Source organism: Elgaria multicarinata, chromosome 9, assembly GCF_023053635.1.
Source record: "Elgaria multicarinata webbii isolate HBS135686 ecotype San Diego chromosome 9, rElgMul1.1.pri, whole genome shotgun sequence".
In the NCBI taxonomy this organism is placed as follows: domain Eukaryota; kingdom Metazoa; phylum Chordata; class Lepidosauria; order Squamata; family Anguidae; genus Elgaria; species Elgaria multicarinata.
The window spans coordinates 15,538,135-15,610,223 of record NC_086179.1 but is presented as its reverse complement, the minus strand read 5'-3'; the positions used below and the strand labels follow the sequence as shown (position 1 = coordinate 15,610,223).

General features: G+C 41.5%; 1 protein-coding gene across 1 annotated transcript; it reads left to right on the top strand.

Annotated features, from left to right (window-relative positions):
• The first annotated feature begins 14,273 nt into the window (after window positions 1-14,273).
• On the top strand, window positions 14,274-56,405 carry AEBP2 (AE binding protein 2). Its single transcript, XM_063134803.1, has 9 exons — window positions 14,274-14,767; window positions 14,831-15,080; window positions 31,039-31,246; window positions 37,163-37,270; window positions 37,880-38,066; window positions 45,005-45,129; window positions 48,455-48,522; window positions 50,925-51,038; window positions 54,383-56,405. The coding sequence occupies exons 1-9, from the start codon at window positions 14,308-14,310 to the stop codon at window positions 54,411-54,413; spliced, it is 1,551 nt and encodes a 516-aa protein (XP_062990873.1). The 5' UTR covers window positions 14,274-14,307; the 3' UTR covers window positions 54,414-56,405.
• Window positions 56,406-72,089: the final 15,684 nt, after the last annotated feature.

Sequence of the window (72,089 nt, the reverse complement as noted above, 5' to 3'; positions counted from 1 at the left end):
TACGTTCTCTCTCTCTCTCTCTCTCTCTCTCTCTCTTCCGGGCGCGTTCCGGAACATGGAGCCGCCCCACTCCCACCCCAGCGTCCCTGGCTTCGCTTCGGCTGGGTGGGTGCGTGGCACCATCTCGCCCGCCCAGGCCCAGCTGAATCCTCGGCCCGGGCCGGCTCACAGCCAACGCGCGTGAGTGCTGCGCTGTGCCCAGTGTCCCTCTTAGCTTGGTGCTCTAGGTGGCCGCCTGAGTGGCCTCTATGGTAGCACCGGCCCTGAATAATAATAATAATAATAATAATAATAATAATAATAATAATAATATAATAATAATAATAATAATAATATAAATAAAAATCATTGCCTGTTACCATCACACAGAAGCTCTGAGCAAATTTCCAAGAAGATTAGCCACGTTGGAAGCGAAGGCTGCAGAACTATGCATGGCCTGTTAGGGTGTGAAGTGGGTCGGTGAGTGGGTGGGGTTGGGGGGGGTGTATAAGAAATCCAAGCTGAAGGGGCCCGGAGGTTTTTAACAGCCATTGCAGCTGCTGCTTTCCAGCAGTTTGCTTCTGTCCCCATCAGCTTTTGTCCTCCTGCTGTTCGCTATTGTCCAGGCAGTTTGAGAAATGAAAGCTGGTGCGTGTTGATGGCTGACAGCGCGGCACCCTGCATAGGAATGGAGATTGGCTCCCAGGAGCTGCTCCGGCTACAGCCTGAGCAGGAGGCACAATAGCGCAGGGATGACTGTCAGCCAGCCGCGTCAAGCGGCTGACAAAGGAGGTCGTGTTTTGTCACTGGTTCCAAAAATGAGTGTTTGGAAGGCAGTTTGGAAAAGCCGGGAGACAAGTGTCCATACAGTTGATCGATAAATGACCCTGCGCCGGCATGAAAGTTGCCTTTTGGCAAGCAAAAAGGGTTTTGCCCAGATTTATGGGAGAAGTTCAATGCAGTAAAAAGTTGCAAAAGTTTCACTCTCAATACAGGCAAAGGATTAAGCCTCCCCATCCCCCCTCACCGGGGGTGGAATTCAGGGTGGGCCCAGTTTACCCAGCTGTTATAATCTTGGGACCTCGGTATTCAACCTTTTCCTTGGGTTTCGATTAACACACAATGCTTAGAAAATTGAAATCTGCAATTGTACTCGCATCTGTGAAATGGGTACATTTTTTCTAGACTTAGAAGACAGGCTGGAAAAATGTATCTGTTTTACAAACGTTTAATCCCTTGGTAATATATTGCATATATATGTTTTGTGATGATGTGTGTTCTGTGGATGAGATTGCATGCTTGAGTCATTGGCTCTGCTCCTTTTTCTAGTTCTTGGTTTGTGATTGAGGAACATTCCACAATTGTCTGGGTTATGGTAGATTGGTAGAAGTGGCCTTGAATCATCTATACCAGTGAGCATCCCTGCTTACCTTTCTAGGAAAGGTGTCCTGTCCACCTGAAGTGAAAAATATTCTGGCATGGTGGAATATGAGAAGCATAATGTTGTTCAATTGGCCTTAGTTCAAAATGCTGTTACTTACACACACACACACACACACACACACCCAATTCTCTAAATGGCAAGAAGTTTCAGCAATGCAATGCTTACAAGGGTTTGCTTTGCTTTGGAAATATGTTTATGGCATTTTGTATTGTTTGCATTTATTTACAAATATACAGGTTGAGGGGCAGCTATAAATAGAGTTATGCACAAAGGGCATCTCAAAATTCTCCACCTTATTTGTGGGCAGAAACCATGGAGGCTACAGGCTGTCAGAGAGATGATTGATAATGAAAGACAGGACACTCATGGACACTCCTCAGCCACCTCATAAGTAAGGTAAGTGCAAGAATCCTGAACCAAAGCCATAAGAATCTCTCCCAAATTTTTCTTCTCCTTTGAATTTTCTTTCAAGAGCAGGGTGCAGGGTTGAGAGAAACATGGAAGAAATTTTTGGCTCAGCACTAAGTTTAACAGTCCTACAGATGTCTGAAACCTCACTACTTCCTCATCAGATTTCTAAGGGAACAGCCACAATCCTAAGATGCTTCCAGAACCAATTCAGGTTTCTGTCCTTCTCTAAGGGCTCATCTACACCAAGCAGAATATTCCACTATGAACGTGGTATGAAAGTGGTATATAAGAGGCAGGAGCCACACTACTACTTTATAGTGGTATTGAAGTGCACTGACAACTGTTGGGGCCCATTGACACATACCTTATACCACTTTCATACAGCATTCATTGTGCTATATCCTGCTTGGTGTAGATGTGTCACGAGCCCCAACAGATGTCAATGCACTTCAGTAGCACTATAAAGCAGTAGTGTAGATCCTGCAGTGCACTTCAATACTGCTATAAAGCAATAGTGTGGCTCCTGCCTTTTATATACCACTTTCATAGTGGAATAGCCTGCTTGGTGTAGATGAGCCCTTAGTCTGTCTTCCTCCAAACTGCTTGCTTTCTGTCTGTCTGTCTGTCTGTCTCTCTCTCTCTCACACACACACACACTCATCATCCCCAGTCAAAGGAGGACAAGGTGGGAGTGGGGGAAAAGGCGAAATAGCTCTCCCCTTCTAGAAGAGTCTCTGGTCATCTCTTTAACCATTATTAATGCCAGCTACTGAGAGCCATCAGCTAATCTCCCTAACAAAAGCAAGATGGGTGTGCTTTCCTCAGAATGATTATTTTATTCAAGGCTCTGATCAACTATGCCTTAGGCAGGTCCTATACAGCTAGGAAACCCACAGCAATCTTAAGAGTCAAGAATCACTATGCTGGAAGAGACCCCTAGAGGTCATCCAGCCCAACCCATAATACGTTTTGGAGCCTCTATGCAGATAGGGAATAGGAAATCCAGCTATCTCTTCAACGTTCCAGAAATATCCACCCACACCAGAACCTTGAAGCAGTGAGCTTGACTTGATAGGAGGATATCACTACCCTCCTATCAAGCCATGAACATGCAATGTGGAAAGCATGAGTCCTAGCAGGATAGAAATTGCAGTCAGGCTGAAGTCCAACTGATACAGACCCACAGGAGAGCCAAAGAAGGACTTGCGCATGGTCTGCATAATTGTAGCCTAGAAAGGTCAATCCTGCTTCAAATTCTCAACAGAGGAATAGCTGAGCCAAGGAAACTGAAACAGGGAATGAGCATGTAACATTGAGCCAAATTTAAGAAGACAGGTAAACCAAGGAAGTCAGAAGAACACAGAAGGAGATTTGGAAACCCATTGGACAAAGCCGGAATTTGGTTGCCCAAGCAAAACTGCCAGACTTAACCTGGAAGCTTGTATAGCCAGGCCATGTCAAGGAGAACCAATGGGTTGCTGGTGTGGTGGAACTAGGAGAATAATCCTGCTTGTCTCATCACACAGGGCACCAAGATGCAAACTTGGGAGTTTCATCTACTGGCCAGTCCTGTCATTTCGCTAACCAAATCTGGACTACTTCAGCATTTCAAAGACTAAACATATGTGTGTGTACACACATACACATAGATATAAAGGTTAGTTCTAAATAGCTTGCAGTTTGTCAAGGACAATAAATATATGTGGGCGTTTTTCTCCGAAGGAAGCCATGAGCATCACTTAGTGGCAAATTTCCAGCTCTTTAGTGTTATATCTTTCTGTACTTTTTCTCACAGTGGAGGAGGAGGTACACACTGACACTTTCAGACTAGAGTAAAGCAAGTAATTTTATCAGCTACAGAAGCTAAATCCTTTAAGAATAAAATGTTATCACAGTGGGTTGCTGACTACCTGTAACAAAACAGTTGAAAACATAGAGACACACATGATTTTAGGAAGGGATATTTTAAAGTGGGTTTTGAAAAGAGATTGCTTGAAGTAAAGTAAATAACTGCATATTCCATGCAAGCAAAAACATGAAGAAAATGGTTTTTTTTTCTGAAAGGAAAGCATATCAAAATATTTAATCATATAAAATACAGTATATTGTCATATAAAAAACTTTCTCCCCCATTTAGATTTATTCATCAGTGAGAACTTCTACAATACAATCTGATATGGTTCTACTCAGAAGTAATCTCCTCTGAGTTCAATAGGACTTAATCCCAAGTGAGTGTGTGTAGATTGTAGCCTTCATGTTATTCTGAAGATGGATGTTCAGAAAAGCTATATTTTCTCTCTGCTACTTCTAGATGATCTGTGTATCTACTGAGCTTTCAGTATGTCTTAGCTTCCCTCTTTTCATTCTTCACAGCTTCAAGATATTTGGGTGTTCTCAAGGCACTCTTACTGTAACCTCTTACTGTAGAGGTTAGCATGTAAATCTGCGATTGCTCCTCCTCTTGAATAAAATCCAAACCAATCATGAGTTTTGCACGCTAATGTGTGTAGACGGAGTCAAGCTGGCGTGATGGATAGGGTCACTGAGAGTTCAGGGCTGCTGACAAGGGCCAATTTCAAATGTCTGGGAAGAAACCTGACACCATAAAGGCAGTGTAAGGGATCCAATTAACTCATAGGTGTAACAGAGTGTTCTGTGTGCGGCACAGAAAATTCTAGAAGATCCCAATATATGGCATAAGGTGGCCTGTGTGTACAATAGTTAATATGCAGTGGCAAAGGAGTTTATTGGTTGTTAGTCACAGAGTTCTAGAGTTGGAAGGGTCATCAGGGGTGTTCAGTGCGGGTGTTACTACTAGTCTAGTGTATTGTATTAATCCACACTGTTTGTCCCACAGTTGCTCCACAAAGCTCAGTCCTGTATACTGTACATGGTTTCCTCAGCCTCTTTCCAACCCTCTAACACACCCTTCCCCATCCTGCAGCCTTCCAGAGGTTTTGGGAATACGATTTCCATAATTCCCATCCAGCATGTTGGTTGGGAATGATGAGTTGCAGCCCCAACATCTGGAAAGTTGGAGGAGTCTGCTTTAACCCCTACACTGCACTGGCGCTCATATTTGTGTCTTCTCCTTCCCACAAGAAGCAGAGAACCTTGTCCTTGGGACCCTCCCTTTTTGTGTGTTCCACTGATTTGTCCAGATGGCTGCAGACCTGCCTTCCCAACCCTAGTGTCTTCCAGATGTTTCAGAAGACAACTCCCCATTATTCCTGACCATTGGCCACTAGCTGGACTGATAGGTGTTTAGCCCAAAGCATCTATCTGGGGGGCACCCTTGGGACACAACTCTTGCATGTTTGGTATTAGGAAACACCCAGAGGAAAAAGGACAGTGTTCGTTGGAAATCAGGGTCTCACATAGATAAAGCAAACAACCACACATTCATTTCAGCTCAGGATCAATTTAGGATTGTCCGCAGGCCAGATGACTTGTGTCATGAGTAAGGGATTATTATTATTATTATTATTATTATTATTATTATTATTTATTTATTTATATAGCACCATCAATGTACATGGTGCTGTACAGATAACACAGTACATAGCAAGACCCTGCCGCATAGGCTTACAATCTAATAAGTTGTAGTAAACAATAAAGGGGGAAGGAGAATGCAAACAGGCACAGGGAAGTGTAAACAGGCACCGGGTAGGGTGAAGCTAACAGTATAGAGTCAGAACAAACTCAATATTTGAAGGCTATAGGGAAAAGAAAAGTTTTTAGCTGAGTTTTAAAAGCAGTGATTGAGTTGGTAGTTCTCAAGTGTTCTGGAAGAGCGTTCCAGGCGTAAGGGGCAGCAGAAGAAAAAGGACGAAGCCGAGCAAGGGAAGTGGAGGTCCTTGGGCAGGCGAGAAGCATGGCATCAGAGGAGCGGAGAGCACGAGCGGGGCGATAGTGTGAGATGAGAGAGGAGAGATAGGCAGGAGCTAGACCGTGAAGAGCTTTGAAGGTCAGCAGGAGAAGTTTATATTGGATTCTGGAGTGAATTGGAAGCCAATGAAGAGATTTCAGAAGTGGAGTGACATGGTCAGAGCGGCGGGCCAAGAAGATGATCTTAGCGGCAGAGTGGTGGACAGAGACCAGCGGACTGATGTGAGACGAAGGAAGGCCAGAGAGAAGAACGTTGCAGTAGTCCAACCGAGAGATAACCAGTGCATGAACGAGAGTCTTGGCAGAAGAGACAGACAAAAATGGTCGAATCCTGGCAATATTATACAGGAAGAAACGACAGAATTTGGCTACTGCCTCGATGTGAGGAGTAAAGGAGAGTGAGGAGTCAAATATAAAGCCAAGACTACGAGCTTCCTTGACCGGAGTAAGCGTGACATCGTTGACAGTAAGAGAGAATGAGAGGTGAGGAGAAGGTTTAGGAGGAAAAACAAGCAATTCAGTCTTTGCCATGTTAAGTTTCAAACGACGATGAAGCAGCCAGGCTGAGATATCTGAAAGACATGCCGAGATACGATCGTGAACATCTGGAGAAAGTTCCGGAGATAAGAGATATAATTGTGTATCATCGGCATACAGGTGATATTGGAGGCCGTGAGATTGAATAAGCTTACCCAAGGGCAGCATGTATAGAGAGAACAACAACGGGCCAAGCACCGAGCCTTGCGGAACCCCAACTGAAAGGGGAAAAGAGGAGGACGAGCTGCCGTTAGTCGACACGCTGAAAGAGCGACCCTCTAGATAGGAGGCGAACCAGTTATAGACAGAGCCACAGAGTCCAAGGTCATGGAGGGAATCTAAGAGAAGATCGTGATCAACCGTGTCAAAGGCTGCGGTTAGATCAAGGAGAATAAGAACGGAATAATGGCCTTTAGACTTGGCAGTAAGAAGATCATTGGTGATCTTGGTAAGGGCTGTTTCAGTGGAATGCAAAGGACGGAAGCCAGATTGAAAGGGATCTAGAGCAGAGTTATTAGAGAGAAAGTCAAGACAACGAGAGTAGACCAGACGTTCCAGGATCTTTGAGACAAAGGGCAAGAGAGAGACAGGTCGGTAGTTAGACAGGGATAGTCGATCAAGAGTGGGTTTTTTGAGAATGGGAGAGACTGTAGCATGTTTAAAAGCAGAAGGAAATGAACCAGAGGACAGAGAAGAATTAATGATGTGAAGCAAGGACGGGAGGATAGCGGGGATAAGATTAATAAAGACGCGAGAGGGAATCGGATCACGGGAACAAGTGGAAGGCTTCGACGAGCGCAGTATTTTAGACAGTTCATCAGCTGAGACCGAAGGGAACGCCGAGAGAGTTGCAGGAGGAACTGACAGGTGAGGGACAGAAGCTGGAAGCGGAGCAGAGCTGGCCAGATCGGAGCGTATAGTTTGGATTTTAGCATTGAAGAAAGAGGCAAAGTCATTGGCAGACAGAGAGGCGGGGAGAGATGGTGGATTAGGCTTCAGAAGAGAATTGAAGGACGCGAAGAGCTGCTGAGGGTGCTTAGCATTTGACTGGATCAACGTTGAGTAGTGCTGCTGTTTGGCCAGTGAAATGGCAGAAGAGAAAGAGGAGAGAACAAATTTGTAGTGGACAAAGTCCGCCCAGTCCTTGGTCTTACGCCACAGGCGTTCGGCTGCCCGGGAACAAGAGCGAAGGTAGGTGAGCCATGGTTGGGGTTGAGAGGGGCGAACTATCCGAGTTGTAGATGGAGCAAGATTATCAAGAGTTGAAGATAAGGAGGAGTTAAAGGAGGAGACGGCTGAGTCCAAGGAGACGGCTGTGTAGACAGAAGGAAGAGAGGAGGCTAAAGACTGAGAAAAAGCCTCGTAGTTGATAGAATGCAGGTCACGACAAGGGCGTGAAGTGGGACGTGAAGGAGGGGGATTGTGAGTAATATTGAAAGAGACTAGATGATGATCTGACAGAGGAAAGTCAACAATAGAAAAGTCCAGGACAGAGCAGTTCCGAGTGAGGACAAGATCCAGACAGTGTCCAAGGGAATGTGTGGGTGCTTCAGACCAGAACTTAAGATCGTAAGAGGAAGATAAGGAGCGAAATCGTAGAGCTGCAGCATCGTGAGGGTCATCTACATGGATATTGAAGTCACCCAAGATCAGAGTAGGAGAGTTGTCAGAGAGGAGAAAGGACAGCCACGAGTCGAGATCAGAGAGAAATTTAGAGGATGAGCCAGGGGGGCGGTAGAGAACTGCAACCCGCAGTCGCAGCGGAGTGAAGAGTCTCACCACATGTGCCTCAAAGGAGGAGAAACAGTGTGAAGGTGGAATGGAAAGAGGCTGGAACTGGCACAAACTCGATAATAAAAGACCCACACCACCACCTCGACCCTCTGGGCGACTCGAGTGAGAGAAAGAGAGTCCTCCAAGAGAGAGGGCAGCAGAGATGGCGGTATCATGGGCAGGAAGCCAGGTTTCAGTAAGAGCAAGGAGGTGGAGAGATCTAGAGAAGAACAAGTCCTGGATGACAGGGGCCTTGGAAGCAATAGAGCGACAGTTCCATAGGGAGCACGAGAAAGGCAGCTGTGAGGGGGGGAGACACCGAATAGGAACTAAGTTGGGAGAGATGAGCTTGGAGCGAGCCATAGGGAACAGATATGATGAGAAAGGAATTAGGAGAAGAAATGGGGAGAGAGATAGCAAGTAGGCAGCAGCAGAACATTCAGATGTCCAGGAGCTAAGGCACAGTGTAGTTTTTTATATACTTGCTTTAAACTGCACGATGAGGGCAAAGTGTAATACACCACCAACCTCCATTCCAACAAACTGAAGCAGAGGGAGATGAGATGAGAAGCAGGGTCATTCCACCAGCCCTGTTGAAAGGCCACTTGTTTCCCTGCCCATCCCCTTTTCCTTTCATGTCATGTCCTTTCAGACTGCATGTGTGCAGGCAGGGACTGCTTTTATTGACTATACATAAGATTCTCTGGGAGCCTTCTGGCTGAATGGGATAAAAATGCTGATGATGCATGCCTCTGGACATTCAGGCCAATTAAGAAGGATGATTCAATTTTGGGATTCAATACAAAACCAGAGAGCCATAGGCCAACCATCCACTACAGACTAGCAGGTCCCCACCCCGAGTTGTGTATCATCACCCATCCTGCTCCCTAAATTTTTTTTCAAAGTGGTGGTGAGTGGTGATCCAGACATTTTATTTACTGCATTTCGAACCGCCCCATAGCCAAAACTCTCTGGGTGGTTTGCATAAGAGTAAAACAATTAAAAACAATATACAAAAATTAAAACCACAAAAACATACAAAGCAATATATTTTGAACCTCAATAAGGCCTATGCACTGAAAACCTCCATGTAAAAGAGAATAAAAGGACTCAAAGTAGACATTAAACAGTGGAAGAAGTTTTTCAGCCTCCAGATCTGGACATCTGACAACAGATTTGGAAGCTGCCATATTTCAGCAAAAAGGTTTCAAAAGGTGATTCCAGCATGAAGCTGCTGAGTTGGAATTTATAGGCAGATTTGGCACCATTGGTCTTGAGCTTAATAGAGACTGTGAACAGTTAGCTCACCATGGAAAGTAACTGTCACTCCTAATGTAATTCATCATGAACTTGCTCTGCCAATCCATTACCACTCCGATTGGAGCTGCTTTTAAACCAGGCCTGATTTTGTCTAACCCAGTATTACTCTGACCAGCAGTGGCTTCCTAGGATCTCAAGCCAAGAACTTCCCCAGCTAGGGACAAACCAAGACAATTTGCTGCCTGAGGCAAAAGACAAAATGGTGCCTCATTCCGTTCCACATACAGAAGCAAACTGCCCTGGCAGGTGAAACTTACTTCAACTCTGGCAGCAGGCCAGCATCCACCATCACACCTGAATGCAGCAGAGAGGGGAATGACTGGGAGGCTGCCACCGCTAAAGCCCAAGATTTGCCACCTGAAGCAGTTGCTTCACTCTGCCCAACCAGCCATCCCTTACTACTTTAGCCATTTTTAAAAACAACTAGAGATTCCAAGGATTTAACCTTGGAAGCTCGGAGGATGGCAACAAGGGAGAGGGCTGGTGGCCCCCCGACTCTGGAAAGATCTCCCTGATGAGGCTCTCCTGGCGCCAACATTGTTATCTTTTCGAAGTCAAGTCAAGACTTTTCTCCCAGGCATTTTAACAGCATTTAACAACGTTAAGTTTGTTTTTAATGGACCCCATAATTGTTGTTTTTAAATGGATACTGTTGTTTTTATACTGTTGTTTTTATGTTTGTGATGGTTTTTAAATTTTGTATACTTTTTAATGTTTACCAGTTTTAACTGTTGTAACCCACCCAGAGAGCTTCAGCTGTGGGGCAGTATATAAATGTAATAAATAAATAAATAAACCAGTGGTGAAGTAGGGAGGCTGCCCAAGTTGCTCTCTAGAGAATCCGTTGTCTTGTGGGAGTGCCTCTCTGCCCCCATTTACCTTCCACTTGTATATCTGTAAATAAAGCAAATATTATGACGACAGTGTAACTCTCCTCTGTTCTTTCATCCAGATGAAGCTAAATCCAAGTGTGCTGCCCCTGGAATTTTGCACAGCTTGGAGGAACGATGAACATGCAACACTATATTACACAGATCCATATAAGCCAATATAAATATGTCTGCTGCAAGTGAAGTGTCAACAGGAAAAAGGCAATAGCACATTAAGAACATAAGAAGAGCCCTGCTGGAGGAAACCAAACGCCTTTCCGTCCAGCTACTTGTTTCTCCCAGTGGCCAACCAATGTCTCCGGGAAGCCCAAAACTAGGACATCCAAACAATGCTCCTTTCCTGCTATTGATCCAGGAGGTAACATATCACCATCATGACTAGTAGTCACTAATAGCCTTCTCCTCCATTAAGACTGTAAACCTATGCCAATTTACCTGGGATCAAACCCCACCGAATTCCTTGGGGCCTCCTTCTGAGCAGAAATAGGACTGTGCTGCAATTTGTCTAACCCACTTTTAAAGCCATCCAAATTGGTGGTCGCCCATGCCACACCTTGTAGCAGCAAATTCCATCGTTTTAACGACATGTTTCCCATCTATTACAAACCAGATTGCACCGGCTCAGTTCTGCTCCGCAGCTGCTATTGCTGGATGTTCATACAAGCAAAGTATCAGTTTCTAGTTGTATTTTATTAAAAACACACACGACAGTTTCTAGAACTGCAGCTGCAGGTTTTCTGTCAGCTCACTCAGACCAGGGGAGTCAATTGTTCAGGGCTGAGCCACAGATTTCTCTTCCACCGTGGAGAATGGAAAGAATTGTGGCATTGACTAAGTTTCATTGATGATTTCACATGTGTTCCTTTATAACTGGAAAAGCCTTTCAAATGCTCTCTTCCCACACATAGATAAATATGCTTGCGGTTTTCTTCTGAGTTCATGTTCCATTAATGCTGTTTCAAGATACTTTGCATAGTTGCATCTACATAGCAAAACTTGGGATAGTTTGACATATATCTTAACTGCACAGGATTTGGAGACATTTGCTTGTTCTTTTCCTTTTTTGTATCTTGAATGTCTGGAAACTGAAAGGGGGGGAAAGAGATTTGGTGACATCAACAGTAACAGAACCAACCTAAAAACACAACTCTCCTTGCATTTTTCCCAGCTCTTTGTGAGGATAAAGTTGGCCAATCAGTTGTGCTTATGTTTGAAAGGGTATGTGCACAGACGTACGTGTCCAAATACATAAACCAGGCAACCCTGGACACCCAGGACTTCAGTAATTTTCACCTACCATCAACCTAAGCTTAGAGCAATGCATGCTAGAGGTTTACTTTCTGGATACAACAGCAGAACTACATAATAGTCATATAACCACCACCCTATATCAGATATCTAGAAACCACTATACATACCTACATGCTTCCAATTTCCAGACCACAAAATTCATTGTCCACAGCCAGCCCTAACATGCAACCGCATCAGCTCTGACCAGGTTCAGACAATATGGCAATCCACGCTGCAGTGTGGATAATTATGTAAATCAGAGTCACACAACCGCCATGGGCAGAGATGGGGAAAGAATCCACAACAGGTTCTTTTACTCCTGTGATCATGCAAACGCAGCCAGTATTTTATTAGGTCAGCACTGCAAAGATTGTGCTAGTGCTGATGAATGACAACTGTTAAGGTAATTATCACTGTCTACTTTTTTTGCATTTCAGTTCCTTCTGACAACTATCCTGTGTTATGGAGTAAGCCTTTGCTGAGTATTTTTAAAATATAGTTCCAGTATTTAGGAAGCCTTTGGCTGCCAATTAATTAGCCATAGCTGCTAAAAACTCTTCAATACGCTTCAAAAGACTAAAAATTGTTTTAGGTGGATTCAGTTTTAGTTTTGTACGAAACTTTTTTTTTCAGTTTTTTATTTTATTAGAAATATGTAACATATTTTTAATAAAAAATAAAGCTTGCATAAAATAACATAAATCATTTACCAACAGAGCTTTGGTAAAGAGTCTTAGATCTCAATAGCTTAACAGAAATAAAATTTACTAATTTTATTTGTTTTTATGCTTTTAGTCCTAATAGCTTAAAAACAAAAGATTTCATTCTATGTACCAAGGTCCTTTTGAATAGGGTATTTAGTGTCAGGTTCACAGGCCTGGTGAGCTTCTAATAAGAAGCTCGCTCCCTCATTCCAAAAACAACACATACTTCTATACTTTTGTGTAGAAATTACCTCATAGCTAATTGAGCTATGGGCTCAGTCTTAATTATCTCATTGTTATTAAATATTCCTACAAAATATTATGGACAGATAATGTGATGTGCTCCACACATTGCCTTACAGTGGTGGTGTGGTAAATTCTGTAGTGCTCACCCCCCTCATGGCCAAAATACAGGTGAATTTGAAGAGCCATGTTGGATCTGACCAAGGGTCCATCTAGTCCACTACATGGTTCACACAGTGGCCAAACAATTCCAACAGTTTCCATGTCTACCAGGACTTTTATAAAGCGAATGGGTTCAAGTTGCTCATTCAAGACCAACCCAACCCAGAATATTTTCCATTATAACAGGGACTGCTCACAATTGCACATTGTTTTTGATAAAATTCACCCACTCCCCAGCTGCTATGAAGTTTGCTCAGAGAGACGGGTGGGGGGAAGCCCCTCAAGTTCCCCTCTTTTCTCTAAGCTTAGCTGCAACCCTCACAGTAGCTTGGAGGTGGGGTGCAGGAAATCAATGTTATCAGCAACACTACACTGTTGTTACAATCTGCAGTAGGTTAATCATACAGCTCCACCTTCCAAGGTCACTGTATGGGCTACTGCGAAGATGCGCATGAAAGGTGTGGTGTAATGGCTAAAGTGTTGCACCGGGAGTCGGGAGATCCAGGTTCGGTTCCTTACTCGGACATGGAAGCTTCATTGGGTGGACTTTGGTTCAGTCACAGACTCTCAGCCCAACCCACCTTCGCAGGGTTGTTGTAGTGAGGATAAAATGGAGGATTATGTATGCCGCTTTGGGTTTCTTGGAGGAAAAAAGGCTGGGATATAAATGTAATAATAAATAAAAAATACAAATTTTGAACACTGGAAAAAAGATTATATGTAATGCTTAATTAGGATGACCATATGGAAAGGAGGACAGGGCTCCTGTATCTTTAACAGTTGCATAGAAAAGGGAATTTTAGCAGGTATCATTTGTATACATGGGGAACCTGGTGAAATTCCTCCTTCATCACAACAGTGAAAGGTGCAGGAGCTATACTAGAGTGACCGGATTTAAAAGAGGGCAGGGCACCTGCAGCTTTAACTGCTGTGATGAAGAGGGAATTTCACCAGGTTTCCCATATAGACAAATGACACCTGCTGAAATTCCCTCTTCCATACAACTGTTAAAGATGCAGGAGCCCTGTCCTCCTTTTCATATGGTCACCCTAGCTTAATAAACCCTGTGGGGGGAGAGAATGTTTGCTAAGGCCACAATCCTAAGCCTATCTACTCAGAAATAATTCTCATATATATATATATATATATATATGAATATATATCTCAGAAAAAGTTTTTTAATATATATATATAAAAAATTAAAAAACTTTTTCTGTATAAAACCATGGCTGCCGATTGTTCAGCTCGGAGCACAAGCCGGCTCCGTCCTCCTCAACATACTATCGGGTCAACTCCCCCTCCTTCCTTCCAGCCAAATTTACCTCAGCCTGACTACTGACTCCCGCGCATGCACGACTTCCAGTCCTCCTCCTCTCCACCCCCCTCCCCCGGTACGTGCGGCCCGACCTAATTTTTGTCCCCCAGGCGGCTTCCGTAGCGGGCGCGCTCTCGCTCGCTCCCTCCCTCCCGGCGTCGTCGCCCCCCCCCCCGCCTGCCGCCCTCAACCGCAGCGGAAGCTCCTCCCCCCTCGCCTCTCCGCGCCTGGCTGGATCAGGGCAGCGAGCGAGCGAGCGAGTGAGTCAGTCAGTGGCGCCGCTGCGTGAGTCTGCGAGGGCGGCCGAGCGGAGGCGCGGGCGAGGGGGCGACGCTGCGACTCCGAGGCGCCATGGCGGCCGAGCTGAGCGACATGGCGGAGCCGCCTCCGCTGCTGCGGCCGCCGCCTGCCTTCCCCTCAGGCGCGGCCGCTGAGGAGGCCGAAAGCGAAGCCGCCTCCTCGTCGGCGTCGTCCTTGGCGGTGGGGATGGAGGCCGAGCCGCCTCTGAGCGGCGAAGGGGCGGAGAGCATGTCGGAGCCCAGCCCGGAGAGCGCCAGCCAGGCCGGCGACGGCGACGACGAGGAAGAAGACGACGACGAGGACGAAGAGGAGGACGAGGAGGAGGAGGAGGAAGAGGACGACGAGGAGGCCGAGGCCGGCAGCAGCGCCGGCTCCTCCAGCGGCTGCTGCAGCGACGAGACGCGCTCGCTCAGCCCCGGCGGCAGCGAGGCCGACGCCAAGGAGGAAGCCAAGGGCGGCCCCGGCGCTCAGCGCGGCCCTGCTGGCGTCGGGGACGGGCCTGGGAGCGGCGGCGGCGGAGGAGGAGGAGCGGCAGCAGGAGGCCTGGGAGGAACGGCAGGAGCAGCCGCGGCAGCCGGGGACGGCGGCGGGGGAAGCAGCTCCAGCAGCAGCAGCAGCAGCGTCTCCAGCAGCAGCAACGGGGCCGCGGGCGACGGCGGCGACGAGGGCTACAGCACCGGGAGCGGCGGCGGAGGCGGTGGTGGAGGACGAGGCCCCGGCGGCGGCAGCAGCAGCACCTGCAGCGCGTCGTCGGGCGGCCGCAGGGGCAGCCTCGAAATCTCCTCCGACGGGGAGCCTCTCAGCCGCATGGACTCCGAGGACAGGTCGGTGGGGGTGCCGCGTCTTCCTCTCCTGCCTGCCATTGATGGTCTCGGGGGTGACATATTGTACCGCCCCCCCTTACCCCGAGTGCACACGGAGTACGGGAGTGTTCCCGCCCCTTCAGGTTTTCATTTGGTTTAAAAGCCTCCCCGCAGTTTTTTTCACAACTCTCTTGGCAATTCCCCCTCTGCTGCTCCCCCCCCCCCCCAGCTGACAAGGGCCCAAAACCTTCTCCCTCCTCTTATAAAACCTTGGAATAGGAATGTAGAACTTCCTACCTCCCACTTCTTGCCCCGCCCAAATTTCTGGGGTGAACACAACCCTTTCGCCGTTATACGGGGGGGGGGGCTTATCTTTGTTCCAGGTTCCCTCACTCGCCTACCTCCCCCCACCCCGCAACAGCGCCCCAAGTTAGGCTGCCGCCCTTGTTTTGCAAGATTTGTAGTTGGCCTGAAAATTACTCTTCCACCTTACAAGAATGGGACTTTTCTCATCATTCCCTTTCCCTCTCCCTCCTGGGGATTTAGAGTCAGCCCTGAGAAGTGTTGCTGCCCCAGGGATTTTTGGATGGATTAAAAATAAATACCGAAAGTATGGTCTGACCTGTGAACCTGTTGATATTACCCACACACCCATTAGTGTCTTTCTTTTCTTCTAGGGCAACTGGGTCCCTGGGCATTGCTCCCCACGTAACTCTGATTGTATTGTCATTGAGAACTTTTCTCTCCTCCACCTAGTTGTTGGGATGACTCTGGCCTGTTAATACAGATACTCCCACCTCCTTTTTCCATGACTAGCAGTCAGACCCAGAATAATTTAGCTTAGACTCCCACGTCCTCTCTTAATTCTGTTAGTTATTAGCCCCATAGTCGTATTTTATCAAACATGGCTGCTTTAGCTGAAGCTTCTTCCATCCCCCCCAACAGTCCTCAAAAGACAGCTTAACTGGGGGGGGGGGGGATAATTCACACTCTGCCCCTTTCTCTTCTCAGTGAGGGGGTAGCAAATACCTAATTGTGTGTATCAGCCCTGTAACTAACAAGCATGTCTTGTAGAATTTACTAACACAAGTGGGTTTATGCAGCTCCTGAAAACCCAGTTGTGTTTCCAAACAAAAGGTTATGTGTATAAGAAGAGTTTACATTGGCACAACAACCATTGGATGATCAATGGTTCTTAGTTCTATTTTCTGTAGTCTGGGCAACAGGAGATATTTTTTTAAAAATCTGCCAGAATTCTGAATGTGCTGTAATACATATATTATTACTTAATTTTGAATTGTATTTTATTCCAGTGAAAACTATATACTGACATAAAAATAAGTTGATAAACATAAATCTTGGTGATTTATGTTACTAGTTTAACTTGCACCTGTTTCATATTTTGTCACTGTAAAACAATCTTATTATTATGTAAATACCAATCAGTGGCAGCTAGATTTCAAACAAAAATGCAAGTTGCAAGATAGAAATAATGCAATTCCAGGAGACAGTAGCTGGAATGAGGGAAACTTGTAAGTTTATGGATGCAAAATAGCTAGCCCTTTTCATTGTTTTCTTAAGTATAACAATGTTTTTAGGATAAAAATGTAGTTCTGAAGTACAACGTATAGTATAAAAATCACTGGGCCAAACTCTGTCTTGTAGAATCCATTTAATCATGTAGAAAATCAATATTAACATGTTGAGTAAGATTTTTTTATCATAGTTCAAGTTTTGCTTAGTGTTGAAAAAGTAGTGATGCCATCATAACATAACTTTTAAATTGTTTAAATGATTTTTCTAAAATATTCTTTCCCTATCACTTAATTAGTGTGTGCTGGTCATATTTATTTTACGATTCTGCACAGATTAAGCATGTGTAATGTATAATGGTCTGTGTCATTGTCTTCTACTGGGAGTATATCGACACAGATCAGTTAGTGTACCTGTAGCAGAAAATCTCTTTACATCACCCTTATTTCCCCCCCTCCCCCCAAGTTATCCTTTTTTTTCTCCACCCCAAATGTCTGTGTTGGAAAAGATCATGTATGATGTGGCCCTTGCTCTTACTCAAGGGTGGACAACTTGTGGCTCTCCAGACGTTTTGACCTGAAACTTCCATCTTCCTTACCATTGGCTATGTTGGCTAGGGTTGATGGGAGGTATGAGCCAACACATCTGGAGGGGGCTGCAAGTTGCCCAGGACTGCTCTAATTAATAGAGGAGGTAGTTGCTCTTTGGGGTATAATTGATTTAATTATAGATGCTGCATTTTCTGTTGAAATATCAGTTCCTGTCTCCTGCCCCATCTTTTTATCTATCTGATAGCTTTGAGGTTGTTTATTTAAGCAACTTCTGGATGATTGGGGGAATATATCTCAGCAGGAGTGGTAATTTTATATCTTTCAAGACTGGTGTTACTGGTGACTGAAGACCATGTTATATTCTGTTTGAATACTAATCCTAAACATTAGAAAAATGAACCAAGTCAAATTTCATCATTACTTTTTCTAATTATTTTCATTTCAGTTAATGTTAATGTTGAAAGTGGTTTACAAATCTGATTATAAATGTTGCATTCTTCCCTGGATGATACGGAGTCAATAATTGCCTTCTGAAGTACTTAATGCTGCATTAATCTAGATTCACCCATCCATTTTAAGGTAATTTTTTGTTTATGCAAAGCAGCTACTGAATGGGCACAGAATCTTTGCTAAAGTAAAATGGCTTGCTTGTTTAATGTGCTTAAATCACACATTCATGACTTGATAAAGCCCCGTAGGGTAAGGAATAACAGAATAAATGTTCAGCAGGTTAGATATGGTTGGCCTACTGTCCCAGGTCATCTGACTTGCCTGAGATGTTTTAATGACATACGTAAGAGGCATTTTAGGTACAGCTGACAGCTAGCTAGGTAAGGCTTAGCTTTATAAGTTAGGAAAGCAGCGCAGCTGAAAAAAAGCCAAGATTGTTTTATCTAATGGCTTGCTTTGATAGGATTCATTTAAATGTGCTAACTCTTGATGTTCATGTTTTTTGTGTCAGCTTTGCTCTCCTCCAGCAACTTTTATTTTCACACTGCACATACAGAGCTTCAATGAACCTTTTTATCCTGTTACAGTTTCAGACGGTTGTGTTTAGCTTTTAAAATTGTTCTTTTCATTCTTCAGGATCCTTTCATTCTTCAATATTACAGCTGTTGCTTCCAGTCTGGGAAATGGAAATGGCAACTAGTGGAATTGGTGGTTTCTTAGTGTGTTGTGTAGTGTGAGTGTACACACTGAAGCCAGCCAATTCTGGGCTTCACCTGCTGTCCATTAATAATCCAATTTTCACTCATAGAACTTGACCTGGTTCAATAACATGACGAACCTAAACATGGAGATTAAGGTTCTGAAGTGTGGCAGTTTCATATTCTAATATTTCATACTAAACGCTATACATGGCTGAGTCTTTCTCTCCCTATCACTGCCATAGCTCAGATAATAACAGCCTGCTGTGAACTGATCTTGGGGAAACTGAGGTTATAGTATAGCAAAGAGTTCGCTGAAGTAGTTCAGACTGCTACAATATGAGTGAGAATCATCTGGGGGTATATTCTCTGAAGTGATCTTCATCTGAGGGGCTTCCCTGAAACTTTATGGTTTGAGTTGAGCACTTTCCTGTCGTGAACAGACTCTGAGTACAAAAGCATAAGAACTTTCCAGAACTGAGCCTGAAATGACTGTGTGTGTTACCAGAATCATTTGCAAAGGATTATTTACTGTCATTTCTTTATATGTGGTCAAAATGGGGTAGAATCCTTATGTTTTTTATCGCTACAATAATAGTTTGTTATCAGATAGCAGAACTGGGAAGGGGTTTATAGTTAGGACATCTTCATCCAAAGGACCGTTCAGATACTGCTGCTGTAGCTACTTTCAGATCTCAGTGTGTCTTGAGATTGGGAAAAGGTTCATATGCTCCCACCACATAAAGAAGGGAGTGGGCCAGTTTGCATACCTCTCAGGAATTGCAGGGACTAACAGAGTATGTAAGCTAATTTTATTGTGATATACGAACCTGGAAACTCTGGGTTGTTTATGGTGTAAACAACCCAGAATTGACCCAACAATTGCCGATAGTTGCTGTGATGTGCGAAATGGGTCATTGAGTTTGAGTGGTTATTTGAAAGCACTATTCTCCTGATGCCACTGGTACTGTCTATATGTGGTGGGGGAGTCTAACCACAAATTAGGATCCAGTATATTCTTCCATTGAAGTATGAATTGCAAAACTGTCTTTAAAATGTCAAGAAAATACACAATACGACAAACAAATTTAAGTGTTAATATTATAGTATATTTAAAGTGATTTCTGAGACGGTAACCTCTACCACTAATAACAGCTTCATTTTTCAGTGAAATGATACATGGATTGGCCTGAATTACAATGGCATCCCCTATATCAGAGTACCTATTTTATGCTGAAGTTGTGTGAAGAATTGGAATCTTGATTAATATTAAAGATGAATTTTTAGCAAGGAAAAAACCCACATGTTTTAAGTAGTTCTTGAATGATTTTTGTGTATTCTGTGTCAAGAATTATTCACATAAACTATTTAATGCTGCTATATGTCGAATCCAAACAATATATAGGCAAGTTAGCTAAGAGAACCAAAGCCACTGTATATTCACAAGAGCATAAAACAGATTAAAGATCAGGAGACCCTTTAAAACTCAACCCCTCAGCATCCTTATTTAATATGTACCTTTGTTTTGTGTTTAGTCAGGCCTGCCTCTTCAATTCTTATTTATAAATTTATTTATTGTGTTTATATTCCGCTTTTTCCTCTCTTTAATGAACCCAAGGTAGTGTACATAATCCTCCTCCTCTCCATTTTATCCTCACAACAACCCTGTGAGATAAGTTAGGCTGAAAGTCTGTGACTGGCCCAAAGTCAACCAGTGAGCTTCCATGGCTGAGTGGGGACGAGAACCTGCATCTCCCAAATCCCGGTCCAACACTCTTTACTACTACACCACACTGGCTCTTACAGTTAAACTGTAAGATTCACTTCTTCAAGATATGATGACCACCAACATAGACAGCTTTCGGAACGGATTACATTGATTCATGGATGGTCATGGAAGGGAACCTTCCTCTCTTCCCCCTGTAGCATCTCAACCATCGCAAGTGGACTTTGGAGGGTGCAGAGAACTTCAAGGGAGTTCTTGACAAATTCCATTCCATTCATGAACTGAAAACTATCAATGGCTATTAGTCATGATAACTACATATTACCTCCGAGATCAGAGGCAGGATGTCTCTGAACACCAGTTGCTGGTGAATTAGAATAGGAGAGGGTTACTCCCTCATGCCCTACTTATGGGATTTCCATAGGCATCTGGTTGGCCACTGTGGGAAACAGGTTTCTAAACTAATGGACCTTTGGTTTGATCTAACAGGACTCTTAGTTTGTAAACTTGTGGTAATCACAGTAGCATTAATGAGGCCATTTTGAATGGTAAGAATGAATAATTAGAACATAGCAGCAGTCTAGTATGAGGGAAGCTTGAGAGTGTTACATACACTTCAGTTCTGAGACATTCACATTTCTGATATATAACTTCACATATAACCAGATGGCAAAAAAATTAGGGGCTTTTCTGATGACACATTTGTGAAGCCTGCCTTTATACTAACCAGGAAGTAAAGTTCATCCTGTTGAAATTTACAACAGGGTCTTAAGCAGGGTGAAATGCATGCATATTTGTTTACTCTGTTCAAGCTAATAGTGGCAAAGAAATGCACCAACACAGGGTATTATCTTAAAATTGCCATTTGATTCTTATACTGCTGTTCCCAATAGTATTTGGCTTTGCTGGACATCCGTTACTTGGAATTTTGGGATTGGGGAGATGCACAATTCTGCTATGATTTTGCCTTGCAGGAATGGCACAAGATAGAGCTTGGGAATAATGAAGGGAAGCTTTAAATGTTCTGGGAAAATATGTTGTCAGCCTTGTGAATATTGTCTCTTCCCTGCCTTGGTCATCACAGACCAGTTTTTGTAAATTTAGACTAGTTTTGGCGGTGGGGTTATTCTGTGTACCTTAAATGTTGTGCATGGATATATAGATTGGTAAACAAACACATCCATTAGTTAATTTAAAAATATTCACCGAAACTGGCTACTTTGGCGGATTTACTGGGTTGTCCCAAAGTGTACATATAAATCAGCCTATTAGTGTAGCAGTACAAAACTGTTATTTACTGCTTTCCCCTTTATCCTCAATGCTCATACTTGAAAGTTAATGCTCCATAAATAGGGGAACAAATACTCAGGACTCTACAGATCCAGTCCCCAATGATGGGAACCTCTCCTCTCCTGGAAAGTGTTCATGCCACTATATATAGTCTGCTGGACTCTCTGTGAATTCCAGGGAACTTGAAGAGGATGGAATCTTTCACTCTAGTGGTCATCAGAGACTAGAACCACCACCCTCCAGGACCTCTGGCATGTGTTGAGGCATGTGTCACTCTCCCCTCAGTTCTCACTACGCTCCATTAATTGAGGGATGCATTGAAAGGAATTCCTGCTGCTTCACCCCTTCTCCAGTGCAAATGTCACAGGACACCATGGTCTATCCCTTGCCTGCTACCTGCATATGTTATGGGACTCAAGGGAGGGGTGCAGTCTTCACACTAGGCTTTTTCAGAAACTGTAAGAGTCTCTCTTGCTGCTTCTACAGATGCAGAGTGATAGACTGACTTCACTGCCTCCCAGTTTATGCAAATAGAGGATGCCATGCCCGGGATTTGTAGAAGCAGCAAGAGAGAGTCATGCTCTTTTTGAAAAAGCCCAGTGTGAAAACTACACTCTTTCCTTGAGTCTATAGTATGTACAGGGGAAAGGGCATGATGTAATTTGACATTTGCATTGATTTTGGAGAAGGGGTGAAGCAGTAGGAATTTCTTTCACTGTATTCCCCAATACATGGAATAAAATGAGAACTGAGGGGAGAAGAAACATAGGTATTGACTACTAAGGAAAGTAAATATTGAAGAGACCTGCATATTCTTTCAGACATGCAGACATTGTGAAAGATTCTCTCCACCCATGGGAAGGGAATGGTCATCCTTGCATTCTGAGGAGTGTAAAAATGTCTGTCTGTCATCAGAAAGGAGGTAACTTGCTTCATTGATATACTAAACTCCCAGTATTTTCTTACGGCCACATCGTGATTGCTTTCTAGGAACCTACATGTTGCAGTAACTCGCAAATCATAAGAAAATGTACTTTATACCTCTTAATCCTACTTGTATCTCTATGGAAAGAGAGAACCTTCCCACAGTTAACTATGTTCAAGTAAACTCCTGATTTAACTGTGCAATGTGTTTTACATTGAGCTCTTTTTGAAGACTTCTTGGAAATTTCATTTAGTCCAAAATACAGCTTCTAAGTTACTAACGAACTGGCTAATGGGATCATATCTTTCCAGCCTGCAAAATACTACACTGGCTGCTGGTTTGTTTCTAGGCACTAAATGAATTGTGCCTTGAATATCTGGGACTGCCTCCTGTAACATAGCACTAGGAAATGTCTGATTTTAGCTTCGTTGGAATTGCTGGGAATACTACTAAGAAATTGATAACCCAACTCCCTCAAAGCAATATAAGATGTTTGTTTATAAAATGCCAAGTAAAGCACCATTGAAAATGCTAAATGATACATAATTAAGAATTTGAAGGTATAAACTAATTAGAATTGTATTAAAGAGTAGGCAAAGACACAAGCAGATCCACAATGAATTCTGGGCAACTAATATCAAGAGTTGGTGCCCTTACCCCCGCAATTACGGTGTGATCTCCCCGATGAGGCCTGCCTGGTGTCAATGTTGTTATCTTTTTAGCGTCAGGTAAAGACTTTATTCTTCTTTCAGGCATTCGGCAGAATATGATGAGGCTTTAAACAGATCCTGGATGCTACTTTTTGTTGACTATTTAAAATTGTTTTTGATATATGTGTGTCTCTGCTGATTATTTATATGTTTGTGTATAAATGGTTTTATAATCTATTTTTAATGGGTTTTTAATCTTTGTAAACTACCCAGAGAGCTCTGGCTATTAGGTAGTATAGAAATGTAATAAATGACTGAAGGATGAATGAATGAAGAACTAATTGGCAAAGAAGTCTGGATAATATCTAAGGAACAATCCTGGATGAATGCCCATCGCTCAAGGTCAAGGGCTATTTAAGGAATAGAGTGTTGGGTGGTAAGACATTATTAATTTATTATTTGTGTCAAAGGTGTTCTGAAGAGTTTGCTTATTGGTTAATGGCCAGTAAGTATTGTATAAGGTATGCACTATGAAATCTGAAATGCTAGTATTTAGGAAAATTTATACGATTAGATTTTAAGTAGTAAATGCTGAGATGGGACTTCTTTTCTCAAAAATAGGATTTAGAATCAAATATGTTAACCTTTAGCATTTTTATATTTTCTAATTCGGAATTCTGAGGAGTTGAGCCTAAGCTCAAATACAGGGGATAGTAAACAGTGAAGTAATATTGTAGGAAGTATATAAATATGTTCTGAAGTTTGGGGCACATCAGCTTTTGTACCTAACCTATCAGCTGAACAGCCTATTCAGAGCTGGATAAGAAACTTATACTTAGACAGCACTCCGCTTAAAATCTTAGACGAGTAAGATCTCTGAAGAATCTGCATTTCTTATAATTATTGTTTTAGGCTACATGGTTGTATTGTGATGCCATATTTTATTAATAATATATGTTATTTAATACCATTTTTAAGGATGTAAAGGTTTCCCCTCTATTAATTTTTGTTAGTATTATATCAAGATTGAACCTAACATACAGCAATTTGCAGTGTACTCTTTGTCTAAAGTGTTTAGCTTAGTATAAATTGTTAACTGGCAACCAAGGGCTTACTAAAAGCAAAACTATTATAGCCTGGATAATACTTAACAGAGGCAAAATGCACAACATTCGTCCCACGTGAATCTACCCAAACACGGTTCTCTTCAGGGCCGCTCTCTGAACCCTCCCCTGTTCTGAAGCAAAATGGTGACGAGAGTGGGCCTTTTCCACTGTGTCTTGTGTGTTGAATGCAGTCTTGGGGAGACTTATCACTGAACCTGATGTCTTTTCAGCAGCAGAACTTCTTACCTTCTGGAGTGTCCAGGCCTTCCAGGATTTTATTTGAGGTGGCTTCTGTTGATCTTATTGATTTCTTTTTGCTACTTTGTTGAATTAAATTGTATGCATTTTACTAGTTTGTTGATATGGATAGTGTTTTGCTACCTTGAGAGTTGCATACTAAGTTTTTCAGTAACTAGATTAGACCTTTAAGGGCACAATCCTATGTAGGTTTGGACAGAAAAAAGTCCTAAAACCTCCAGCATTATCTAGCCAGTCATGCTGGAAGCTTGTTCCATCTAAGCATGCATAAAATTATACCCTAAATTGTCATAATTGCTATTTGGAGGGCATTGCTGAAATTGTAGATAATTCTCTTTATTTATTTATTTATTTACTACATTTCTATACCGCCCAATAGCCGGAGCTCTCTGGGCGGTTCACAAAAACCGGTTCTTTATGTAGAATCATTTGAGGATAGATTTCTAATGTTAGACCTAATATTGTTGAATTGCACTGCAGTTGTTACAATTTTGCCTAGAACACCACTGATACTATCTCGGTCCTTTTTTCTTTCTTTTTTTGCTTCCAGTTTAAAATGCCTGTGCTTTTTTAGTGTGTTTTGATTGCCCTCTTGAAATTTCATCTGTTTTTAATTCAAGCCCTGGATGCTAGAAGGAAGCATTGGCTCTTAAGCAAAACTGGATGCATTTGTTATATTGCTATGTATGTTTTTATATATTATATCTGCTTTTTTAATTTGTTAGATGCCTTGAGGTCCTCTTGGAAATAAGGCTGCATATCAGTTTTTAATTAAATAAATTGTGTGAGTTATATTATGGCCTAGCTGTTGCTGTGCCTTAAATTTCAAAATACTTTGGGAGAAAAAGAGAGGTGCAATCCCTGACCTTGAATTCCTGAGTGTGACTGACCCAGGTTGAGGATGTTGCTCCACAGAACTGAGCTAGATCTTCAGATATTGATTAGGTTCACACAACACGACAACCCACTCTCAGGATTGGGTGTGAGTTGTCTTTGAACTGTGGGTTGTTGTATTGTGTGAACCCAGGCACATTAACAAACCATGGTTTGTTAACCATGAGAAACTCGCAGTGCACAACCCCACAACAAATAAGGGGTTTCCTTTGTGGATTGGTTTGTTATCGTAGCTAGGTTGACACAGCACAGCAACTCATTTTCCAGTAAGGCTTGAAGTCGTAAAATGGCTTGAATCCTGGGCACTAAAGGACTCCCTTTTCCCATTTGCACTCTTAAGATATGATGGAGAGGTCTTTCTCTCTGCATTCTGACAGGTGGATGTTAGGTTAGTCAGGATTCATGAGAGCAGCCTTTCCTTTGGCTGCTCCTGCAAGAGGTTCATTTGTCTCCCTCGGTTTAGCTTCTGCTGCCAGATGAAGACAACTTTGTACAGGTACACTGTTCATTACCTTTGGTGTTTTAGTCTATGACATTTTAATTATTAATTACACTGTTCTTACGTTTCAGTTTTAATTGTTTAATTATTAATTGTTTTGTTTTTTCATGTTAGCAGCCTCTAGTGCTACTTTTGAAAGTAGAAAGGTAGGATACAAATTGTTGTAATAATTTTTTTCACTGGTCCTCTGTTTCTGGAAAACAGATTTGCTGCCTGTAGGGAAGCATTCATTTATGTGTTAAAGCACTTGGTTCCTTTTTTGGAAAGATTTCTTAAGTCATGTGAAATTGCCACGAGCAGTACATTTTATTGTACTTCATAAAGGCCATAGATTTGTGTCCCTCGGCTTGTTTGGAGAGTGTTCTTCCGAACACCTTCCCTGTGAAGATTAATGGAGTAGTATTTGGGACAGCGTCTTAAAAAAAAACTTTGTTCTAAATCAGTAGTGCTTTACTTTTCAAAAACGTTTTGGGTTGCAGCAGTGAAAGTAGAATAGTAGTTAACATCTTCAGAAACCGATGCCCAGCAAAACTCCTTGTCAGTTTAGTTCTGTTCACACTTCATAGTGATTCTTAAGTTCATTTTAAGAGTGTGAATCTTTAGAGCTAGCAATCGAAGGGCCAAAAGAGTGAATACCTGGTTCATCATACTTGTTTTCTTCTAGCAACTTGCACATTTGATATGAGGTTTGCATCCAAGCCTGAGAACTGGCACTGTTTTGAAGCCAAACGGAAACCATGGCATCAAAGAGTAGGAAATGTCCACGTAATGGTAAATACACATCACATATGAATCTTAAGCAAGTCTTCCCTGATACATTTCTTTGAACACTCCCAAGTCAAATGGAACACATTTGACCTAACTGTGAAACTCAATCTTGTCCTAGGCATAAAAGGCAACTGTTCAGTAGAAAAGGAAGAGAATGTGTTGTTCTATAAGCCCCCCAAGGAAAGTGGCTCTGTGAGAAAATTCCCCCCCACCCCGCACAACTGTTGCATTGATTCACTGGGTCCTAGCAGATGTCAATAATACAAAAAGTGGAAAGGCCCATGCCTGAGTCTGCATTACATGGATTTGGGTTGAGGTTGGGGGTAACGGAGCAAGTCTGCATGCTGCCTCTTGAACCAATTAAAATACGCACAGAACTGGGTTAAGGGTTGAGTTGTATTGACGGCCTTGTGCTTGCAAGTTGAATCTTAATCCTAAAATACAACTTAAAAGTGCAATTCTAACTGGCTTTTAAAAATGGCAGTATTCGGTATTGTTTCCCCCTAACCAGCCAGGTTAGTTGCACGTAGTTGTATGTGTTACTAATGCAAGGTTTGCATCTCTGAAATATGCACCTATTGATCAGATTCAGCCTGCGTTTTGACCTCCAAGGCCACTGATGTTAGGCCATCTGTTAGGCCTGAATTGTGCCTGAGGGGAGGCAGTCCGGTTCAAGCTCTTTAGGAGGGAAGGTTTTTATGGCAGAGCACAGCTATAGATAGATTTAAGTGGCTTACGTTTCCTGTATGTATTTGACTTATGTTTCCATAACATTTTGTCTAACCCATCTTGATAGCAATTATTTAAAGCAAGCTACAACTGATATTTTTTGTATACATTCTTGGCTGAGTTTGGCCTTACAATTTTAATGAGTGTGGTACAGATGGATTTTGAGATACCCTGCTTATTCATTAAATTTGCCAAGAGGGATTACTAGCAATAATGATGAAATCAACTCTCACGGCAGACTGAACTGCATATCTGTAGCTGTGTGTTTGTTTTGTTGCCTTTTAATGAAGTACAATACTGTCACAAGAATGTTTATTTCTTAAGTGCCTAAAAGGGGGAAAAAAACACTATTCAGTACAAAACAACCGAATTAACAATGACCAGAATCCTGCCTTGGGGCTTACAATTAACTAAACACAAATGAGGGAAAAGGAAGAAGGGGGTAAGGAAAGACAATGGATGAAGAGACACATGCAGAATGTGTCTTTGCTTGGAAGTAAGCCCCACTGTGTTCAGTAGAGCTTTTTCCTTACCATGTTTATAATGGCAGTCTATGTTAAAATAATCTAAGTGCTTAACCTGATATTTGGTTGCTTACAGAAATGCTTGTTAAATGGAATCTATGTATTCTTAATGGGGAAAATATTTAACCCCCCCCCCCCCCGCAAATTTGAGATATAACAACACCATTCGGTGCTTGTGTAACTACTGATCTCTTTTTGCCATTTGTTATAAAATAAATATTGGGTGTAGTTTGTGATCTGCATACAGTTCTCCTAATATGGATGGATGAAATTTATAATGGCAAACCTTTATTAATTGTTTTATTAAAAACCAGTTATTAGAAAACTCAACACAAGACCTCAAATGCTTGTTGCTAACTAGGAGACTTTTCACAAAGATTAATCTGGTAAGGAGGACATGTCCACCATTAGCAATGAGACACCATATATATATATTTCAGGCAGCATTATCTACCTCATCCCAGGAGCTCATCATTGTGGCCCACCAATATTGGGAGGACAATTAGATTCAATTACCTTTATTATAAAGGCAACTTATTACCAATGTGTTTTGAAAAAATCTGTCCTGCTTTGGTTCTAGCAAGCTCTAAATGCAGTGGAGTCAGCAAATACTTAAACCTACAGGTGGTTAGCTGATGGGGTTCAGACTACAGACGGAGGAGGCAAACTCTGGTGCTCAAAGGAAGAAAGAAAATTTATTGTGTTCTATACATGTCGGAGAAGAAGTCTCCTTTAGGAGCTGTACTTCGTTCTTTTGAAATTCCTTAACTGCAAGAACGACAATGTTTTCTTCTTTTTAGACGCTTGTATATGCTGTTTTTGGGGGGTTCAGACTACAACAGAGGAAGCCAAAAACTAGGCAGAAGTCAGAACACAAGCAGTCAGTTAGACGAGAGGATCAGACAGCTACAGAAGTTGTCATGATAACAGGCAAGAGGTCAAACACAGTAAATCAGTCAGGTACTTTACGCATTCCAGATGCAGGGTCGTTAGGCAGTCCAAACGATCCGGAAACGAAGCATCAATCACAGGGCACCGTTCAGGAGACAAGGTACCTAGCAGAGGCAGGATGGACCAAGTTGTTCCAACAAAGGCTGGGTTTCTAGTGAAGGCTAAGCCCAAAGCCTGCTGGACCCCATCCAGAGCTCAGTAGCAGTCATCAGAGAGCTCTTTCCAGAGCTCTTCTTCTAAGGAGACCTTTTATGGAGGTGACATCCTTATAGTGTGACATCCTTCACACTAACCTATCACTTGAGGCAACAATGCTCCTGATGACTGGAGGTGCCTATCTCCTGACAGGGATGACCTTGCGACTCCCTCCCCTGAGGGCTCAGGCTCCTGTTGGTCTGGTGGTAGTCTCTGGTCTGGGGCACCCTGGGTTTCTGGGGCCTCCATAACACTCTCAACGTTTGGGGTTAATGGATACTGGGTTGGTTCTTCACTTCCATCAGCAGAGTTCTGCTTGTGCGACAGTTTTTCTGTGTATTCTACATAGATGTTCGGCTTTTGCCTGCGTATATTTTGCAATTGTTTGATCTCTCTGGTTTCAATGTGTGCGTGTGATCTGTATCCGTGTGTCTTGTGTGTCTTCATGTGGTCTTCCTTGTTCATTAATCGGGGAAACCATCATCTTTGAAAATGTGTATCTGCTAACTTCCACTTCTTCTTTCCTGACAAATGCTGTTCCCTTCAGCATTGCTTCAGTTTTGAATTAAAATACTTTTAAGGACCCTTTGGGATCTCTGCATTTTATATAGAAAACCCAGAGATTTTATATAGAAAGCAAAGATAGATCTAACTGACAAGTAATTTATAGGTGAGGCCAGTGGTAGAATGTCTTTGGAAGGAGATGTGGTGGAGACAACATTTGGTGGATGTCATTTTGTTGAGGTGTAGGGTAGGAATCCAGTTTCTGTTCTCATTTCGCTGGTTAACTTCTAAAGTGCAGCTTAGGCTAATAGGCATCAGTCTTCGGAGATATTGCAAACGTTGATCAATTATTTGGTAAGAATAAGTTCTAATCTTTCCAAAATGGAATATGCAGCTGCTTTTCTGTACTGTGGCTTGAAAGCTCCAGAACCGTTAGGGAAAGAAGATGGTTTTTTACAAACAACTGAGGCAGTGATTCTCTTTATTCACAAAATGGTTCTCTTGAATGTGTTCAACATCTGTCAGTATGCAAGTTAACATATATCTAGAAATGGACTGCGATGTATATAATAGCTATTTACTTACATTTGTATAGAAAAGTGACTAATATATATTACAACCATCTATAATCTGAAATTAAAACAATAAACATTTACAGTAAAACACCACAGATAAACAATCAGTAAGACACCAGTCATTTATAACCAGTAAGCATCCAGGAGCACAACAGATGCAGATTAAAACTCTAAACAACAATGTAAGGAGGGAGAAAAAGTGAGATAGAAAATGTTGCTATGGCACTACCTGCTTCTGTGCAGCCCTGGTCCGAACATCTATGTAGAATATACACAGTGCAGATCTCAGCCTGAAAAAGGTTCCCATTCCTACCTTTTACCTCATACCTCTGCAGTTCTAGTTCTGCCTCACGCTTCCGACCTGCTAGGCAAGAAAATAAAAATAAACTCAACTGGGAATAATAGTTTTCTCTCCCTGGGACAATTCTGTGCAAAGTCTGACCCACCAAGCTAAATGCATTTCACCAGGGGCTCATATATAAATGTTTTCCCTCCTGCCTGCGTACACAGCGAATATAGGGTAGTTATCACACACCAGTCTGGCCACAGCATAAAAGCGCACTTGCCCTGCCAATAGCTGTGGGATTGTTCCCGGACAGTGTATCCTCTGCTGCTGTAGAAATATCCCCCTTTGGTTAAAGTAGACAATTTGAAGAAAAACTGAGAGACAACTCAAGGAGAGAGGGACCTCTCTCAGAGTTTCAACAAGCATGTAGATGGGGATGATCTGGGAGACACTGGATCATTACACTTCCAAAATGTTTTTGATTAACTCTCTCATGAAAGGTTCCTGAGTAAACGCAGTAGTCATGGGATAAGAGAGTTTTCGTAGAATCTTTGGAAGTTCTACCCTTTTGTGAGCGAAATATTATGTGATATTTGACACACCGTGATTTCCAGCGGAGATTGAGACTTGAGTAATAGTTATTTTATATTCAAAGGTTAAACACGCACACACACAAAACTAGTTTGGGTGTATTCAGAAACAAAACTCACCAACGTTTGTCTCATAATGAATGTGCATTTGTTTATTGTGAGTGCTGGGATTTAAGGTGTTGCCATTTAAGTTGAAATATATATTTCCTTGAAATCTGATGCCTTTATTGAAAAGATAAGGCTGATAATTAACTCATTCTTTTCCCCCTTCTTGTAGCATAAGCAGTACCATAATGGATGTAGACAGCACAATTTCCAGTGGACGTTCAACTCCAGTTATGATGAATGGACAAGGCATTACTGCTTCATCAGCAAAAAGTATTTCTTATAACTGCTGTTGGGACCAGTGCCATGCTTGCTTCAACTCCAGCCCAGATTTGGCAGATCACATTCGCTCCATACACGTAGATGGCCAGCGAGGAGGGGTTGGTTTATTTTCTTATTGCTTTTCCATGGTGTCTGTACTATTTTGAAAATTAGCTATTGCTGCTGTTAAACTACATCTTTTATGGGAAAAGCTGCATAATTATTGTATATACATTTTTAGAATACTTTAAATATATTTAGGTCAATGAACTTTAAAAGAACAGCTGCCTAAAATAAGCTTGATGTAGACACAGGAGTGATAATAGATGAAGGGGGCAATGGAAACAGGGACAGAGAGAAAATTACGTATTTATTTCATTTGCACTTACTTAGCCTGGTTATTGTAGGGTATTGGGACAGTGGGGTCGTCCAAGGCCTTCATGGAATAGGTGGATTTTGAGGAAGGATCTCATGGAAGTAGGAGAACCGCCCAGAGAGCTTTGGCTATTGGGCGGTATAGAAATGCAATAAATAAATAAAACAATAAGTGGCACATAGGCATATTTAGAGGCAGTACTAGGCGTAAGGGGGCAGCAAGGGACAAAGGACAGAGTCTTTCAGAAGCGTGAGAATGATGGAACATGATGAATGGAGGTCACAGGTAGGCATGTGTCAGGATATAAAAGTAGAGAGATTGTGAGGGAGGCGAGCAAAGGAATGTACGATTTTGAAGGTAAGATAAGAAGCTCCTACGAACTGACACAAGCTGCTTTTCCAACTAGAGGAAATGTCACATTAAAATGTGTGTGTAGGAGAGTTAATAAAATATTCACACTTTCCCCACAGAGGGTAGTCTTTATGCTGTCTAATGTGGAGATGATGGAATTGGTTTGGGGCTCTGGTGCTGTGACTTTCGGATGAACTCATAGTCTCTTGTTCATTCAGGGAAGTAAATGCTATTCATATTTATGGTACACTAGTGGGATAGTGCAACTTCAGACTCTCAAGAGTGGTGTTACTCTGACAGTATATAATTTCACTGACAGCTGTGTTGTATGAGAACGTAATCTAAATCATTTGACTTTTCCATTCAACTATTTGGTTTCAGAAAACAAGTAAAATCTTGAAAAGGTTCACAGTTAACCTTGAGTCAATGAGTTAGTTTCAGAGCAAGATGTTACTGAATTGCAGATTTAAAAATACTTATCTCTACTACCTGATATAACAAATTCTCTAAAAATTTAATCTGACTTGATAGGCCAGTTTCCCCCACATCTGTTGTGATAGGAAATTTCACATATGGCTTTGTTTATGTAATCAAATAAAACTGATTCCTATCCCCTTCCCTGCCTGATAATTTTGGTTAAGCAATCCCTAAATGCCCTATCTTGACAGTATTTCTTAGGAGTAACTCTCTCTCAGAAACCAATAAAAAGTTTTTTTTTCTGTTTTTATAACTTAGGGTGTAATCCTATGGGATCCACCCTGGGTACTCATAAGTCTCCAAACTCAAAAACATATGAGTACCCAATGCAGAACATTGTAGTAGATGGACAAAATCAATCAGAAGTTTTTGGGAGGGGGAGGGAAAAAGGCTAGGGATGACTGGGGATACCATGTCCCCAGTCTCCTTCCATCCCTGCCCCTGGGAACACCCTCTTCCACCCTCTCTCATTTGTCAATTTGTGACAGCAGCTGGCGCGTTTTTTGCTGCACTGCCCGCGAGAGAGGAGGCAGGGAGTGCAGTTTCCTAGCTGAGTGCTCGGAGCCCTGTTCTGAGCTTGAAGCCAGGAAAACCAAATATTCTGTGTCCTCCAGACGCTGTCTAGGGGGCATAGGATTTTACTCTCTTAGTGTGGTGAGATGTAGACAGGCTGGCAAACTTCCCATCAATCATCGAATAATGCAGGCCAATTGTGATACTGCTCTGGTGCAGATGTAACACTGGCTCCCTGTAACTGATGGTTTGCAGATTAGGAGCCAACCACCTTAATACTCTTGCTGTTGGTAAAGCAAAAATTACAACTTCAGTGTTACCTCCGTGTAATTTGCCAGCAAATGCTTTTCATTTTTGCTAGTGAACTGAAACATGTAGTGCAAGATATTCTCCATTCCTCCATTGCCTACTCTACACAAGTGAAATGCTTTAAATTAAAGGCAATGCTACAACAGCTGTTCATCTAAAACTACTGATGGCATTTATTGAAATCTTAGAGAAGGATAGCCTTTTTTACCTATATTATTTATTTCATTTCATTTCTGTACCACCCCAATAACTGAAGCTCTCTTCTTGGTTCACAAAAATCACAGACCACAACACAAGAGAGTAACTTAATTAGTTACTGTAAGATACTGGACCTGATTAAAAAAATAACTGATATAAATGCCCCATCATATGCCATCAAATGCATAGGAGGACAGCCTGAACCTGGCGCTGAAAAGACAACAGTGTTTTATATCTATTTAAATGTAATCCTAACAATAATAATAATAATAAATTTATTTATTTCCCGCCTCTCCATTTTGATCGAGGCGGGGAACAACAATAAATGGTAAAATACATAAAACTGAATTAAAACATAATACATATTGTTAAAACATCCTAAAATTCCACTAGATAGGCCTGCCGGAAGAGATCAGTCTTTATAGCTTTCTTGAATGTTAGTAGACTGTTAAGTTGACGAGTCTCCTCCGGCAGGCCATTCCACAGCCCGGGAGCAGCAGAAGAGAAGGTCCTCTGGGTAACAGTTGTTAATCTAGTTTTTGCTAGCTGAAGTGTCATCTTACCTAAATGGTAAGGATTGATCAACTTGCTTGTATTTTGCATTCTCTTAAATACAACTTAAATCCAAGAATGTTGTTTTCACCAAAGTCATGTTCATATGCTCCATTTAGCTCATTTTTTGGGTACTAAGAAATGTCTTTAGTGGAATTGATTTGTTCAGGCACATCCTCTGGGTAAATTAAATATCAATTAAATAGACTCAAGAGGCCTCCTAGTTCAACAGGCAAGACTTTGGATCTTAAAAGTACCACGGGCATGCTGTTCTGTGATCCCAATATGCGATTTATCATTGGTAAAGAGCCTAAAATGTTCTTAGGCTGGTACAGAGATTAAACCTGCCTGCAGGCTCACAATCTAATTAGACATGGTACAGAAGTAAAAAGGAAAGAAAGCAAATTCTTGAAGTTGCTGAATCTGAAGTATGCACACACACACACAAGGCTGATGGCAGGAGCCAGAGTATGTTCCCTTCAGTTCTGTAGTCTGGGAGCAACTGGTAGGTGGAGCTGAGAGTTATTTGCCCTTCTTTGCCTGAAAGAAAACTGCTGCTTCTCTGGCTCATTAATGGGGCAAGGCTGATCTTCCCCTTGCCGTGGTGTTCTTGGGGTGCGGCCCCCAAAGTTGCCATTGGTCCCCTGGCCAGTGACAGAGGCCATAATGTGTGCCCCAGAACAATGAAAATATTGCACTTCCAGTGGGCTATAAAACCTATTTCCTGCACCATAATAATTTGAGTATAATTTGGGTCCCCAAAATCAAAGAATAAGTTAAACTCTCAAACAATATTTATTTGTTTTTATACTTTCTTCTCCACGGCGTTCACTCCAGGGGCTTAATTTTTAAAAAAAACATGGGCCATTGAGTGGACCTACTTGCTTCTCAAATAGTGTATGGCATACACAGTTGTAACTAATTAGCTAAATCTATTTCCTGTCCGCCTTTCTGTTCCTTGGCCTTGGGAACATGAATATTTATAGCAATTTCAGTGAGAATTTTGCCATTTGCGGTTGAATGTTATTACAGTTCATAAGAAGAATGGCCATACATTGTTTTTAATGTTCACAGTTTAATCTTTTTAAACCACCCAGAGGGCTTCGGCTATGGGGCGGTATATAAATGATGATGATGATGATAATAATAATAAAAATACATTTCTTGTTATCCACACAATTGCTTACAGGAGTCTTCAGCATCAGTTTAGCTTACTAGCCAGCCATTTTTTGGTGTGTGCTTCCCACAAAGACCTTTGCTTCCCATGTCCTCTGGTATGGGCAGAGAGCTTGTGAAAGAGGTGGGAATTTTCTCACTTCCACTGTGTAAGGAGAAGATAAGCCACAACTGAAGAGTATCCTGTTGTTTCTTATCTTCTCAAAACCACAGGGCAAGTGGGAGCATAAGGTAAGGTGAGGAGGAGATATGAACTGCTGGTGTCCTTCTCCCTAGAGGGCAAGGGACACCTGCCACTCAGGACTGAGTTTGTGGATGTCTGGTTACTTTAGACTATTTAGAATGTTTTAAGGCAGAGATCCTTATTTGGGAATTTGCAGCGTGATGAAGCCAGGTCAAGGCACAGCACCTGGGTTTACTGGTTGTATTTTGAATTAGTTTGTGCTCCTTTTAAATTAGTTTGTGCTGTTTGCACCTACGGTTTAGATTTTTGATCTGTAACTTGGAGTTCAGAGGCAACATGTTTTTAACATCCTAGCAGGTGTAGAAGTGGAAAAATAAATGGAAAAAGATACTTTTAAAATAGAGATAACTGAACCATTGGGTATTCATCTCCAGAGCCAGAATATTTTATAGAAATTCATTTCTAATGAAAGACTGGTGGGAGCTTGTAACTACACAGGGGAAGCGGGTTACAAGCAACCAAATTCTAGCTATGCACAATTTCTGTGATGGATCATGAACTGTGATTGACATGCTGAAGAGTGTCTGGAAGCTTCAGTTGGTGCAAAATGTAGCAACTAGGCTGCTAGCAGGTGGGACTAGATTACACCTGTGTTAAAGGCCTACATTGGTTACAAATTGCTTTCTAAATGGCTTAGGACCAGCTACCTAAAAAAACACCTGTCTCATAGGAATCTCTTAAGCTATTAAGATCTGGAGAAGAGGCTCTCTTGAGGGTACCATTACCCTCAGAGTCCTGTTTGTCAGGCATGCATGAAAAGGGCATTCTCCTGTGAATAAATAACAAATGAGCTGGTTTCAAAGAAAAAAAGAGCAGTTGTTCCTGAAGACTCTGGTATCTTTTAGCTTGCCTCAGAGAATATTTGTAATGTATCACAGCTGCCTTTAAGAATGCAAGAAACACTGTTTTGGGTTAGACCAACCATCTGTCTAAATTGGCAAGCAACTTCGGAAGGAGTGCATGGTGGTGATACATCTCCCAAACAATTTTACCATATCCCTGCATCTTCTAGCTAGATAGCTACAGTCTAAACTTGAGGAAAGAATCTTAATACCCACTAGTTCTTTGTTTGCTGAATATGTCTAATCCTTTCAGAGTAGCTCCTCACGTTGGTGATTCTTAACAGAATTATTTGGCTATGAATTCCATAGGTTGGCCATCGCAAGTATTTGCTCATTCTAAAAATTATCCTTGTAAGCTTCTCCTGCTTTTCCATTTTATTTTATTTTTAATTTCCCATTTTTAACAGTTGAATCCATTCTATTACCAAGTTTCCATAGAAGCCATTCAGTGGGAATTTTGAACTTGATTTTTTCAAAAAGCCATTGACCCTGGCCTTAGATCAGTTCCTTCCATTGTGATGGTTAGTTTCTTAAATATGACATTTGCAAGCATATGTTGACTTGAAACCTCCTGCCATATGATGCCTATTTCTATTTTGATTACTAATTTTGACGTTCCTCATTTATATTTGCCCATGGAATGAAGTCACAACAGTTGAATGTAGTGTGTCAGTAGTAATCTTTTCGACTTTTTTCTTAGAAGGCATGGTTGAGTAGGGCTGGCATGTTAAGACAGAGCAGAGTTGTGGCTGTTGGTAAGAGCCAGACATTGGGGTTCACACTGAGTAGTGTTAGATGTAAAGGTTTGCATATTCTTTCCAAACTGAAATCTGTCCTATTGTCTGAATTAAAACTGTCAGACTCATTGAATTAAAAAAAAGACACTTTACTTTGGAGTCTTATTACTTAAGCTGAGAGCGTACCAGAGTTTGAATATTAAAAGCATGCAACAAGTGGATGTTCATCCTACCTTAATAGCTATGTTTTCTCTTACCAGGTATTTGTTTGCTTATGGAAAGGCTGCAAAGTCTATAACACACCGTCAACAAGTCAAAGTTGGTTGCAGCGGCATATGCTGACGCACAGTGGTGATAAACCTTTCAAGGTAAGAGGCCTTCTAGGGCAGGTCGAATAAGATCACCAGAGTTCCCAACCAACAGCACCTTAGCTGGATTAAGTTTGATAGACTTTCCCTCGTTTCTGTGTGCTCATTATCAACTTCTGTCCTCAGTTTGAAGGCATAGAAAACGTTCAGATAAAATGTGTCCCCAGCTCATACGTTATCCTGAACTAGATTATTTTGTCAGTTTTCTTCCACAAGTCAGTTTAGCAAACTGGTTCTGTTTTGTTTCAAGTAGAACACATGGCTTTTCTATAGGCTCAACGTCTCTTGAAAAGTTACACCAGTGCCTAACAAAACTAGGAAAAGATGTACGGTCATTAGAACAGATTCAGTGCTCTAGCAATTGGAAGTCAAGTTTGATTAAACTGTCATTCCTTGTTCCACGCACAGTGCTGCTTTAGGTACAATGGAGGGGAATAATTATTGTAATAACATTTGGATTCAGTATTCTCCTGTTTGAAATAAGTATCTACTGAATTTGCTGTAATCCCCTTATGAAAAGAACAGCTGAAAAAGTAAGACTGAATCAACCACTCTTCTCTTGTGTGCAATGTTGGCTTAATTGAACATTTCCAATTTTGTTTTCCTTAGTGTGTCGTTGGAGGGTGTAATGCCAGCTTTGCTTCCCAGAGCGGTCTGGCTCGTCATGTGCCAACACACTTCAGCCAGCAGAATTCTTCAAAAGTTACCAATCAGCCAAAGGCAAAAGAAGAATCTCCTTCTAAAGCTGGAATGAACAAAAGGCGGAAGTTAAAGAACAAACGGAGGCGCTCTTTACGTAAGCACAAGCAACTTCCATAATTCTCTGTGATCATAGAATAGTAGAGTTGGAAGGGGCCTATAAGGCCATGGAGTCCAACCGCCGGCTCATTGCAGAAATCCACCTTAAAGCTTTATTACCTTTAAAACTATCTTTTCTGACTGCTTTTAGTTAATGACTCATTTTTAGTTAATGACTCTTCCCCATCCCTTGACAAATCCCCTTATTTGCAGCTTTGGATTTAAGATCTTACTCTGTGGAACATAAAGGAGATAGAGATGCTTATACCAGGATAGTGCCGACATTCGTAGAAGCTTGCTTAATTAAAAATCTGATGCTTGGTACTGTCAGAATTACAACAGATGAAGGGCTAGTTTTATTGGATTTCCTTTACCCAACAGAATGCATTATGCTTTATTCTAATCCTTAGAATAAACAAATAAATGATTCTGGCATCAGCTCTGCATGATAAAGGGGTTGGAAGACCTGGGTAGTGATCTACAAGCTGCTTTACATATGTGCAAATGCTTAGGGTCTTTCCACTCATCCACCCCTCTTGCACTACATTGCACTACAGCATCTTGCATTTCATTAAAGGATGATTCTAAAGTTTGGGTATGGCTTGCCAGGCAATATACAACTGTTGTTGTTTTTTTAAAGGAAAAAGTATTCAGAAGCCCCATTGTACTTTTGGAGCATGCTGCATCATTCTCTAGATGGCAGCTTTGAGCTTTTTTGATGTAAAATTGCAATTTGTATTACCAATTTTTTTGTAGGGTATGGGCAGTGTCCAATCAGACACTAGCACTTCCCTGGGGTTTCCAGTGAATCCTAATTCACTGTGTCAGCTAATGCTGTTGGAACTGCAATAGAGTACCTTATGTAGCGTAACACAGTGTCCGGTTGGATACTGCCCTATTTTTGAAACGAGCTTGCTCGGCTTCGTCCATTTTCTTCTGCTGCCCCTTACGCCTGGAACGCTCTTCCAGAACATTTGAGAACTACAAGTTCAATCGCAGCTTTTAAAGCTCAACTAAAAACTTTTCTTTTTCCTAAAGCTTTTAAAACTTGATGTTGTGCGGACTTTATACTGTTAGTTTTACCCTACCCTGTGCCTGCTTACCCTACCCTGTGCCTGTTGGCATTCTCTTCCCCTCCTTATCGTTTTACTATGATTTTATTAGATTGTAAGCCTATGCGGCAGGGCCTTGCTGTTTACTGTTTTACTCTGTACAGCACCATGTACATTGATGGTGCTATATAAATTAATAATAATAATAATAATAATAATAATAATAATAATAATAATAACCTTTTCAGGTCCTGAGGTTTAAAACAACACAAACCATAAGACCTGACTTGAAAACAAACTTTGTAGAAGTTATGCTAATGTGTTAAATTAAATTCACTTGTATAGATGGAACTTGATGTTTCAGATCAAAACTATCTGCATTGAAGTTTAATGCACATAAGCTTGTTCTTTGCGATATCCATATGTGATATTGCGACTTGTAGATATAGAAGCCATCTACACATATAAGGCTGTTCTGATCTTAGAAAGATTTACACAACTTTTGCAATTGCGGTTAGTTTATGTGAATAAATTTATGTATTTATTTATTTTATTTATTTGTTACATTTATATACCGCCCCATAGCCGAAGCTCTCTGGGCGGTTTACAAAAGTTAAAAACAGTAAACGTTTAAAAAGTATACAAAATTTAAAAACATAAAAACAACAGTATATAAAAAGGAGACAAAGTGGAAATTTTGAGGGGATATGAACTCCAGGAGCAAAATTTTGAGAATAGACTTACAGGCATACCACTCTGAATAGACTAAGATGTTTCACGATTGAGTGGGACCCCTGAAAAATGGAAGGGTATCTGTTCATTCCTGGATGACTGACATGTGGCTAATTGTAACACCATTTGAGTCAGAAATGGGATGCATTAAAAGTTTTATAGATGTTAGCCACGCCAAAGAAATTCGTAAGGCTTTAGTACAGGGTTGGGCTACTTGTGGATGAGGTCCTCCATTCTTAGCCAATGTAGCCAATGGTTAAGGATGATGGGAGTTTTAGGTCAAAACCTCTGGAAGGCTAGAAGTTGCCCATCCCGACTTTAGAAGATTGGATGTGTGAAGGCCTTTGTCGGGATGGTGCCAGTTTATGCTGCAAGAGGGTGAGAATGAAGATTGCATTCTCCCATCAATGGTCGGTGTTAAAAAATGGATCATAGTGCTGATGTAATGTTTAGCCATGGTTAAGGCTAGCAAGAAAAGTCCTGGAGGAATTCATTCTAAGGCGATGGGGGAACCTGATGCTACTGATGGTTCACTTCCCATTTTCTTAACCACAGCTAAAAGCTCTTCAGTCTTCTGCCTGCACTGTTCCATAGGGTTGGCTCAAACTGAAAAAACCTCTTGTGCATTTGTATCTAGGTGAAAAGCTTGCTTAAGCTTTATTTTTTTAACTTTTTTAAAGGAAACTTAACTCAAGTGAAATGTTCTTACAGGGTCTTTTACCTTTATTCAGAATTCCAACATCAATTGCGCTGTTTTGGGGGCTCATTTGAAGAAACTTTTCTAGAAATATTCTAGAATATTTTCTAGAAATATTCTTCTGCATATTTGTTGTCATTGATTCACCTGCATTACTTTGTGGTTGCTAGAGCAGGAGTATTGCAGTTCTTGTGGGTTGTTTTTTTTTTTTTTTAAATATTATTCTGCCCATTCTGGCAACACCTCTGTATTTTCTATTATGCAGTTCTTATAGTGGTAATGAAAAAAAACACACATTCTGATTATGCGGTATTTGTAATTTTAAGTGTGCGATTATAAGACTTTGAGAAGGAACTTCCAGTCTCATTATTTATGAGCTTTTAAAGTTCGTGAGTGTGTCTGTTAGGATCCAGCGAAAGTGCTACCTTCTTTGGCAGTTGCTGCTGTTCTGATTTGATTACTTAGATGAGCACAAATGTAAACAGAGCATAAAGCAAAAAAAAAAAAAAAAGAAGGTAAAATTAACGTTGTGGAGATGGATCCAACGAAGGTAGACCAGTGCTCTGCTCATGAAACTTAGGCTTTAGCTAGACCTAAGTTTTATCCCGGGATAGTCCCTGTTCATGTAAATGACACACAGGATATCCCGGGATTGTCCTGGGGTCATCCCTGTTCATGTAAATGACACAGGGGATCCCGGGAGCAGGCAGGGACGACCCTGGGATAAACCTTAGGTCTAGCTAAGGCCTGAGTTTCCTTTGCTCCTCTCTTCTTCAAGCCTTTCCCGCCCAGCTTCCCCTAAGGATTGATGGAGATCCTCAGGAATGGTGTTGGATGGGATATGGGGAGCTGCAGCAGGGTGGGGAATTTGAAGTAATTTAGCAGGGCTGTCTTGTGCAAATAGATATACTCTTCTTCTTCCACAAGATGTCTCCTGATCCAAGCCAATGTCTTTGGATAAACTGCCAGGCTTTGAACTGGTTCATGCATGCACATTCCACACTCCTTTCCTGGAGCTTCATGTGATAACTTGCATATCTGAATCAGCCATCATAAATTAACACCGCATATAGGATTTTCCTGTCCTTCAACATCAACTTAAACAAAATATATCTTAATTTGGAGTGAGTTCACATTTTTGGCTAAGAGTTGTTGAAATGATGTGTATGCATATGTAAGAGAACCTTGACTGAAGCTTCCTTCAAAAAAACTTTAAAAGTTTGCTATTATATGCAATCCACTGTTACCAGCTGATTTTGATTTACACTCGGCTGTACCACTGGTTCATCTTCCATTTTGTTGGGTATGTTATATATCTACCAAAAGCGGGGGAGCATTAACGGAAATATCCAATCAGATACTTTTATCTGTGCTTGATTGCTGTTTATATTATCACTGTTGTCAGTGAAAAGAATTTACATAGTTTTAGATCAAGGCCAGGATTCAAAGAACTGTGCAACTTGCTCTGTACCCCCATGGGGGATTTGGATTTTCTTTTTTGCATACCCCTTTAGATAAAACTTGGTGATGAATAATCCATATTTTAGGTCAAACACTTATGCTGGAATTAAAATTTTAGATTTACAAACATAGTATTGTATGATTCAGTGCTTCTGTATAAAGACATAAATATTGGCAATATTCCTGTTTAAGGTTTAGCAGTACAGCCTGTCTCAAATCCACTATACTTGATTTGCCCAAGTGGAAGTTGTATAAGGCTTCATTTCAGTTCAGGGCCTATTTATTGCTAATCATACTTTTTAATTATTGGTCTTGTGGCAAACAAGTAAATTGGAAATGTAAACATTGTCCCTGTATTTCTGGTTAATTTCATCATCCCTGTTTTGAATTACTTGGCATTGAACAGTTGCTTATTCGTGCTATATAAATCAGCAACCCTCTTAGGTTGAGGGAGTAAGCTTCCTGCTGTTGCTTAAAAATATAGGGAATCGATATTTAAACTGAAGCATGTGAAGTAACAAGAAGGTGAACCACCCAGAGAGCTTCAGCTATGGGGTGGTAATAATAATAATAATAATAATAATAATAATAATAATAATAATAATAATAATAATAATAATATGATGTTTTGAATCTACTTTTTTAAAAGAAGCTTGTATCAAGTTTAAGGCTTAGATTACAGTTTTGAACCCCAAGCTGGGGTTTAAAAGCTTGATTCCTCATTTCCCCCTTTTGCTTCCCTTACTGCTGCAATAAATAACAAGTCAGAAAATATATTTATTGTCTGTTAGCTTGTATTGTGAATGAAAGAGCTGTTCTTTAAAGATGAATCAATGTATTTTCTCCTTTTTCTTGCTGTAGATACCTTCATAGCCAATTGCATAAGCAGTCACATGGATATTTGCTTCCCTGAAAGATATTAACCATGTTTGCTCAGTTATATTTCTGCCCTCAGATTCTCTGTTCCCAATATACTAAGACTCAGTTTGAGATCACGCTCCCTGCAACCTTTGCTGAGCTTCACTTTCAGTTTTGCAGTTTAGCAATAACCGTGGTTGTGATGTCCAAAATGGCAATGTGTGGTTAATGCTTGCCTTCCCTCCAAGCCAGAACTGGAAACCACTTATTGCAGCAAACTATGGTTAGCACTAAACTGAAAGTAAAGCCATGCTGGGAGGAGAAGTGTGGCTTGTTTCTCATCTTCCAAACCATGGTTTGGAAAATGGTTTGAATTGTGCTTAAGACACTCATAGAGTTCGTTAAGTAGAATTTACAAAGCACTATAAAGTGGGCATCTGCAGTTTTTGTTCTGTGTCTCTTGACAATATTTTCAGTTTCTAGCATTTTTAAAGCAAATTAGCATAGTGTGAATGAAAACCCTCAGTACATAGAAGATGCATCATTCACAAGGTTCTTCACATTCTTGGAGGGTGCCTCATTTGGCACCTGAGCTGCATTTATTTTATGTAAAATGTTTCCACATACTTATTTTGCAGTTCAGAGGCTGATGATCAGTCAACCTATGTATCAGCCCATGATATAACATGGTCACTGTTTCTTTTTGTGTATGCCCGTTACTCTCAGTTTGCTAGAGATGGAAAAAAATAGACAACTTGGAGTAAATGTTCTGGAATTTTTACAGTTAATATATTATGTGTCAAAATTTATATACATATAAGAAATTATTTCAGTGCTACCCTAAACTAAAGTGTTATTTTAAATGGCTGATTTCTGGGCTATATACTTAAAACCTATAAGAGTTATTTCCCAAAATTGTTCTAAAGCTTTGGCCTTAGTGGAACATAATTCTATGTGTGGTACAAAATATAAGCAAGTCATACTGATTCGTATAGACTGCCAACTAAAGATTTTGCAGTCCTAGAAGGATGTTGAATCTACTTCAGCTAAAACTGTAAGTTTAAGTGGTATCTGTTTTGGAGATAACTAGCAATTTTTAATTTTATGCTTCTCTTTACTATGTGTGTGTATATTGGATGATGTAGAAAGTTTAGTGCACCATATGCAGTTTTCATAAGAAATATGATGTTCAGAGGGAAATTCTGTTCAAGCAGCTATGATTATCTTTGGATAACCCTGTTGGCTGTATGGTCACCTTCTTTATTACAAGATGACCAAAAATATAAGACCTGTTGTTAAGCTTGTCCTTCAGACAGCAAGGGTCAAGAAATATTATGTAAATCAAAATGTTATTGATTGCACATCTTATTATCCTGTTTGTTTTAAGTGAAATTTGGATGTGAGTGGAATTTTTAGTTTTATGCTGATGCTGTTTTATTATGGAAATTGTTTGGCCCTACAGGCTAGTCAATACAATTTTACTTTCTCTTAAAACCCTGGGCTGATTAGTTTATGATAGGATTGCAAAGCGTTTAAATGATTAAAGAATTCTCTCTCTCCCCACCCCCTTCAGTGTTTTGTCTCAAGAGGAGAAAAGTCCAGTGCTTTCATCAATTTCTGTACAGGTTATAATTTTAAAAGGCAGGCATCATATTAGATTCATTGTAATAATAGAAATAAATATAATACTCTACAGGCAAAACGTACATATAAACAAAAACCTTTGGAATGAAGAATGTTTTAATTATTACTGTTACCTTTAAATAAATATGCTGGCCTGAAGAAATTGTTACTTTCCCAAAGGCTACTGCTCTCTCATTAGAGTTGATGACTGTTTTCTACAGTTTATTTGCATCCTTTTATCTGGATAGTATTAGAGAAGTTTAGTGTTGACAAAACAATCAAGGATAAAGGACAGTTTATACAGGGTTACACCTACAAGAAGCTTGCCACCCTAAAAGCAGACGCATTGAAGGGAAATATTTCAGTTCATTTCAGGAGTCAGTCCAAAACTGATCCAAAGAGATTTTTAATACCTAGTCTGAGAAACCTTATTTCCTGAGTGTAGCTTTGAATGTTTGAATACTTAATATATCTCTTCCATTAGTATTGAAGGCTTTTTTCTTCTTCTTTTAGCAAGACCACACGACTTCTTTGATGCACAAACTCTGGACGCCATACGACATCGCGCCATCTGCTTCAACCTCTCCGCTCATATAGAAAGTTTAGGAAAAGGCCACAGTGTTGTGTTCCACAGTACTGTAAGTATTATTCCTTATTCATATGCTTGTATTTTAATAGGATGTCCCATCAATTTTTAGCACCTCTCTGCTTAGACCCGTGCATATCTATATGATAGTGGTAGATCTCATTTCTGTGACAAAATCATCATACAGTAATAGTACTAAAAGTATTTTGCAATCATTTATATCCTGCCATGCCCTGAGACTGGAATTTCACAGCATGGAACTGGCTGTACGGGTGTAGGCTCCCTGTGAGGTTTAAAACCGTGTTTGTGTGTACACACAAGTATAGCAGGCTCCCTGCTGCAGGTGTTTTATGTCCACTACATAGAGGGTTGTGGGGACAGGCTGATAGGAATGCGATGGAGGGGGACAAACCAACACCCCCCCCCCATTTGCTCTTTTTCTTGAGGAATGTGCCCGAATAGGACTATAGTCCCCTGGGATCTCTGAACTGAGCAAAGTATTGTTAGTGTGAAACTCCTTGCAAATCTAGTTCAGACCACAGTTTCAAATCGCAACTTGGAGGTTAGTGTTAACCTAACCTCAGTTTGTCCAGTTTGGATATCATAGAAATAATATTTAAAAGAGGAACCCTTGAAATGGAGGAGGAAATATGTGAGCCCACAGTATGTTTCAAGTCTTCAGAAGATCTGAATGTGGTTTCTGAACCCATATGTAAAAATGGAAGGGTTCTTGCAGCTGCAAAGACAAATTGGAGATGTACCAATGCAGATTTAGGAAAAATAAGTATGTCAACAATACTAATGTTTAGTACTATTTTTTTAATGGATGAGTCTAAGCCATATAATCAAGCGCAGGAGAAAGTTGTTTGCTCTCTTGGAATTTTGAATTATTTTTGCTGTTCTCCAGTAGAGGTCAGTAGAATTCCATTTGCTTGTATCTAAGCTTTATTCCTGGCTGAAGTTGACTTTTCAGATGATCAGTCTAACAGAAAAGTAACAGTTCCTTTGGCATAGAGAATATCAGTTCTTCAGGGTCCCATGTCTGGGATCCTGTGCCCATCGAGAACTCTGTTCTGAGAGTTGATGCCCCTCCAAGATATTTGTGATCATCTGCCCATGCTTTGAAGGACCTTCCCGCTCTGTTTTCTTCTGACGAGCTTGACAGCAGCAGTTCCAGGAACTTTCTCCTGTCGTCGTCCTCTCCCTCCATTAGACAAGGAGACTTTTCACACTGTTAAGGGCCATCTGTTCTTTTCCACCACTTGGTGAATCATTTTCTCAAGGGTCTTCTGAATCTGTACCATCCATGAAGCTCTTCTGCTGTGGCCTGTAGCTCTTCCTCACTTCTTCTGTTGTCATTAATGTATAAAGCGTTTGAATCTGTGGTCCCTGGTGACTTGCATCCCCTCCTTTAAGACTGCTTCTCTGGTGGCTATCACACACACACACACACACACACAGAGGGAAACTGTATGTCCTCCATATACATAAAGATAAAGTTGTGGTGCGCCCAGTTATGATGTTTCTCCCCAAAGGTGTGATGTCTAGTTTTTCTCTTACCCTAGCAGGAAGTAACAAGCAAAACTAGTTCAAATTTGTTTTACTATCCTTGTGATTTACAAGTCCATAAATACATTTTCCGTGAACTGACTGTTTCTATCCACCTCCCTTGCCATTTTCGAGGTCACAGTTTGGTTATTGGGCAGTTAAAAAAATCATTACATGAAAGAATTGCTGTTCATATTTTTCAAGTATGTTAGGGTGTAAAAAGATCATTGGGAACTTGAGAAGTATTTGAAAATCTCCTGTGTTTATGCTAGTTGAAAGAATGGCTTTAAAAGGTAATCAGCAGCTCATCCCCCTATGCTAAGAGTGCTTGATGGCAGCACTTGGTATATTAAAGCAGGTTCCACAAAAATGTGCAGAATAAGAACAAGAGCAGTAAAGAAACACCAGAGTAGCTTTATGTGTATTATTTAGTTCTGAGTGCATTAACAAGGTTTAGGAGATACATTTAGGGTGCAATTCTATGCATGTTTCAACAGAAAAAAGTCTGACATCCCCCTGCATTCTCCCATCTAGCATAGTTTGCTAGGAAATGCTGGGAGTTTATGACTTTTTTCTGTCTAAACATGCATAGGATTGTGGGCTTATTGCATAATGAAATTTTTAGTGAAAACACTCATTTTCTTTCCTCCCTTCCAGTGTTGTGCGCGCAACATGAAAAATATATAAACCCAGCCTAGCTACATCAGTTCAAGTGATAGGGATGACTTCTGGTTCTCTCATTCTTTGAGAAGCACTATGCACATATACTTTGAGTAAATTGAATGAAACTCCTACCTAAAGAACCCATCAAGGCTGTTGCACTAAAACAAAAGCAGATTCTAAATGCAGTATTTTATTGTGTTTTAACACCACTGTTAATCGCCATTTTTGCTGCTTTTTGTACTGTCTTTGCTGATCACCCCGATTCATTCACCTGAGCATCTCCCCTCTCTCCTCCTAAGACACAGAGACACCACTGCTCTATACCATGCTCCCTTCACAACTTTGTTTCTCAACAGTGCAGTGGTATTGGAGATTATTTTTGTTGGAAACGTGTAAATATTTTATGACATAACAGTACCAGATACTTCCCTTACATTGTTTAAATTTTATGCAGGGTGGGGGAAATGAAGGCAGCACTGCAAACTGTTCACATACTAATTTTAAGGGGGTTTACTGGTCAGAGAATGGGACTTAGCATCGTTATTGGCCCTTCTTCATGACCTTTAGCTCTCCCCATCCCCTCCTGTTTTCCTGCACAGGAGGAGAAAATTGAAAACTATTTCAAGACACAAAAGCTGTTGGTAATATATATGTATTAAGTCTGCAAAAGTGTGCTTATTTGTCGAAGTTGCATAATTTATCCCAGCATTCAAGTTTTGGTTTGCAGAATGTTGAGGTGCTTCTAAAGTGCAACATTGACTACTTATCTCCTCATTTTATCTTAAGAAACAACTTGACGGTTAAACATCCATTTTGACATGTTTTGTATAAGTCAAGTTAAAAGAGTAATGGTTAACTTCCATAGCACTCTAGCAGCCTACCCCAATTTGGTGCCCTCCAGATGTGTTGGACTACCACTTCCATTCTCCCCAGCCAGCATGGCCATACTGTACAAAGTTAGCGGGAGAGTGTGAAGAGGACTGTCCAATTATATGAGAAGTTTCTCATATAATCCAAGCGCTTTCATGGAAGAAATTGGCATGGCGGTGCATTCACGTGCTTCTTAAAATTAAGTCTTCATTTAGCCAGTTGTTTTAAGGATGGGCAGTTAATGAAGAAAACATACAGAAATGTTTGAAGTAACTGTTTTAATGGTTGTCTGTTAGGTAATAGCAAAGAGAAAAGAGGATTCTGGGAAGATTAAGCTGCTGCTTCACTGGACACCAGAGGATATGTGAGTATATAGAGTATCAGCAATATGTCATTTGGACACTTGCAAGAGTTAGGATGCCTACTATACCTTATATCAAACACATAAAGAACTTACAGTAAATTCGGTATTTCCTTTGGCTCAGTTATTCAGCTGTACATAGCTACAAACATATAAATTATTTTGAAAATTATTTGAGCACAGTAAAAAAATGTTCATTGTCATCATACAATTGGTAAATCTGCTGGTAGGGGGTGGTAGCTATAAGTGTTTTTGGAAGTGAGCTCCACACTTGCAAGTTATTATCTCAGCCCAGTCTGTTGTTGGAATTACACGAATCTTTCCTGTAGTCTCTGTGGTTGTTCCATTGGGCTGTGACAATGTGAGACTGAATCCTGGCAAGACGGAAGCCCTGTGGGTGATTGGTTCCCAAGTCCGGGAGACAGGCTCATTGCCTGTTCTGGATGGGGTTGCACTGCCTCTGAAAGAAGAAGTTCGTCGTTTGGGGGTACTCTTAGACCCATTTCTGTCATTGGAGGCTCAAGTAGCCGCCACGGCTCGGAGTGCCTTTTACCATCTTCGGTTGGTTCGCCAACTACGGCTTCTCCTGGACAGGGATAGCTTGGCCAGGGTGGTACAGGCATTGGTAACCTGAAGATTGGATTACTGCAACGCACTCTATGTGGGGCTGCCCTTGAAGCTGCTCCGGAAGCTGGAGCTAGTGCAGAATGCTGCAGCTCGGCTGTTGTTTGGAGCTGCCCCTTTCCAGCATGTAACTCCTCTGCTGAGGGAACTGCACTGGCTGCCTATTCGCTACCAGGCCATGTTTAAGGTTCTTGTACTTGTGTACAAAGCCCTAAACAACTTGGGACCAGGATACCCGAGAGAGCGCCTTCTCCCCTACCAACCTGCCCGGTCACTTAGGTCATCCGAGGGCCTGCTCCTGGTGGTTCAACTTAGATCCATCCTCCGATTGGAGTCCACCAGGGGAAGAGCCTTCAGCGTGGTGGCTCCCCTCCTGTGGAATTCCCTGCCTCTGGAGGTTAGGCAAGCTCCAACCTTGTACTCTTTTCAGTGCCTCCTGAAAACGTCTTTATTCCAAGAAGCCTTTCCTTAATATGCAGCCTTGAATCTCTGTTTGTGCTTCTTTTAAATTTTGTTTTAACTGTTTTATTCTGTTTTTATTTTATTTTTATCTTGTACACCGCTCCAAATTTTTTCAATGGGGAGCGGTATATAAATATTCTAAATAAATAAATAATATGGAAGAGCTAGTTGCCACCTTAATAATTTTTAACTTGATTGTTAAACATTGGTCTGTTTGTTCTTTAAAAAAAAAATCCTTTGCTTAAAACTAGGGATGAAGACATCTGGCTTATTAGCTGTGTCTGAATTAGCGCCTCTCCTTATATATACCTGCCCGAGAACTTAGATCTGTTGGAGGAGCCCTTCTCCGCATCCCACCAATGCAACATATACGTTATGATGGGACAAGGGAGAGGGCTTTCTCTGTGGTGGCACCCTGACTGTGGAATGCCCTCCCCTTGGAGGCCCGATTGGCGCCGACATTGATTTCATTTCGACGCCAAGTAAAAACATGGCTTTTTAACAAAGCCTTTGATGGTTAAACTCACTGGCACATTGTTTTAACTGTTTTAACTGTATCTATAGCTTTTAAATTATATATTGTTTTATCTTGGATCATGGTTTAATTTGTTTTTAACTGTGTATATTCATTGTTTTATACTGTATGTTTTTATCTGTATGCCGCCCTGAGATCTTAGTGATATAGGGTGGGGTATAAATATTTTAAATAAATAAATAAATAAATAATAAAAAAATGGAGTCAGTACTGTTTACTTAAAATATTACTACTTCATAACAATTGAATCCAACCTATTGCCCATGTCAGATTTTCAGTACCAAAGACTATAATTCTGGGAACTTAAAATAGCCTTATCACTTAGTGGCTTTAAAATCTCAAACACGTATATAAGATATGCAGGATTATGAACTAAGCAATGTTGTTCAATTACAGTTTTTTTCTCTTCTGAGACCAAAGATAATAGATTAGCCCCCTACTCTGGTCCCTTGGGTAATTTCCAATGGCCCTTTGGCCATGAATATCATAGTTCTTGTGAACAGTGCTGCCATCATTTTGCATTATAGTGGAACTGGAGAATAACAATAAGCGTATACGTGTAAGTGTAATTTTCATTAATTGATTATCCAAAGTCAGTTCTCTTTAACATTAATGTTTAAGCCATTAAACAGAGCACTCATAGGAACAGTTTCAGCATCTTAACCTCGTGGCAGTGCAACATCATAAATGAAGATTTGGTTTTAAAAATGCATTCAGAAAAGCTACTTTGACGCATGTGATTAAACAAAGGTTGACCATTTTTAATACTTTATTTTATGTGTAGTCTTCCTGATGTGTGGGTAAATGAAAGTGAGAGACATCAATTAAAAACTCAAGTAGTTCATTTATCGAAACTACCAAAAGATACTGCCTTGCTTCTGGACCCAAACATATACAGGTAACTTTACAGTTTTTGAATGTTCTCTTTCCTCAGCATGACCTTAAACCTAACTTAACTTTTTGAAGCTGATTCTAAAACTGTAGGTAGCCAGAGTTGTTACTCCTCTTTAGTACTGCCTTAATCTGCCCTTAATTTTATTTCCAGAAGTTAGGGATAATAAGTAACACTTGATAAAGCAATACAGCATTCAGAAATTAAGTTTTGAGGTCTGAGGTCATTTAATTCTTGATGTAGTGAATGAGAAACAGGGAATGTGTGTATTTACCAAGTGTATTTTACTTTTTTGTGCTTGGTGTACAGAAAGTCTAGTAAAGGAGGCACATACACTGGAATCCTGAAAGATCACTTCTGTTAAGATCACATACTGGTTTGTATACTAATTTTTGTATACCAATTTTTAAAGTCCAAATATATATTAATTATATACTTGGCCTGTAATACACATAGTATTACTTTAAAATCTTCACTCAGTACAATTTTTAAAATTGAAAATACCTTTTCCTTTCCACTTCGGGGATGGGACAGAACTTGCCATAGTTCATTTTTGAGCAACAGAGACTGCTTGAGATTGGATTCTTTAATCAGTTCCTTAAAAAATCTTTCCTTTCCTTTGTATGAATGCTATAGGTGCCCGCAACTATATCTTCTGTACATTTTGTCCCCAAAGGTAAACTGAAAAGCTTTTAAAGAGAATTGTTTTATAAATAGATGATAAAGCATGTTCAAAACCAAAACTTTCTTCTGCCAAAGGGAAAATCTCAGTATTCTTGTACTTATTATTATTATTATTATTATTTATTTATTTATATAGCACCATCAATGTACATGGTGCTGTACAGATAACACAGTAGTTGCTGTAGTCAGTTGTATATTTTGAGCTCCAACCTACAGCAGATGCTTTTGGATGTTGAAGCTTTAAAGTTTTAGGGCCTAAAACTTTGCAGAGGAACTGCTACTAGAAGAAGACAGTAAGGGGGCTAGATGGACTCTCAGTATAAGGCAAGTTATGTGTATCTGTGCAATGTTCACATGAGATCCCAAGCAGAGCAATGAATGCTGACTTGGAGTTTAATGTACCGTAAGCCTTTCAGTTCACCTTTCATTTCTCACGTTTTGAAGTCATCAACTTCAATTTTGATTTGGGGAATTGTATACTGCTAACAAATATTCCTGGGAAGTGTTGACTGCTAACAAATAACAGAAGTAATCATTTGTATCCTGTAACACTTTTCCCTTTGGTTTTTAGGTGTACATAATGCAATAAAATAACATGTTCCAGTTACTTTTCAGAAACTTAGATTACCAGCTTAACCGCATTTTCTTGGAAATATATTCTATTCAAATCAGGGGTTAGGATCCCAAGTGCTGTGTGCAGTATTTATATGCCCACGAGGACTATGCAGTCTTTCCTGATCCCACCCCACCCTTTTCCGGCATCAGATTAAGTCCCCTGAAAAGCTACTGTGAAGCTGGGAAGGACACCTGAAACAGCTCCCTTGAGGTGTGGAGAATGATTTTACACTGGATGTAAAATCACCCAGCCCCACCACCATTTAACATGTAGGCACTTTGTGCACACAGGCCTTTCTGGACTCTGGCCTTTAGGATTTCCAAGTATCCGTTTAAGATATGTGTTGTGTAAAATGGCATCTTGGCTCCTGAGATCAAAGGTAACTTTTGGTTTCAGGGGGGAAATTGTTACTATGAGAAATAAAAAGAAAACTTATCATGATAGAAGATGCACCAGAACTCTGTTCTTTTTTTAAAAAATATATAAGATAAAGTATCTTATATACTGGTGTATATAAAGTGTATAAGATAAAGTATCTTATACACATGGTGTTTTATTCTGCTGTTCACTGCTCTGAAATCTTTGGATGTGCAGTGGTATACAAAAACTGTAAATGATTTTTTTAAAAAATCTTGGAAAATCTGCATGTCGCAGCTTACTAGTATATAAAAAAAGGAAAAGCAGAATCCTATTTTAACATTGGATTTGCGACTTTCTGTCTATTTGACTAGATATTTTCTAAGGGTCCTACTAATGTTATTTCAGAAAGATGCTAGAGCATGCTCATGAGATACATCCGTGTCTGAAAAACTGGTCTATCTCTAGCGTCAGAACCTCACATTTCTATTTTGAATAGGTGACTGAACCAGAAAGAGAACCTTGGGTTGTGGTGAACAGCTAGATCAAAATGTCAACCCAGATTGCCCCTGCAGTGAAAAAGGCAAATTTCATGATAGGTGTAATTAGAAAAGAAATTGAAAATAAAACTGCTCTTATACAAATCTGTAGTGCAGCCACACTTGGAATATTGTGCACAGTTCTGGTCACCACACCTAGCAAAGGGTAGTGTAGTGTTGGAAAAAGTGCAGGAAAGGGCAACTAAAAGGATCAAAGTGCTGTAGCAACTCCCCTATAAGGAAAGGTTGCAACATCTGGGTCTGTTTAGCTTAGAAAACAGGTGAGTAAGGGGAGACATGGTAGAGGTGTACAAAATTAAGCATGCTGTAAAGAAAATGGATAGAGAGAGATTTCTCTCTCATAATACTAGAGCCTGGGATCATGCATGAAGCTGATTGGTGGGAGATTCAAGACATATAAAAGGAAATACTTCTTCACACAGCACATAATTAAACCGTGGAATTCACAGCCAAAAGATGTAATGATGTCTACCAGCTTGGATGGCTTTAAAATGGGGTTGGAGAAATTCCTGGAGGAGAAGGCTATCAGTGGCTGCTTTTCTTGATGGTTACATGCTATCTGCAGAATCACAGGCAATATGCCTATATACATCACTTGCTGGGGAACATGGGTAGTTGGATGCTGTTGCACTCATGTCCTGCTTGTGGGTTTCCCGTGGGCAGCAAATTGGCCATTGCATGAACAGAATGCTGGACTACATGGACCCTTGGTCTGATCCAGCAGGGCTCTTTTTAGGTGATGTATGAGCTCCTTTCTGCATCCAAAATCCATGTTGGTGTAATTAGGCCAACCAAAAGATCTTATTAAAAAAGTTACTATTTTTGCCTGTAATCTTTTGGTTGGCCTACAACAGCATGGGATTTTGCATTTTTTCTTATGGTCAACATATGGTCTACCTTTGCTTTTTTGTGCTTCCAGATTCTTGACCTACATATCTTTTCTCCAGATATATTCATTGACTTCAGACACAGGTGTGCCTTCAGAGAGAGAGCACCAGTTTCTTTCCAAATAATAGAAGCACTTCTGTGTACATTCCAACATAATGAAGAACATAGTTTGTTAACCAATGAATATTAATTTTCCTTGGACTTTTAGAGAAGCCATCAATGCAATGTTTCCTTTTTCTTCTTAGAACAATGCCACAGAAGAGGTTGAAGAGGTAAAAATCAGCTCAGCGGGGGGCATGTACCGTCTTCTTCACTGACCATGGAATTAGAATTGAAATTGCACATTAGTCAAGCCCTCCCACTTTATCCTCTGCCCCATGACACCCCATGCCCAACGGCTGCCAACTCTAGATGATATTTATGCTTGGCATAACCATTCTGTGAATGAAGTTGATGCATCTGTGGAATATATATAATATAATGATATACTTTCATAGAATGGTACGATGGGTGATGGGGAAAGCACTGTTCTGGAAATATAATGGGTGCTCTCAAAGGCTTTGCATGCTCGCTGCTTTTGTTTTAATTATTTTCTTTAGCTTACATTGGATGCAGTGGCACTTGCTATAAACTGCCACATACAACCCTCCTTGCAGGTTTTATTTTTTTGGTAAACGATGTTCTTGGGATCTTGTCGTTGGTAAACAAAATTAACAAACTTGAGAAAACCGTTTTCTCAGAATATGGTGGAGAGTATCAATTGTCACTTTCGTGAACTTGTGGTGTCCTATCACATAACCCTAAATGGTGGTATCATGTATAAGCAAAATGGTGGTGGCATATTTTCTAGTGGAATATATATTCAAGAGAGGCTGATGGATGTTTAGTGTTGCTGTATATCTGATCCTCTCCATAAGACTATTACTGTATGTTAATAAGACTTTAATAACCTCTACAGAAAAAAAGGTATTGTTTTGTTTACTACTTGGCCTTTAAAACTCTTCTTTGTTTCTAAAGAATCTCCCTTTCCCTCCTTTTGGCCTAAATTTTTCTAGTTGTAAAGTTGTATTTTTTAAAAAGAAGCATATAAAAATACAATCGTTTATGCACCAAAGTTGGCTATGAAAAGAAGAATTAAATTGCTTCCTCGCTTTACTAAGCAAGAAATTATGGATTTTCTTAACCTACAGGAATAGAAATATGTGTGTACCATGTTCGTCTTGTACGGAAACAAACAAAAAAAGTTTCATAAAGATAATGGGACATTGCTTGTAAATACATTTGCAGATTTGTAATATATTTTTATATTATGAGATGTATTGTAGATGTTTTTTCTAGAGGCATGGAAGTTGAAATGTATATATTATGTTAGAAATAATATTGAAGGATATTGTAATTCATTAGTGCTGCCAGGAAAAAAAATGTTTAAAAGCAAGCACCTTTCTTAACAATAAAAAACAGTCTCTTGGATTTCTAAGAGGCTCTATACTACTGTGGTAAGAACAAAACACATTACACGTCCTTCCAGAAATCTTTGAAGGATGCAGCCATATCCATGAGACGTGGTAATGGATATGAAACCAGTCTTTTCCTTGCTTGTTGGAAGGAACAAATGTAAAATAATAATAATAATATGGTGGCTATATGCAGTCAAACTGCGTGATTAACCCTCCTCCCTGTTTAGGAGGAATTTTTGCATTACTACAGTGAATATAAATACCAGCTGTTTTTACACTATTTTTTTTAATTATTAAATAGCAAAAAATAAAACTCTTAAACGCTTTGGTTGGAGAAGTTTGCATTTTCCAAAGGCATAGAAGGGGGCTTACCTTAATAAATATGAGTTGATTGCTGGCTCCCAATGGGTTTAGAGTGTTCTAAATGCATTTAAATTCCTTACTGATGTGCAGATTGTGAGCACTGCTAACATGGAACGGTTCTGGAATAGATGTTTAATAATGGTATTTCATAAAGATCTGTAGCAATGTAACTATTTAAACAGATGCTTTTTGTTTTTGTTTTAATTTTGCTTGAGCACTTCAGTTACTGCTTAATCTTTATCTTATATGGTCATCTGCAATTGCTTTTGTTCTTTTTTTAAAAAAAAATGTTATAAAATTGCCAAATAGGTGTTTTCAGATATAGTTTGTATTTGTATTTTTTAAATTTTATTGCTTCATGAGTTACTTGTATGCTATTCATAATTGACAGATGATTGTAGACCTTGCCTGAGTATTTTTTCTAATAAAACAAAGCAAATGCAACCACTTTAATGCTTCCAACTGTTAATTGTTGCCGCAGGCTTTTAAAGCTTGATCCCAACAGGGACGTTAAATACTATTTTTCTACACAAACTATTAGAAGAATTGCTCATGTATGCACTTTCCTTAAAAGTGTGCACTTCTAATAAGTCCCATTGAATTCAATGGGCCTTCTGAGTAGACATGTATCAGAAAGTTTGGCAGCAGGATGCTATAGGGACAGACATGAGCAACAGGAAGGGAAATTACTGTGTAGTGAAACAACTTTCAGAGTTCTTAAAGACTGCCTCTCGGAAAGATTTTCACTACACAGTAGTTCCCTTTTTGTTGCTCATCTCTGTTTAGCAGCAAAAGTAACCATCTTTTAGCACATTGAAGACAAATAAATTTATTGAGCCAGAGTATTTCATCAGATGTATGCAGTGTTACTTCACTTGGGGATACATATTTACGCCAACTGATGACAACACTCCATATATCTGATGAAGTGGGCTCCACTACAGAGAAGCAAATGCCATAATAAATTTGTTCATCTTTAATGTATCACAAGGCTGTCTGTTTTTGAAGAATGAAAGCTCTCTGTACATCACACATGCGGGTTTTGTGCCTGTTCAGGGCCCTTGATTGGAACCTTATAGAGCTAAAACCTTAAGGCTGGAAGCTCGTTCCCCATCCCCTCCTGTGCCTGTGCCTGCCTAGAGGGTCTCCCCTTAGTTTCTGTTCATTGTTTAGAGCTTTCTTCTACTAAATTGCTAAAAAAAAAATCTGGTGATTGAGCTAAGTCTTCTCATTTTTTTCTTCCTAACTCTCTTCCATCTTATTTTGTGTTTGACTCTTTCAAACGATTTACTGTTTTGTTTTGTTTCCTTATAGTGCTACATTTGCAGCCCCCTTCAGTGTTCTATGGCCCTCTGGGCCCCTTTCTGTAAGTGTGCAGATTGTGGGAGTAGACTACTGCTGACAGATGGCCACAATCTCTGTCCGGGCGAAGATGAATCCTACAACTGGATTCATCTTGGAGACTTACCTTTTTCAGAGACCTTTGCAGGTGTGTGTGTGTGTGTGTGTGTGTGTGTGTGATACACACACACACACACACACACACACACACACACAGAGTTTTCAACATCCTGGGACTTTGTCTCTTTAATCCATCGGATCACTTAGGATGTTCTCCAGTTTTGTTTTCGCTGTTTGGGCAAAGGACTTGTAAAATTGTGTATATGTTGCCAAGGTTTTACTAAACCAGCATAACATGACTGCTCCTTCTGCCTTCATGCAGTACTGTGGGAGCGTGCCCTCTGTTTGGAAGACCCAGTAAAACAATCGGGATTGTGACAAAAGTAGTCTCTTTCAATGGCTACAGCGACACCCACAGGTTTCAGTACTGTCCTTGTCAGCTTCACTCCATTCATCAGTTCGACTTATCACATGAGACTCACTGACACTGGAGTGTTATCCTGAAAAGAACTAACTTCAAACATCCTCCAAATACCGATACAACAACCGAAAAGTCAACAAATGGGAATGTGTGTTCATCAACACATTGAAGACACCCCTTCTCTTCAACCCTCCAGGACTTTGAGGGTACTGACCTCCCAACCTTTGCCACTAATTGCCCCTTCCCTTCAACCCAGTACAGCCAACAATCATGTTGAAAACGGCAACAGGAAGAAATAGCGTGTTTAACCCACCAGGATCTGGAGGCACTGACCTCCCAACTTTGGGCACCTGTTTAAATAGGTACTATGAGGCCTGTTGCATCACTCCTGACAAATGGGCTCTTGTCATTGTGCAATGCAGGTATCTGAATTCCTTCCCCACCCCCAGTAGTGGAGGTGACCACATTGCTCCACAAAGGGGCCATTGAGCAAATTGATCCTGTAAACAGGCAAGGACGTTCATGGAGAGATCTTAATTCCTTCATCCAACCAGAAACATTTTGAATGGTAACTGACTGCCGTTCTCCCCATACTCTAGGTTACCAATGCATGGACTACATTGGCCATAGAATCATAGAATAGCAGAGTTGGAAGGGGCCTACAAGGCCATCGAGTCCAACCTCCTGCTCAATGCAGGAATCCACTCTAAAGCATCCCTGACAGATGGTTGTCCAGCTGCCTCTTGAATGCCTCTAGTGTGGGAGAGCCCACAACCTCCCTAGGTAACTGATTCCATTGTCGTACTGAAGTTTTTCCTGATGTCCAGCTGGAATCTGGCTTCCTTTAACTTGAGCCCGTTATTCCGTGTCCTGCACTCTGTTCTGGAAGCGGTACAGTTGGCATTCCACCAAGTCACTTGGGCTTCTGATGACAATTATGAATCCAAGTGCACCCCTAAACTATGTAGTTGTCCTTTCTGAGGGAGTGCAACCCCAGTTCCTTATTCTCCTGCCTGAGAAATGCCTACCCTTGGAACCTTCATCTTGTTCAAATTCACTCTCAGTGTTTTGCTCCTCATCCAATCGATCACTGCAATGAAGCACTGGTTTAGAACATGAGTCAGATGTCAGAGTGAAAGAGCTGGGGATCATCAAAATTATTATTATTATTATTATTATTATTACTATTACTATTACTATTACTATTATTATTATTATTCTTACCCGCCTCTCCCTCTGGATTGAGATGGGGAACAACATAAATTACAAAAATAAAATACATAAAACTGATTAAAACATATAAAACCAATACATTGTTACTTGTATATTATTCAACAACTTATTATTGTAATTAATAATTTAAAAAATTGTTTATAAAATCATACGCTTCCTACTCGTGGCTATGTAAGGGGGAAGTAATAAAGGGAGGATCAAAGGTTTAAGCATAAAGGATCTAAGGTTAAAGCATAAAGTCTGTGTCCTCACAGAGAGAGGACTGAGTCAGGGTTGGGCCTGAACCTTAAAGGTCCTGGTGGCAGCGAAACCATGTGTGTGAGAGAAATGGTGGTTCCTGCTTGGGGTGCAAAAGGCCTTAGAGGAGGGGTGTCCTCACTAGGATTGGGGGAGGACACAATAATGGGCTGGACATCAGGAAAAGCTTCCTGACTGTTAGAGCAGTATGACAATGGAACCAGTTACCTAGGGAGGTCGTGGGCTCTCCCACACTGGTGGCATTCAAGAAGCAGCTGGACAGCCATCTGTCAGGTAATCTTTAAGGTGGATTCCTGCATTGAGCAGGGGGTTGGACTTGATAGCCTTATAGGACCCTTCCAACTCTACTATTCTATGATTTTTGTGAACTGCCCAGAGAGCTTCGGCTATTGGACGGTATAAAAATGTAATAAATAAATAAATAAATTTTAGGAACGCCACAGTAACCGTGTCCATTCCGCTGCCCCTGAACACACTATATTTTTTAAAAATGAGAAAAGATGGTTTGACAAGCAGTGTCAGACATGGTAGGCCCTGATGCACTCATGCTGGCCCAGGTGCTGACAAAGGGCATGTTTGACACAGCCCCCATCACCTGTCACACTCTGGATGGTCATTTGAAGGGGGGGACTGGGCTGCAGGGGGCTTGGACTTCAGTCTGAGGTGCACCCTTAGATACACCACCACTCTCCACCCTTGGGTGCTTCTTGATTGTGGGTTCTCCACCCTGAAGAACCCACAAATACCAGCCCAGTTAAAAACAGTTTTCTCCTCATGGCCATGCACCCTTGGTGATGGTAAAGGATTGTGGTCTTTGTCTTTTCACCTTGTAGAATGGACCTCACTTTTTGATTGTAAAGCAACAGTTGGGATTTAATTTGGGAAATATGATATGACCAGAGTGTTGCTGAAATAGGTCACCCTCTGGACTGACCGTAACACACATTTTGATTCTAGTTATAAGTACAGAAACAAACTAAACTTCAATGCAGCAGATATGATCTAATCACAGCTGTATAATAAAATATTTATTTTGAGGCCATTTGTAAGTAGCTACTCTTCTTCATGCCTTTTCTTCCTTTTTTTTTTTTAAAAAAAAATAAAGCCAAAGAGAGGAATAGATTATTGTTCTTAACTTTCTGGATGGGGTGGGTAAACACACAGGCATTATTCACCAATGGCAACTTTAGTCCACACGAATGGGTTAATAACAGCTTGTCTCCATCCCCACCTTGGAGAAGTTTCAAAGTAATGAGTGAGTCATGAGCCTGTGCAGTACTGAGCAACTTGTTCTTATAAAGAGAGGCACAAGAGGGCGGCCTTCACCTTTCCTAGGATTCTTCTCACCAGACACATGGACTGTGGCACAGTCTGCAACAAAGTGCCGTATCTTGTCTGGGGGGCTGCATAACTCTCCCCTCCACCCCTTTCCCCAGCACTAGGTTATAATGTAAGCTAGGGGTGAGCAACTTGTGGCCTTGAAGATTTTTTGGCCTACAACTCCCATCCTCCTCCTGTTTGCTAGGCTAGCTTGGTCTGATGGGACTTTCTAGCCCCAAAAATCTGGTTGCCCACCCCTGGTATAAGTCTTGGTCAGCAATTTGCTTGTGGGATGACTGCTTTATTTATTTACTCCTTTGTTACCCTGCATTTCACCCAATTATTGTCTCCCAAAGAAGTTCACATCAATAACAAAGGTGCAGGCCCTGCCAACAGGTTTCCCGACTAAAATGCCAAGACAACACCAGGGATGAGGAGTGGAGGGGAAAGGAAATTGGGGTCAGATCAGTTTTTCAAGGCCAGAACAAGGTGGTGAGCTATAAGCAAGCACTGAACACGGGAATATAGGAACCAGCCAACTTATACCAAATCAGATGCTTGGTCGATCCAGCACAGTACTATTGACAATGGCAATTGCCTCTCCAGGGTTTCAGGCAGGAGTTTTCCAGCCCTACCTGGATATGCTGGGGATCAGACCTTGGTCTTCTGCATACAAACCATGGGTTCTGACACTGTGTTATGCCCCCTTCCCAAATTTAAATGCACATTGGACCAGGCTGGCCTTCCCTTGCTGGTGTTCTTGCTTGAATGAGCCTCTTGAGCCTTTGGTTGAAGGATGGGCCCAGATCACTCCTTCCCCTTCTGCAGTCTCAAGGCCACCGTCAGTTGGAGCTGAGTGAGCGTTCTTTGAGAAGGGGCCGTCAAGTTGGGGGCCCACGTCCATTCCGCTGCGGCGAAAGAAATGGACAGCAAGGCTAGTCCCTACAGCGAAAAAAAAGTTCCACATCCTTCTGGAGCCTTTGTGTTTGCAAATGCGGAGCTCACTCGTAGTTTCACACTGGAACGGATCGGGGCCTTGGCATTCCGGTCGTTGATCCCTCATACAATGTCTCAAAAGCTTTTTGGATTAAGTTTGCTTCTCTTACCACCTCTCTCCTCCCCCAATTAGACAGAATGAGACAGGTGCGGGGAGTGGGGGGGTGAGAACAGTGTATTTATTTATTTATTTATTTATTTATTTATTTATTTAAAACATTTTATCCCTCCCTATATCTTTAGGATCTCAGGGTGGCATACAGATAAAAGCATACGGTATAAAACAATAAATATACACAGCTAAAAAACAAATTAAGAGAACCGAGCTATATGTGCATCCTGAAGCCCGCCTAGAGTGGCTGCTTATGTATTTCCAAAGAGGACAAGTGGGGTGGGTGGGGGTGGGATAGTGATTTGCATAATATTTGCATATGCTAATTTATGTGCAACAATTTAGAAATAATTTCTATAATTTAAATAGAAATACAAAACATGCCACCATGACCACGTGACCTGCATGCCTGCTCAGTGTACTGTCCAGGTACTATCTGTTGATGGCCAACTTCAAGGCCTCTGCTGCTCGTCGTTCTTATGGTTCATTATCTTTAAATTGGACTTAGACTTGGGCTGGAGAGCCCTTCAAACAGAGGATACCTTCAAATAGAAATCTGTCCACTGACAGCACTTTAAATAGAGTGTCCTGCTTGTGGGTTCATGGTTGACAGCTGGTTGGCCACTGTGTGAACACAGTGTTGGATTAGATGGACGCTTCGGCTCTTCTTATATTCCTAGAGGATTGTCCTCTGTAAAGTAGGACATATGGCCACCCTAAGCCTACCCTGGGTTGGCCTGCTGCTGTCCTACTGCCAGTGTTGAAGGACAATTCAAGTTCCAATCCAGATGGCATCTCTATGTGGAATGTGGAGGTGGGGTCCATCTTGTTCTTTGATTCAGGCAGCAAAATAGTCACTGAATAACTACAATGGAGAATCATCTGTCTAGGATTAACACACGTTGTTTCTATACGGAGCAGCAATAAAATAGGGCCACTAGGATACTAATTCCACTAGGATACTAGGGCCTCTTCCCATTTACCAGGGAGGTTCAGCTGCCTTTCTATGAACTTCTTGTTTTCTCTCTGCAACAGGCAGTCTCCTGGCCCTTCTGCTCTTTATTTATAGATTTGACAAATGAACCACATTGCTTTTAGCTGGGCTGTACCTGTGAGCTGTTCCTCAAAAGTGCTTTCCTCTGGGATATCCAGGCTTCTGCTTTTCTGAGAAGGAAAAAGGTTCTTGCTAGGGAATAGCCCTTCTCAGAGAGTTCTCCTGCCTGAGGGAAGGACGAGGCGCAATTGATGCTCCACTTAGCCCTGCTACTGTCTTCCAAATGAACACAGACCCTTGGCTGAGTTAATACTACTTAACCTGACAGTCGCCTCGGAGGTGATAGATCGTTTGTTTCTCGCTCCCTGTGGTGTAGGCGCTGGGCTTTTCAGCTCTGCCGGATTGATTACCCCTTAAAATACAGAAAGTGCGAGAATGAAGAGGAACAGACCATAATCATTGGGTTAAGGCTTCCTTCCGTACACTCAAGCATTGCAATGTCAGTGGAATACAAGAAAGTGCACTGTACTCCAGTATCGCTGGCTGGCTGCTCGCCTGTATGATAGAGGCAGAACTCTGTAAACAAGTAGCGCTGGAAGAGCTCAGCAGCACCCACCCAACCAGCCCAGCTCAGAGAAGAAGTGATTATAGATGCAAAAAACGGGGGATGCATTTAGTGGATGTCAAACCCAATGTGTTTTGAACGTGTAGAAGCGCTTCATCAGACCCAAAGGCCTATTCAGAAGACACCTTAAATCCTGGCGGTTAAGGCAGGTTGGGACAGGAAACCGTTGCAGGGGTCAAATCAGGATTGGGGGCACCTTTTGGATGGTGCGGCTTTGACTTAAAAGTGGGAAGTTCAAGCATGCTTTTTTCAAAGCATGAATAACAGTGAGTTCTACTCTCAAAGGCGGCTTAAAAAATAATCTTAAATAAAAATAAATAACTGCGTGGACCTCAGTTTTCATCGGGTGCATATTGATGTTGTGGCTGTCAATGGAGATTTTTCCTTTTAGTCTTTTAGTTGAATGCCGAAAGTTGCTTCCCTAACGGGGAATACTCGTATTTGGCTGTTCCACCAAATCATCTACAAGACAGCTAAAAACAAGAAGGTTAGCCCTGACATAATAACTACTTTTCAGCATAGAATTACAGCAGCCCATCCAAACTAGTGAGGGGAAGCAAGACCATCCATCCAACCATTGCAGTAAGGAAATGTAAGATGTTAACGTGACACCAAAACCCCACCAACGAGGAAGCCAGGACCACTACTACAGCAACGCCGGCTTGGAAGATTAGGTTTATTTGCCTTTGGCGTATTGTCTGCTTCTCAGTTCCCATTGCAGGACTCTTCTCTCAGTTTTCTTTGAAGCAATCCAACTGTGGTATCTTTGAGATGTTCATGCAAGCCGCTTGTGTGTGTGAGGTGGAGACCACCCACCCTGGAGGCCATTATGCCAGCTAGAATGGTGTGTGAGGTATATGCTGTCTCAATTGATTTTATTTATTTCAGTTCTTATGCTGTCTGTCCTAAGAGCATGCCAAGGAACTTTGGAGCAAGGAACCCTCGGAGATCCTGTCCAGGTATGGTGGTTAGAGAAAACATTAAGCGACAAATGCTCTTGACCCAAATGTTTTGACCCACTTATTTTCTTTTCGGGCTAGGAGGCCTTTCAAGAAAACAGCTGCGTGACAATCATACCTCTGTATCATTTCTAACTGAAATGTACTAGTAATTGGCTATTTTCAGAACACCAAAAGACCTTTTCAAGAAAAACAGTTCTTCTCCAAATGCTTTGGGTACCTTGTAACATAAGCTTTTACAAATCATAACTTGAGTAAGGCCTACATTATTTTAAATCCAGACTTAAATGTAAACAGTGCTACGTTTTTATTGAGAGCGCAAAACGCGTAAAAGGTAAACCAGTCTGGGCATTCATGCCAATAAATGAGTTGAGCCAATAGGACAAAAGTCAACAAAATGAAACCAAGGTTAATTAGTTCATTCTAATTCTTCAGGTCAGTTGTCCATAATATGCACACCATCATATTTAATGGAAGGATGGGATCAAGAAGGATTTGTGACAAAGTCACACACGCTCTTTAGTTTTCAAGAGTCTTCCACTGAAATTACCAACAAGGTGTGTGCAGGGGCTTCCCATTGTCTTCTGCCCACAACAAATCTCAACTTCACACATGGAGCATTCACACAAGGAGTTCTTGAGAGAAGAATAGGAAAGCTCTTGATTGTGCAAAGCTCCATCCATGCACCAGAAGTGCTGACCTCTGGCCATTCAGCGGAAGCAAGTGCCACTGAAATCCACGGGACTAACTTTTCGGAATGGCCACAACCCAACACATAGCTCCATGTATATAAGCCCCATGCATAGGCATGCACGAGGGATGTGCAAGGTGTGCCCAGGCACACCCTAATGTCTCAAGCGATAATGTCTCTCTATTTCAAAGAGGCCAGGAAGAGGCCCCCCGAAGGCTAACATTGTCTCATAAGACCCTCCTCCAGCCAGGGTCACCACAAAGCCCCACCAATGCTGGGGCTAAGAGTGTCTCCTCATCCCCCCCCCCTGTAATGTCCATCCCCTGGTCAGGTAAGGTGTTTTACTAAATAAATGAATAAAAATAATGTCATTTATGCTTGAGTATTCAATAAATGTTCACCTTTAATAAATAAATAAATAAATAAATAAATAAATAAATTTCCCTGGGTGCACATCCTAATGAAATGTGCTGTGGACATCTATGGCCCCATGGATTTTGGTTGGATTTAAGTGTGCATAAACATAATCCTGGAATGTGGCCCATGTGTTTAGGACTATAATATTAGTGCTAAAGCTGAGGTAGTCCATGCTGGAAATTTAACATGAAACAGTGGCCTTACGTTGCTTAAATAGAATTAAATCCTTTGCAGATCATTTTCTTGAATGTAGTGAACCTCAAGCTACCTGTGGTGATTATGTCGTCTTTAGCCCAGAAACTTTCTCTTTCTGTTTTCATTCAGCATACCTATTCTGGAGTTAATTTCCAACAGGAAGAATCCAACCAGGCTTAGAAGGAACTCTACAATATGGAACATGCACTCTTTATGATGGGCACTACACAAATGATGCATGATGGTGATTTCTCTCCCCTCTTTCAATCAGCATTAAAGGACAACGTGCTGATATGTTTCATGTACACAACTCTGAGTTCCTTGGAGGAACGGTGGGTGAGAAATGGTGGGGACTGGCCCAAACATCACAGAGGTCGCTGTGGTCTGAGGACACTGGAACTGATCCTGAATCAGAGACAAATGATTTAGACTTTAGTATTGTAGTGGAAACCTCAAGGTCTTGAAATCTAGGGCAGCCTGACCCTGCAACTGATTATATGACAAGGGGGAGTGTGACTTCATATCTGCTCCAGCTACAAGATAAGGCTTCATGTCACACTCGTGATTTAGGGCCTGAGACGGTGGGAAACAGAGAATGGAGGATTCTGAGGAGAAGGAGGAGGGGGATTGGGTATGTCATCAAGGGTGAGACGTCTAGTCACGAGGGAGGGAGCAGTGTCACCCCCCTGAGGTGTTCTGTGCTGTTACAGGCTAAAGATTCAGATAGGGCACAGCTCATAGTTAAATTATGGAATTCACTGCCACAAGATGTAGTGATGGCCAGCATGTTGGATGGCTTTAAAAGGGGGTTGGATAAATTGCTGGAGGAAAAGGCTATCAGTGGCTCCTAGTCCTGATGGTTATATGCTACCTCCAGTATCCGAGGCAATAAGCCTGTGTGCACCAGTTGCTGGGGAACATGGGTGGCAGGGTGCTGTTGTACCATGTCCTGCTTTGTTGGTCCCTGGTTGACAGCTGGTTGGCCACTAGATGGACCCTCAGTCTGATCCAGCATGGCGCTTATGTTCTTATGTTCTTATGTTTCTTAAGAGTAGTGTTAACAAGGTCTATCCTGGTATTTAAAGTAGGCCCTAGCTGACAAGACCTCACAGAGATCAATGACTTTTATGCTTGGATATCTAACAGGTCTTGAATTCTCTTGGGTCCTGCCTTGATGGTACAATGTTGGTGCTGCATTCCTCCGAAACTCCATGGTTTTGCACCTGTGGGGTGGCGTCAGGTAATCCCTACATCAGGATGGAGTGCAGGGTTTCTGGCAGTCATCCGGGTACTGGAACCACCACCACCACCCGCCCTCTTCCTGGCTTTCGGCATGCCTTCCCAGATCGACCATTGAGTGAGGTCAGACGATGGAATAGCAGGGCTGACGTCACTCTCCCGCAAAAGTTGGGGTAAGTCCCTGACTTTTTCACAGCGCTGCTTCACAGAAAAGCCCCATGGTGGTTGTGAATCTGCAACATAGAACTGATGCAGCACCAAATGTGCAGCCACTGCAAGGTTTTGAGCACTTTTCTTTGCCAATTTTTGAAGTCTTATTTATGATATTTTGGCATCGGACTACATATGTTAATCTTTTGCCGGGAGCTACAATGCTGGATGGATTTTAGCTTAAGGTGATCTTTCCAGGGTCAAGCTGAGAGGCCCTTGCTGGGGGGAAGCCAACTGTTCGTGGTGAGACTGCGGCGAGCTATTTCACTAGTCCTTAGAATACGTATCTGTGCAACCTGATCTATAGAAATAAAAGCCTGAATGCAAAAGGACTCTTGTGTTGAATTGCTCAAGGAGCCAAATATCTCATCTGTGACAGAAATATGGTGACCAAAATGATGGACCTTTTCCATCAGATGGACCTTTTCCATTTGTGAGCTTTGGCGGATCAATGTCCACTCAAATATCTAATATGGCATAAAACTGCCCTGCGCTCTTACATTCCTTTCCTCTCCTGTTTCTCCTGGCGAATATTCTTGTTCCTTACAAACATTATCTAACATTGTTACCTCACCAGGCTTCAGGTCTATTTTCTCCTCCTTATAATAATCTTAGTTGCTCAGCTCCTATCTGTCATTTTCATAGAATCATAGAATAGCAGAGTTGGAAGGGGCCTACAAGGCCATCGAGTCCAACCCCCTGCTCAATGCAGGAATCCACCCTAAAGCATCCCTGACAGATGGCTGAGCTGCTCTAGCTGCTTTCTAAATCAGTGCCCTGCAACCACTCAGATTTCAAAGGGTTGTCTAGCTTCTGCGCCTTATTACTGATTCCTTCCCTTCTGGCTACTAATGTGCACTAGAAACATCTTGAATTGTCCATAATGCATGTTAAGTTTAAATTGAAATGAAGCTGCCATTCTATATCAAAAAGAATAAACTCTGAAAGACCTGTTCCTGGGCAGTGCTGACTCCAGGATTTTGGGGGGCTTTGGGCATGACACTTTCAGTGCCTCCCCCAACCTGGGAAAGGTGGGGCATGCCAACTAGGCTGCAGCTCACCTTCTTGCATACTCTGGGCAAGCCACCTGGAAATGATGGTGCTTTTATTGTAGTGAGTCCTCTGCTGGTCTTGGGGGCCCTGACAAATGCCCTGTCATGTCCCTATTGGACTCCTCCTCCATTGAGGAGGAAGAGTTAGAGGCCCCAATAGAGGACAATGCCCAGTTCCTGCCAGGGCTTGTGCCAGAACAGGGCCAGAGCCCATGGAGAAGCTTGAGGAGGACTCTGCCTCAGAGGGGGAGGCTGAGCACCCCCCAAGTCCCAGGGAGCAACGGCGCCAGAGGAGGCAGACCCAACTCGAGGAACCAGGCTGCAGCAGAGGTCTACTTGTGAGGAAAGTAGGGATCCTTATGAGTAGGGGTCTGACCAGAGAGCTCTAATGTACTGCATCTGAGCCCTGGATGGGGCTGAGTAGGCTCTGTTGTTAAAAGCCTTCAGTGTCTGCCTAGGAAACAACACCGCTTCAGCAGCTCCAGTGCCTTGCCTCTCAGACCTTACCCTGTGATTGATGCTTTGTGATAGTGATCCTTGGATTCCTTCTTAACTCTGCTTCTGGGCTGTGTAATGTATCTGACTGCCTAACTGCATTTTGACCTCTGGCAGCTCTTTTGACCACTGCTGCCATAGCCTGACCCCAATTATTTGACTGCTTGCCTGTGGTTGACCATTTGCCTGTTCAATTGACCACTTTATTGTTTATGTCCTTATATTGGCTAGCAGAGAGCCAGGATTCAGTTTAGAGCAGAACATGTTCACCCTTTCCACCCTTTGGAGCCGTGGGTGTCGAGCGGAATCCTAAACATGTTTATTTTAATGTACACACACACAGACACACACACACACTCACTCACAGCAAGATACGCAACAAGAGGTTTAGCATGATCTCTGAGACCACTCCCATTGTGAGTGGCTGCCAGACCTGGACCCTGTGCACTTCCTGGGCCATGAGGCAGCTCAGGTGAAGGCTGCTAGTTGTGATATAATGGTGTTGCTTCTGTAAATATTACAAGATTTGGAAACCATATAAATACAATCATAATCTAAACAAAGGAGCTCTGGTGCGTTTTTGTGATCAGGTGAGGCGCTTGGAGGTACTCCTGGGCCAGCTTCTTCTTCATGGTTTCTGTGCATCACACATATGGGCTCTGGGTCTGTGCAGAGCCTCGATTCAGGAACCTTCTATAGCTGAGGAATTTCAGCAGAAACCCCTTCCCCTTCATCCCACCTCTCGACCAGATACAAAAGAGGGCAGGGCTCCTGCAGCTTTAACTGTTGTGATGAAGAAAGAATTTCACCATTTGCTGCATGCATACAAATGACACCTGCAGAAATTCCCTTTTCTATGCAACTGTTAAAGACACAGGAGCCCTGTCATCATTTCCATGTGGTCACCCTAGATAAGGGTAACCCATTATGGCAAGTTACAAAGTTGTGCAAGTTGGCTTTACTGGTTTGCCGTCTCCCTGCTCTTTGCCCTCTGCTTCTATTTTTTTCTTCGTTCTTTAGAGAGTTGCCTTCTACATGGTGTTTTAGATATTGGCCTTGGGCAGACCTCTTGGAAAAATATAGCACTTGTTATCTTTGGCTGGATGATTATAAATAATAACGTCTAGTAGGGAAATGAGAACCTCAGATGGAGCTTTCAACTGATTGGTGGCAACTTGAGCTTCATGTCTTAACTACTGACCTGACTTGAGATTTCTATTTGACCAAATTTGGAGGGATTATGCTCTTGGTGGCCTACAGCATTTTACTTGATAGCCTTACTGACTTTGGGCTGGTCCACACATGCATCTCCATTACTTGGTTGCCATACATTTGATTATGGCACACTTGGTCCCTGTTCAGATGACCAAACAGGATACAGTGAACATGTGGATGGGTGAGCAGTTGATCATCTGTCCATGATCTCCATGAGTTGAGCCAAAGATCTGTACAGAGTTTACATGTCTACAACATGGATGTGTGTAGCCTTTCTCCACGAGCAGGGTTCCAAAATTTATTTATTTATTACATTTTTATACCGCCCAATAGCCGAAGCTCTTGGGCGGTACATTGAGTGTGTACAGGTTGTATGTGTGCAAGCTCTGTACAAACCTCTAGCTGAACACATTGGGGGCAGGGCTTACCACTATGATAATCCCTCTTCATGTTCTGTGTACGCTTTGATAAACATGAATTGGCTCCATTAAAAAAACATTGCGTCTGATGCATTTCGAGGAGATCAGGAAATTTTGTGATGCTATATGTGGGATGGTCCCTTCACACATGCAAGTTTTTATTTCATTTCATTTATTACATTTATATACCACTCCATAGATGAAGCTGTGTTTCAGACCTCAACTGATCAGGAAGCATGTGTGACTCTGAGCTTTTCTCCGTGAGACTGTTAATCAGCTGTACCTGCTTTCAGTTTCGTCACAGAATTGTGATACAAGCACTACATGAGGAGCATTTCCTTTCCTGCTTTTCTGCTTCATAACATCTAGGTGGCGCTGTGGTATAGGGGAATAGCACAAATACACAAGAGAAAATAAACATTTTCTTTTGCTTTCACAATTAAATGTGGCATTTTTCCTGCTCTAAAAGAATTCACTGAAAGAGCTGGTTAGACACAGAAGTGACCTAGAGGAACATGTCGTCGTCTAAATAACCCATAAACAACTATGAGCAGGGAAGGAGGAGTGCATGATAAATGCCTTGTGTAGAAACCCCCCCCCCGTCTTTTATCCTACAACTCTCCTTCCAGTGTGATAAACAAGTGTTGAACTGGGGATATAACATAGGAACGTTACAAGGACAATTTTCTCTTTCCCTTTGGCCAAGATGGAACTGATGGCCTATAGCTGCCTTCCCTGACCTGGTGCCATCCAGATCTGTTGGATACTAACTCTCTCCATATCCAGCCAGCATGGGAATTGTAGTCTAACATTTTTGGAGAGTGCCAGGTTGAGGAAGCTGGCCCTCTGGCTCGACAAAGAAGTGGCTTTGCAGTGCTTCCCAGAGTACAAGAAACAACGCAGTGCTGCACGTACAGCGTCTGGAGCTCCTGGGAACCACGTGTGCGTGGTGCCACCTTATGTTGTGACCTCATGGTGAAAAGTTTCTCACAATGCTTCATCCATCATCTTGCACTCTATGGGCAGGACCCAACAGGGCCACTCTGCCTCTGCTTGCTCCGTTGCACTTACAGAGCTCACTGCTTGCACAACGGAGCTTTTGTGCTTCTAAGAATAACTCTGTAACTGAGTGGAAACCTCTTGTTTCTGGACTGGAACAGGTCAGCGGAGCTCCTTGCACTGAGCTCTGCTGGCCTGCTCTGTTCCAGAAACTAGCATTTCTGCTCATTTCAGGTTATTTTTAGAAGCACAAAAGCACCGTGGTGCAAGTGGTGAGTGCCATGAGCCCACAGGCACAATTGGATACTACCCTACACTACGTTGCAGCTACAGTGCTCTGCCAGTGAGCATCACCATCTCATGCTCTATAACTTTTATTGGCCTTGTTTGGTGTGGGCAGAGATGGCCCATCATAAGGAAAGTAGCATACTTCCATCTTGTTGTTCCAACCAACATAACAGCGTGTCTTTTTAACAGTTGTATAGAAAAGGGATTTTCAGCAGGTGTCATTTGTACACATGCAGCAAATGGTGAAATTCCCTCTTCATCCCAACAGTTAAAGCTGCAAGAGACTTGTCCTCTTGACCAGATACAAAAGAGGGCAGGGCTCCTGCAGCTTTAACTGTTGGGATGAAGAGGGAATTTTACCAGGTGCTGCATGCCTATTTGGACTATTCCCCTTTTGCCTTTGGCCTTTCCCACCACTGGAATGCAGCTGTTGAGAACTTCTCAGAAATTTAATTTGGCCCTCAGATTGCAAGAGGTTCCCCACCCTTGTGTTAAAAGGTGTTGAAAAGCAATGAACGAATGTTAAGTGACATTCAGTGTAGCACTATGGATAGGGTGTTGGTCTAGAACTAGGAAGAGAGGAGGTCAGTTTC

What these genes read in the sequence shown, in the direction of transcription:
- AEBP2 (XM_063134803.1), top strand. Translation starts at nt 14,308, where the DNA reads ATGGCGGCCGAGCTGAGCGACATGGCGGAGCCGCCTCCGCTGCTGCGG. An exon ending in CGCATGGACTCCGAGGACAG is followed by an intron (nt 15,081 to 31,038) that starts GTCGGTGGGGGT and finishes CCCTTCTTGTAG; the next exon opens with CATAAGCAGTACCATAATGG. An exon ending in GTGTTGTGTTCCACAGTACT is followed by an intron (nt 45,130 to 48,454) that starts GTAAGTATTATT and finishes GTTGTCTGTTAG; the next exon opens with GTAATAGCAAAGAGAAAAGA.